The 66,294-nt window shown below is 35.7% G+C and overlaps 2 protein-coding genes across 2 annotated transcripts; one reads left to right on the forward strand and one right to left on the reverse strand.

Annotated features, from left to right (window-relative positions):
• Positions 1 to 6,846: 6,846 nt before the first annotated feature.
• Positions 6,847 to 7,518, reverse strand: LOC132185287 (VQ motif-containing protein). Its single transcript, XM_059599081.2, has one exon. The coding sequence runs from the start codon at positions 7,516 to 7,518 to the stop codon at positions 6,847 to 6,849; it is 672 nt and encodes a 223-aa protein (XP_059455064.2).
• Positions 7,519 to 50,883: 43,365 nt separating this feature from the next.
• ATSYTF (C2 domain-containing protein) lies at positions 50,884 to 60,181 on the forward strand. Its single transcript, XM_059599687.2, has 14 exons — positions 50,884 to 51,363; positions 53,674 to 53,748; positions 53,842 to 53,949; positions 54,340 to 54,372; positions 54,474 to 54,563; positions 54,805 to 54,930; positions 55,025 to 55,168; positions 55,739 to 56,158; positions 56,547 to 56,678; positions 57,422 to 57,640; positions 57,756 to 58,028; positions 58,813 to 58,950; positions 59,200 to 59,502; positions 59,779 to 60,181. The coding sequence occupies exons 1-14, from the start codon at positions 51,175 to 51,177 to the stop codon at positions 59,998 to 60,000; spliced, it is 2,472 nt and encodes an 823-aa protein (XP_059455670.1). The 5' UTR covers positions 50,884 to 51,174; the 3' UTR covers positions 60,001 to 60,181.
• The last annotated feature ends 6,113 nt before the right edge of the window (positions 60,182 to 66,294 follow it).

Consider the following 66,294-nt stretch of genomic DNA (forward strand, 5'->3'; position numbering starts at 1 on the left):
TTTTCCCAATTATTTTTTTTTTTTTTTTTCATAAAAGGGCATTGTAGTAACTTACCCGTAACAAAATGACGTCGTTTTGCAATTTCCGTCCAAATTGACCGTTTTGACTAACGGAGTGACCAAAATGCAATAGTTTGGTAGTTCGGGGGGCTACTTAATTACTTTTGGAACATTAGGGGGCTAAATCGAAAATGACTGGTAGTTTGAGGGGCTTTTTTATATTTTTCTGAAGAAAAAAAATTAGGATTGATCCAAGAGTTGGTTGGGACTGTCACGACAATATTATGGGATAGTTGTAAAATAAAAATGCAGCTTCTAATACTATTCATACTACAAAGTAGGTTGTAAGAATTCTTCTAATTCAATCACTAAAAGTATCACATGTTCTTTGAACATATGACAGACACCATTTTTTTTTTTTTAATGCTATTAAAAAAGTATGTAATTCTCATATGCTAAGAGACACATAAACTAGGAGACGCCTATCCCCTTCGATGCAGCATCCATACAGAGTCACAAGATTGCGATGTTGTACTGCAGATATGGTAGCAATCTCGGTTATAAATTGACTCTTCCCTTGGTGAGATGCTACTGAAAGTTGCTTCACAGCCACCACCCTTCCATCAGAAAGCGTACCCTATAACATAGCACAATTAAGAAACATAAGACAAAAGCCCTCTTGCGTGAGATCTAAATGTTGAAGTCACCTATTTTTATTTTTGAAATGTTATGTCATCATGTATAATGTGGTTATGTAGTAAGAGGAAGTTCACCTTGTAAACAGGTCCAAACCCCCCTTCTCCTAGCTTGTTAGAAGGAATAAAGTCTTCCGTCGCAGATCTCAACTCAGTATAACTAAAGTATTTGGTCTAGGGCCAATGCCAAGAAGCTCTGTAAAGTCAAGCAAGGATATACGTTCTAGTATAAGGTACATAAAATGATACTTGTAGCAATCATGAGGATTGTAAATGAAAACTAGTGAGCAAAATACAAACAGACACTACAAAAAAACAATCAATTTTTGACGTGGCTATAGTACATGATTTTTTGCCACATCGTTAATTACTAACGTGGCAAAAAATGTTATGTCAGTAAATATTTTTCTGACGTGGCCAAAAATGCCACGTCAGAAATTAAGAGAAGACACCTGCCAACAGTAGCAATAAACATTTTACTTAAAGCCTCCATGACAACTACAAATAGAAGAGGAGATAGAGGATCACCTTGTCTCAACCCATGAGAGCTACTGAAGAAGTACGACGGAGTACCATTAACTAGGACGCAGAAGCACACAACATGCAATCGGTCCAGTACTCAGGAAGGGTTGAAAGAAGTGAATAGATCCTACATGCAGGCAACTTTGACAAGTAAACCGATTACAGCTCCTGGCCTTGATTCACAAATTTCCACACATTATATAAGTATGGTTCCATCAGAAGTGTCACAAAAAGTAACCAACTTTATAAATTTTGTGCAGATCAGCAAAATTCATGAAAGAAAAAATAAAATATTGATTCAAATGAATGAAGCTTGTCAGCAAGCTGCTGATACTGAGAAGCTCCACTACTCTGGTCCCATTTTAGCATAAAGTAAGGAACAAGTAAGATGAAGCATATGGCTAGAGTAAAGTAATAGTGACCCGGAAATAAAATAAACTTTTGTAGTGTGAATTAGTCAATTTTAAATTTTAAATATATATTTAAATGAATAAAAATCTAGGAATAGTGTTGTATGTAGTATGATATTATCATATTCTCATAGAAAGGACATCGTTTTATTTTTTTTAAAAAAATTAAATTAAATTGCTTACATTTTTTTTTTTAGAAAGCGATTAACAATTATTAGAGTTACTAACCGTCGGTTAACTGCCTACGCGGTTAGTGGATTTTATTAATCACCTTTTCACCCCTAGTACCTCCGTCTAACTTCCGTCCATAAAAATTGATAGAAATCTACGACAATGCTCTCAAAAAACCAACATGTGTCCCTATACCTCATTAAATTTTTTTTTAAAAAAAATAGAAAATTAAAAAACTAAAATTATTAACATTCATATATCTTATATCACCACCACCTCTTCCATCCTTAATTTACTGTAAAACTGTACTCCTCTTATTTATATAGATGTAACGCCCTCCAATGAGACTCCCGGTCTTTTCTTGGCTTTTCTTGATGGCTATTTACTCACACTTTTCTTCATGACCATTTTCTGTCTTTGGGGTGTCTAGCCCATGTTTCCGCAATGAGCAATCCTTGTTGCTGCAATTGAAGAACAATCTTACGTTTAATCCTACTATGTTCGCTAAACTTGTTAAGTGGAATCAAAGTGCTGATTGTTGCTCTTGGGAAGGCGTAACCTGCAATGAGGGCCGAGTTATTGGTCTCGACCTGTCCAACAAATCCATCTCGGGTGGACTCGACAATTCAAGTAGCCTTTTCAGTCTTCAACATCTCGAGAGCCTGAGTTTGGCTTATAACGACTTCAACTATTCTCATGAGATTCCATCAGAGTCTGACAATATTTTCTTTGATTTTACAACACGTTATCAGCACGAAGCTTTAGCCAATTGTTGTATTCTTTTGATCTTCAACATCAAAAGCTATCCATGAGGTATTCTCAATTCATTGTAAGTTTCTTAAACATTTAATAATCTTATTATCTATTTTGTTAATTAACATTCTAACATATGCTTAGAAATTTTTAGTGTTTTAAGAATCATATTATAACATTTAAAGTTGCATACTATGATTAATGTGAGATTTATATGGACTAGAATGTTATCATACTAATGCTATGAATATGATATCTTATAATTTTATATACTTGAAACATATAAAAACTGAGTACCGTTCGGTAAAGGATCCTTTGACCTTGTGGAATAACTTAAGGGAAAGATATGAGCATCAGAAGACAATTACCCTCCCAAAAGCTCGTTATGTTTGGATGCACTTAAGGTTGCAAGATTTCAAGAGTGTCAGTAACTATAACTCTGAACTCTTTAAAATTAGCTCACAATTAAAATTGTGTAGAGAAAAACTCACTGATATAGATATGTTAGAAAAAAAAAAAAAACATATACCACATTTCTTGCCTCGAATGTGCTCTTGCAACAGTAATATCATGAGCGTAATTTTACAACGAGCTATTAATGAAAAATCATCAATCTCATCCAACGGGTTCTACATCATTTCCTGAAGTAAATGGAACCTCATTTTATGGTAATAAAGAAAACCATAGTTGTGGACGTAGATGTGCTAGAAAAAAAAAAAAAATTATAGAAGTCAAGGGAAACGTACTCATAATTCTTACAAAAGAAATGCTTCATACCACCAGAAGTAGAATCACACTGAGGCGAAACTAAATGAAAACAAAGGTTTACAGAATAAGCCTGCAAAGAACTATGAAGATAAATGTTACATGTATGGTATGAAAAGACATTAGTGACCTATATCAAGCCCCCTAAAAAGAAAAGGGGGTTGAAATGAATTTTGCTAATCACAGTAATCCTGAAGATTCTCCAATTTGTCTTGATACTCTAAATGGAAAGAGTAACATTTATCTTGATGTTTCTGATTTCTTTGTAGACTCAAACACAAAAACTGATCTTTTGATTGGTGATAAATATGTCTACATCAATTAAAATGTTTTCATTGTGTCTTAATCACACAGTATGTTTACATTGTCAAATTTAATTGTATTTTGTTATTTTCTTTTTTATTAATGAAATTTAATATATATTTTGTTTATATATGGAGGTATGGGTCATATTGATGGAATGAGTAATTACAACGCATACAATTTTTAGAGATAATAAATATTTTCAACACTTGATATTAAACAAAGCTAGGGTTAATACAATATCAGGTTCATCAAACATAATCGAAGGCTCTAGAAGAGCAAATATCATATTGCCAAAATGAACAAAATTTTGTATTGACGATGCTTTGTATTCTTCTAAATCTAGAAGAAATTTAATTAGTTTTAAGGATATTCGTCTAAATGGTTATTATGTTGAAACCACTAATGAAGGCAATGACGAATATCTTTATATTACTTCAATAATTTCGGGCCAAAGCTCATATTGAAAAAACTACCTGTTTTCTCTTCCGGGTTGAATTATACAACAATAAGAACAATTGAATCACATGTTGTGGTGCATCAGAAGTGCTCTAATCCGAAGATGTTTATGCTTTGGCATGATCGTCTTAGATATCTAGGAACAATTATGATGCGTTGAATAATTGAAAACTCGCATGGGCATCCCTTAAAGAACCAAAAAATTCTTTTACCAAGTGATTATCCTTGTGTTGCATGTTCTCAAGGTAAACTTGTTATCAAACCATCCCCTTCTAAGGTAATTGTTGAATCTCCATCATTTTTACAAAGAATTCAAGAGGATATATGTGAGCCGATTCACCTTCCATGTGGGCCATTTAGATATTTTATGGTTTTAATAGATGCATCATCTAGGTAATCACATGTTTGCTTGTTTTCTACTCGTAATACTGCATTTGCTAGATGTCTTGCTCAAATAATTAGATTACGAGCACAATTTCTTGATTATCCAATTCAATCTATTTGGATGGATAATGCAGGTGAATTTACATCTCAAGCATTTTATTACTATTGTATGTCAATTAGAATTAATGTTGAACATCCGGTTGCTCATATTCATACTCAAAATGGTTTAGCTGAATCGTTTATTAAACGACTATAGTTAATTGCTCGACCTTTACTTATAAAAACATATTCCCATCACATTCCCATCACTAGGGAGGGAAAAGTCGTTGGCAAAAGCACAACAAGAAATCACTTGAAATAATTCGATGTTATCTCAATTTGATCCTCGTACAAATCAATTTGAACTAGAAGTTCAGAGGATTATTCATTTGTAGAGTATTGCAAATCAATTGTCGGATGCATTTACTAACAACAAGAAAATAGTTAAGTCTCACATTCCAACTGCTAATACTCCAGCGAAGATAGAAGTCCCTGTAGGACAATTATCATTCTATTATTATTATTATTATTTTTTAATATGGGTATTAATTATGCGGGGCATTAATTACACAATTATCATCTTAACATCTGGGACAAATTCAAAAGGCTAGGATATGGATTTTCAGCTACCAAACAATTTTTTTAAGTTTTTTTTTTAATTATTTTTTTTTATCTTATATATATTGGGTATTTTAGTAATTTTGGTACAATTCCAATAAGAGCCTGTGTGTAGTCACCAATTTAAGGAATAGGAAAAACTATTTTATTCCATCTTCTCTCATTACCAATAATAATTATTCATTTCTTAATGCAATAGTCATTCTGCATACTAAACTAGCCCTAAAAGCTCAATCAATCGTGCTTGATTGATTGAATATGTGCATCAAGTGTCATACTAAAACTCAATAGTTTGATTGACACTTTGATTGACTCTCGATCGAGCAAACATGTGATAACCTTATTTTTTAGTTGACTTGCCTTATTAAACTCATGTTTTTTCCTACTTGTAAAAGTTTTTTGACTCACAATTTTCATTTAGAGTGGAGGCTACTATTCCTTGTTCATTAAGATGCCAAACCTTCCTAAGCCTAAACTAAAATACAAACCTCTCATTAAGTTTTGTGTGAGTATGTTTAGGTTACTCCTAAATTCCAAAAAGGGAAGAAAATAAGATTTTTGGACACCTAATGTAATTCATACACAAAACAATCAAACGGTTGGTACCGGTGGAGGAAAATGTTCAAATGCTTCATGAAATGATAGAACGATTTTTGTGAAATATCAGGAACATTTGCATATTAGTATATGGGTTAGATGCTATGGTCTAGGTTTAATTTGATGCAAGTTGCCTTGGATCCAACGGCGAAAAGTGACCGGCGCAGCCATGTCCCACTTGCCATGGGTGGATATATATATATACCATTCCTAATTATTTGAAAAAGAAAATGGCATTCTTTCTTAATTTTCCTATTTAAACGTATGTATATAGCATTTCTCTTAAATACACATAATTATCATGTTTAAGATAATTGTTCAAACTTTTTTCTTTTTCTTTTTGTTTTCGAAGCTCTTTCAATATGGTAGTTCAAAACATTTGCAAACATTTAATTAGACATTGAACCATTAGAAAAAACAGCATACTAGGAGGTCGTGATAATTTCAACGTTCTGTTAAAAACCTTAGAAAACATGTTCTTTTTTATCAAGGGAAAACACAATCAAAGTTTTTGTCTTTGCAATATAATTTGAAAGTATGTGTGATAATTTTTTCACATCTTTAAAAGAAACCTTTTCAACCTTTCCCACTTCTTCATCCCCCATTCTCGATCGATCTCTACCATTTATAAAATTAGCATTTCAATCTAAATTTGCACCGGACATTACTGTAGAATTTACGAGAAATATAAAATAAGAAGAGGAATAACCGAAGCAAATAGATAGATTAGTTTGAATTTTCTTAGAATTTAGTTAAAAACAAAAAATATTAACAAACAACCAAAAATAGAAAATACTTAAAATTACTTTCACATTTACGTCATTTGAGGACACATTTTTCCAATAAAGAACAAAAAAAAACTCTCATATTACACAGAAAAAACTTACTTTTCATTTCCTTTCTTTCATCTTTATTCTCATCGTCTATAAGAAATTAATACAAAATGAAAAAAAAAAAAAAGGAAAAAATTATACCTGAAAAAAAAATAAAAGATAAAAAATAAAGTTTCTATCCCATAAAACTAGAACTTTTATTGCCATCTTCAAAACAATATGAAAAAGAGAATTCAAAAACAAAAAAGAATAATTGGTATTTTAAAAATATCAACTTAAAGTTATTAAAAACCTTGTTTAATACTCGCAGAACTCATTAATCCCCATGGTCATGCCAGATGTTAAAAACAAAGGATCGTTGTAGTTATAGAAAGGTTGATTGGAGCACAAGAACTCCGTCGAATTCGGTGTGAATACCGGAAGATTTGTCATGTATGCATTCGTCGGTGGCTCGAAAATTGGCGACACAAAACAAGAATTGATCACTTGCCCGAAATCACCTATGCTGCTACAATTCTCGTCAGTAACAACTGAAGATGACTCATTATCATCATGGTTTCCTAGTCCAATATTCTTGTTCTTGTTCTCGTGATCCGAGTTCAATATTTTCAAATCGGCATCATTTCCGGGTTCGGATTTTTGATGATGATCATGCTGCGTGGCAACGGCCTCCTCGTCATCGGAGCGCGATAGTCCAGTGAGTTTCTGCACCAATGCCATGAAGTCGCTAGGGTGCGTATGGATTACCTTTGGAGAATGAGTGTAGATTATGACCGGGTGGCGTTGTTGGGGCTTGTTCGGCCCCGTTAAACCGTTAATAGACGATGATGAAGACGACGGTGACGTAGACGATGATGTAGACGATGGTTTCTTGATGAGATGGGAGTCCTTATTGACTTTCAAGGGAGGTGGACACAAGGCATTGTTATTGATCATTTCCTTCTTTGCATGGAATTGTGCAGGGCTCATGATTTGAACGGTGAGTTTAGTTTGATCCTAGTTCTATGGAATTTGTTGAAGCAAATTTAGAGGTTATATATATATTGGTGATGAGGGTGATGGAAGAGATGGCGATTATGTAATATTTGTAGGGAAGCTTGAGTTTTTTGGTCGATGATTGGAGGAGAGCGATGGTGGAGTGCCACGTAAGTAGGGTGATGGGGATTGTTTGGTTTGCTAGGGGTTGGTTTGGTCATTTGAAGTTAGAAATGTGCTGGAAAATGACGTAGAGAGAATGGCAATAAGTGGCTGACCGTTGGAATAGGATTTTTTTAGTCTATTTTAGGCTGGAGAATATTCAGTTAATAGGATATTTTGGAACCATAAATAAGACATCTGTCCCATTAATATAAATAATATTAAAATATTATTTATATTTTAAAAATAATTAAAAATTAAAATAACAAATAATTAAAATAATTTAAAAAAAAAAAAAAAAAAAAAAAGTAAGAGGTGGTTGGCCACCCTAGTTAGGCCTCGGCCACCCCCAATGGCCAAATAATAAATAAATAAATAAATTTATTTGGTCCTTGAGGTGGCCGATCTACCACCAAGGGCGAAACCACCCCTTGGGAATGGCCGAAGTCACCCCCAAAGCCTTTAGGGTTAAATTGGCCACCCCCAAGGGCCAAAGGGTGGACGATCCACCCCTAAGGGTCATGGGATGGCCGAAGCCACCCCAAGGGGTGGTTGGGGGTGGCTTTTTTTTTTCTTTTTTTTTTTTGGGCCTTAGGGGTGGATCGGCGAAGGGCAATGGGGGTGGCTGAAGGGGCGGTTAGCCACCCCCATGGCCCTTAGGGGTGAATTGGCCACCTCGAGGGGCCAAATAATATATATATATATATATTTTGCCCTTGGGATGGCCAAAGACATCCTCTTACTTTTTTTTTTATTATTTTTTAATTTTTAATTATTTTTAAAATATAAATAATATTTTAATATTATTTATATTAATGAGATAGATGTCCTATTTATAGTCTAAAACCTCTTTAGAGAGATCTTGATCATTACTGTTGAGGGTGTTGACATGGTGAAATACGAGTGGCTATCTATCTGAAAGGGGGGTTCTATGTGTCCGTCTTTCTTAGCGGATCGGTAGGTTGGCACTTTTGGCGGCAAAACAAGGTTAATTAACAATTTACGAGAAAAAAAAAAAAAAATGAAAACCTTAATGCACACAACCACGCATTTTGCCTGCTTCTGTTCTTAGACTCTGGGTTGATTGACATGTGTAAGTGAAGCCATCCAAGTATTAACATTTTTTAACCCCTTTCTAGGGTGGCTGAGATAAGTTTGATACAATACAATTCATATTTTATTACATGGAAAAAGTTTTTTTTTTTCAAAATCACCAAGAATCGGGTAACTAATGTTGAGTTAAAATTAGGCCGTTCAATAGTAGTAAGCCACCTCAGCTAGGCATACCAAATCAAGTTAGAATCAAAACACATGATTACACATACAATCGATAAACAATTCTCATTAGGGCTGTAAACGTGCCGATATACTCGACAATTCGCTCAATACCCGCTCGGTTAAACTCGAGCTCGACACTATACAAGCTTGCTCGTTACTATAAAAACTCACTCGATTAGTAAATGATACATAGTCGACTCTCTTGATTAAACTCAACAGGGGCTCATGAGTTCGACTCATTTAAAGCTCGACTTGCTCAACTCGCCCGGCTCGTTAGCCCGACTCGTTAGCTCATTCATATATATATATATACACACACAAAATACATTAATATATTACAAAACTGAGTTATATAAATTTAAGTATGCATATTAGAAATTAAATAATATATGTTATATATGTTATTTAATATTTATATGTGCATCTATTAGTTAACTTACTAACTAGTTAGTTCATAAACTAACATATTATCTAGTTAATTGATGTGTGTGTGTGTTATATATTAGTATTAATATACTGTAACGCCCCGTAGAAATCAATTAACTAATATATATATATTAACATGTCCACACAAGGAAATGGGGAGGGTAGACAATTAACTGGGTAATTGACTTCATGATTCACTTCCCAGCCTTGCCCTTCACAGAACAAGACTTAGGGATCTTAACATCTCCTAAGCGACAGAATACAGCGGAAGACTTTCAACCACAGGAATAAGAAAGCAAGAACTAACTACCACAATCATAATGATCAGAGTAAAGATAAAACATCATAGCATAAATAAATCGTCAAATGTTCTGGTAATAAACCGATCATCAAATATTACAAACCCAAGGTAATTGTTTGAAAATAAGACAACAAAATCAATGCCTAAGTTTAAGTAATGCCAAAATGATTCATCTCCACCCGTATGGTTCCTCCATTGTCCAACATGGACTTGAGCCAAATCAGGTCCATGTCCTAAAAAATGAACTGAATCAGATCCTTGGCTGCCACTAGTTGACTGTTCGTATCCATCCTCCTCTATGCTAGCTAAACCATACAATTATACATAATGGAGGAGGAACAATAAAGGGGTAAGTCCAAGCCTTAATGAGTAAAAATGCACATAGTACTTATGCCATTTAGTGATGAACTCCGTTTGGTAAAGTACGCAATTGTTTAAGCATGATAGTTATTCATGAATGCAGTATAGGTATAGTACATGCTATAATCATGTGAATCAATGATAGTTTAATTGTATGGTCTATCCGAGATAGTACCTCTTCTCAATAGGGTTGACGATATACCGAGGGACCTGTAATACAATGTCGGTGCCCTTACTATTGTATGTTACCATCTATAACACTAGTAGCTCGATCGAGTCCGACCTCGGGTGACCCATGCTACTAATGATGTACGTCATGTAGTGACCTGCTTGTTAAGGTTACACTGGTCACGAAAAAACAATTAGATCCAAGGCCTATATATCACATCTACACAAACATTTGACCTTAGAGTTAACATCAATAGTAAGCCCATGGCCATTACCCTGGACATACCGGTGTACCATGTCATACGATGCAATTAGTCTTATCTGTATTTTACATGCATGATATTATAAGTCTCATCATCTCATTATCTTGTTAAGTAGCACATTTTCACAAATGGTAGAGTTCATAATGCAGCAAAATGTATTTCATGAAAGTTGTAAAATGCATGTTTGGTGCACAAAAATAGTCAGGCAATGCAGGAAAAGTAATGGCTAGTATCATGTGAGTTCATACTCACCCGAATCGTATAGGTCCTCCAAAAATTCCTCCAAAGGGTCTAGGTTCTCCAAATATGTGGAAAGCCTAATATTAGTCCTAATTCCAAACTAAAACGAACCTAGAACATGAAAACATGTGCTATTGAACGACTAGCTGAATTGGTGTTCCCCTGAAGTGCTTCCAGGTAAGCGTTCGGGCTCAAGGCCGAACGTTCGACCAGAGAGTTCAAGTACAACCTTATTTGGTCCAATATTCTCCTAAGTCATCCTAAACTAGTTCTAAGGCTACAAAAGGGTTTCTTAACACATTCAAACTTAAAAAAATACCTCCATGTATAAAGAACTACATTCAATAAGAATGAAATGCTAACCCAAGCTTAAACCAAGATTAAAGGCAACAACCTAACTAAAAACTTAAAACCATCAACTAAGCTAAGTAGAAAAACAGCATAACAACTAAGCAAAGAATAGGGTAGACTTAAAAGGTTACCTTTTTGAAGCAAGGCCTCCAAGGAATCTCTCATTCTCCTTCAAGAATTCCCCTTAACTCACAAAAACACTCAAACAGAGGTTATGGAGGGCAGGAGGGGCGAAATGAAGCTTAAGGGTCAAGTAGGGACGGATATTTATAGGATAGAAAAAGCTATGAGCTTTGCAGAAGCAGTTTTGAAAAGCAGTGAACGTTTGGTAATACGATGCCGAGTGTTCACGTACTGTTTACCCAGCGGTTTTAGGGTTGCAGTCGTACGCTCGGGCAATATCCATTGGTCAACCAAAAGTCAACAAACATTCGGCCGGTCCCCACACGAACATTTGTGTACTGTTTGCAGGCGAGCACTCACGTGGTCCCCACACGAGCGTTCGGCCAAAAAGTCCAAGATTCCCAAAATGACCTAATTGTTGGGTTTCAAGTTTTATAATGGGTATAGTTTGGCTGGATCTTTTGGAATTTATTGTTTAATAATACTCTATGGTTTTAAAGATCAATGTTATGGGGTTCGATTGTATAAAACACTATTTTTTTTTTACCAATTTTGAAATCTTCATAAGAAAATTTTCGGCCATGTATTTTCTTCAAAATGATGATTTCTTTTTGATTGATTTTTTGGAATACCCATACGTTTTTTAACACATAAAAAAATATAATAATAAAAAAATAAAAAGAATTATGATTCTAAACAAAAATTTTGCTTTAAAATCGGGTTTCAATGCGAAAATTTGATGAAAAAAATGAGAAAAGCGAGACCCAACCCAGAAATGGTTTTCAGACCCAGCTTCATCCCCTACCCCAAATGTAAGCCCAATTGCATGCTGGGCGCGTGTTGTACACGCGCTAGAAAAGAGACATAAAGTTAGTTCTGTATTTTACTATGGAGAATTTCGAACCCTCACAGGTTTGTGCTAAAGCGACTTAACCATCAGGCTACTCCTTTTGTCTTGGTTCACATTCGTTTCTCTTTTTTATATAGTTTTATACTAGCATCGAAAATATTTATTTAATGCTTATTTAAATCCCATGTGATCTTTTATTTTGTTGAGCATAAATATTTATTAAGAGTATTATGCTATGGGATATTTTATGATCAACATAAAGATAGTTTTATGGTGCCATTATGAAGTAATGAAAATTAAAGTCATCCCCAAGAGGTAGTTCAATCGGCTGGGACCACGCCTAATAAAGCGGAAGTCACTAGTTCAAACTCCACGAAAATTAAAGTGACTTGGGAATAGTCACAGCATCCTAAGTCATAATGATAATCAAGTAAAGACAGTTTTGTAAAACTTCATAGATGAATTTTTGGCATCTATATGGAAATTAGATGTTATTGAAGTTATGATTATTATAATTTTTTTAGGAATAGCACTACAAAAATTGAGTATTTTTTGACTCGGGGTTTCTGACATGTGGCTTTTGACGTGTCTAAACAGTTAAAAGGGGGGTGTCAAAAAATCGAAGTTTTTGACGTGGCAACACTGCCATGTCAAAAAATTTTGACGTGTCAAAGACCAACACGTCAAAAAACATTTTTTTGATGTGGCAGTTTTGCCACATCTTTTGACGTCCGTTTGACATGTCAAAAATCTTTTCTTTTTTTTTTCAATTAAATATTTTCTATATTAAGTACCCAGGTTTACATATTAACCTGATATTCAAATACAATTACAATTCCAATATCCAAATATCCAATTCATATCCAATATACAATATCCAATATCCAATATACACTACTTAATACATATACAATATCCAATACATATACAATATACAATATCTAATACATATCCAATATACAATATCTAATACATATCCAATATATATACAATATCCAATATATATCCAATATCCAATACATATCCAATATACAATATCCAATACATATACAATATATATATATAATATCCAATACATATCTAATATCCAATATATATCCAATATCTAATATAAATCCAATTTCCAATACATTCAATGCATATGAAATTCCAATACAGCTTCATTAAACAAAATTCCAACACATATACTACGTTCCAACACAACACAGAACAAAACAAATATATACATCGAAAATACGTTCCAACACAAGACAAAACAAAAATACAATCAAAGTATCTCTGTTCTATCTGCTACAAAAAAGTTCCAATTAGTTTCAACAAACATATAGTTTGATCTAACTATATACATCAACAAACGACTATATACAAACAAATATACAAAAAATTATATAAAACTTAACAAACAATGATGAGAAACGACGTGCTCAGCCCAACTCAACATAGTCATCCCCCAACGCTTAATCTGCATTACCTGCAAATGAGTTGTAAACCAATAATAATCAATAAAAAAAATTCAAAGCACAGCTATACAGTGATGCAAATATATGTTAGTTCTAAAATGGACTACTGTAACAAAGCGTTGCTAACTGAGACTTTTGTGAAGACTAGGGGTTTCTAACAGTTAACAACTGTTAGAAAAACAGCACAAAGTATATCATTACCTCTGTGGGGCACAGATCCAGAGGCCGACGAGAGCATGGCCTTAAGCTGGCGGAAACGAGCCTCAAAGATGGCATCTTTCTCTGCTATCTGAGCTTTTTGTTCTTCAATCTACTTAACCATCTCATCCATCGCACGTATTTGTTGTGCCCACTCCTCTTCAAGTTCTCTAATCCTATCTGTCATCTGTGACAACGATGAGCTCCCAGGATTCTAAGACCGTGCCTAAGATGGTGTATAGTACGAATGTATACTACCCTACACCAACAAAACATTTTGACCCACCTGTCGGACCCTGCCAGCGTACTCAGGCTTATTTACATGCGCCTAAGCATATGCGTCATTAGGTGTCCACCGTACCATCCTTTCAGTCACGCTCGACGTCAATGCTGGGTCAGTGGGTATCAATTCCGTCATCCTCTCATGTACGTTAAATAACAAGTTAGTATCTCATCTAAGGAAGGCTAATCATAAATAATTTATCAAAATATATATCAGTGAGTACTTACACATCTCTCCCTGACCACTTCATTTGGATAGCCACCATCCTTCTTCGTGTGTGTTGAGATATAATTTTGCACTCGAGTCGGAGTAGTGCCCAAAGATAAGGTCTACATAAAAAAAAAACAATCAAAAAAAAAAAAAAAAAAAGGCCTAAACAACCGGTTATATATATATATATATACAGCGGTAAATACGACAAATACCTCTTCATGTGCCGGCTTAGCAAAACTCATCGACCCGGTGCAGTGAGGTATGTTGTTTTTTACTTGCAATGCATTCATGTAGGCAGCATACTTCCCATTCCTTATGATGTTGTGGGTCATCCTTCGGAATTTCATCCCGGTAAATTTTACGGGCTACCACGCCCTATTGTACTCACACGCGATCTTTTGCCCAGTGGGGACATCCCATGTCTTATTCAATAGTGGAATGGTCACCACCTGAATATGGATGCACTTGTCTCGCCCGATGCCTAACACATTAATAATTGCAAATGTTAATTATTTGAAATTCAATAGTAACTACATAATTTATATACGTATTCAATATTGGTATTTGAAGTATATATACTTACTTGTTGTCCAGAGCTGGCGACTGCCCAACACTTATGGAGGGTCATCGGGTTGCAAATCATGCGTGGCACCTGTCCCATCATCCACGTCCTCCGGATTGTACTGTCTCGCTGTCATCCAGCTGCGATGGCTCACTGTATGGGACACCTGTGTTCTCCTCAGGGGGAACAACTGCTCTACATCGCCATGTGCACAAATCCCTAACTCGCTCATCGTAGGCAGCGGAGTAAGCGAATCATATGGGTGCTACGTGTCGTACGGAACTAACTGAAATTGATAGGACTGAGACCCTTCCACATGCTCAGGAAGTACTGGTCTATGCTCTTGGTCCTCTAGATACGGGGGCCTCCGTCGTCTACTCTTTCCCCTAGTACTCATATGAACCTGTGAAACACATAACGCACCCAATTAATTATGTATACAATAGATAAAATATGCACCACAATAACCAATCAATGTAGAAATAAATAACATAAAACAAGTCAATTAATGTGAACTATATATATTATGACAGCAAATTTTTTTTAACCACATACGATTATATTAGATCTAAGTCTTGTCAGACGTAGTCAATGTCATCCTGCGGATCCACTTCATTATTGATGGTCAATAGGAACGGCTCACACTCGTGGTAGTTGGCACATTCATCTTCAGGACCTTCACCTTGACCAACGGCGTATACGTTTCTAGGTTTAGTCCTTACAACACAAGCCCAATCAAGGTCCCTTTCATCTTCGACGTAAAATACTTGGTCAATTTGTGACGTTAGCACATACGGCTCATCAGTAAATTTCTGGCCCTGGTTGATAAGGCTTTTGAAGCTGACAAGCGTCATGCCATACTCGTCTACCTTGTACACCCTGTCCCTCATGTTATTCGCCCAATCACACTTGAACAAAACGTACTTGGTCCTGTTGAAGTACTTCACCTTAATTATTTTCGTCAACTTTCCATAGTATGTTTCGCCAGCAACAGTCAACAAGCACAAGCCACTTTTTTGCGTCCTCTTTCCGGCATCGAATGCAAGAGTACGAAACAGCTTCCCGTAACCACATATCTGTTATATCCGGTAGCTGTCTTCTCCGGCCCTCTACAATGCATTACTAGTTTGTCACCTATTTCTTTCTTGCGTCGATCGTCCAATCGATCTATCTGCGAGTATATTACGTACAATTGACCATAAAGAAGTTAGTTTTTTTAGTTGTTATGAATCAATAAGTAAATATAATCAGACTGTAATAGTCAAACATCACGGTAGTCTTACGTAGTCAAGGTACCAATCGCAGAACAGCGCATGATGTAGGGTTTCCAACTGATCCTCCGTCGTTCACCCCTTATTGCATGATCGCCTAAGTGTATCCATGTGCACCCTACAATACAGAATATAAATTCTATTATAATTCACAACTAAGGGTGCAAGGTGATATTGAAGTTGCATAGACTACTAACACGACTTACGTCCGTAGTTGAAGGAACTCGTCCGAGTTAAACATAATGTATCGGTGAATTTGTGTCAATGTGACACGGTCAAGGATGACTCATGTTCCTGCCCCCTTTGAACCATCTGGGTTTTTTTGAGCTCTATTGTGAAATGTTAGTACATTGTCTAAATACCTCGAGCAGAACACCACCAACTCAGTTGCTATGTAGCCCTCCGTAATGCAGCCTTCAAGAGCTGTTTTATTGTGAACATTAGATTTGAACCCCCAAGGCTCCCACATATGAACATAATGCATTCATTACAGTTAATGACAATTTTATAACAGAGGAAAAATAAATTGATGAATAATCGTAAAGTTATTTTACCTCTCTGCCGGATATATCCACCTATACTCTACCGGTCCACCGAGTCGGCATTCACAGACAAGATACACAACCAAGTGAACCATTATAGTAAAAAAAACTTGGGGGGAAGACCTGTTCCATCTGGCACAAAGTCATACAAATGTCGCCCTCTAGTCAGTCTATATCCTTTTGTGTCAATGACGTTGAACATAGGCCCCTGAAGAATGCAGACATCTCGACAAGTGGTCTAACCACGTTACCTGGCAGTGATTCATGCAATGCAATGGATCAGGGAGAAGTTGTTGTATAATGACATGATTGTCATGGCTCTTCAAACCGGATATCGTACGATCACTAAGTCGTACACATCAGGAAATGTTCGAGGTATATTTGTCTGGCACCCTTACATTTTGAAGCACTTTCAAAAAATGTATTTTCTCGTCCTTAGACATCGTGTGGCAAGCTGTGGGCATATATGTTTGACCATCCTCGCCCGTGTACGGATGAAGTGTATGTCTCAACCCCATTTCTTGCAAGTCTGTGTGAGCTTGGAGTTTGTCCTTCGTTTTCCCTGGAATGTCCAGTATTGTGCCAAGTATGTTGTCCATCACACTTTTCTCAATGTGCATGACATCAAGGTTGTGCCACAATAGATTATCTTTCCAATACGGTAACCTAAAGAAAACACTTTTCTTCTTCTATAATACGTTAGCAGTCTAGCCTCCTCTTTCTATAGGCCCACTCTTCTTCTGTTTCTTGTCTTTTTTCTTATTATTCGTCCTTGCTTTACCGGCATTCTCATCCTCAAATGTCATATCTTCCAATTGTCTAAGGATTTCATCTCCATTTGGCACATCGGGGGCACATTCTAATTCTTGCTTGCCGTCAAATGTTCTTTTGTTCCTCCTCCATGGATGATCCATGGGGAAGTATCGCCTGTGCCCCATATAACAAGATTTCTTGCCATGTTTTAACCTTCTGGACCTTGTCGAGTACATACAGCAGGGACATGCCTTCTCACTCCTTTTAGGCCACTCGGACAAATCTGCATATGCCGGGAAGTCATTAATTGCCATATCAACTGCGCTCGCAACACAAAGTTCTTTTTCGTGGAGACGTCAAATATGCGTACACCTACAGTCCATAGTTCTTGTAACTCCTCCATTAAGGGTCGAAGGTTGAAATCTATATCCATTCCAGGTGACTTTGGGCCTGGGATTATCAGGATAGTATAAATGGCATTTGTTTCATGCACGTCCAAGTAGGCAAGTTTTACGGTACAAGCATTACAGGCCAAGTGTTGTGGGATGTGCTCATGTTTCCAAATGAATTAAATCCATCTAAGGTTAGTCCAAGCATGACGTGCCTGCTGTTCGCTGAGAAGTCTGGATGTAAATTTTCGAATGCTCTCCATGCTTCACCATCAGCCAGATGCCTCAATACACCGTCCTTAGTCCGACCTTCTGCATGCCACCTCATATAGGGGGCAATATGCTCTGACATAAATAGTCTCTATAGTCGTGTCATGAGTAGAAACCACTGCAACACCATGACCGGGCATTTCTTAGTCAATGATATGGGTTGACCATCCTCATCCAAATGAATTTCATCCTTCCACTTAGATACTCCACAAACAGTACATGTATCTAAATCCTTATTGTTCTTCCAGAATAACATACAATCATCACGACATGCCAGGATCTTCTCATACCCGAGGCCCATATCTCTTAAAAACTTTTTCACCTCATATGTATTAACCGGCAAAGCTTCATCACTCGAAGGCAGCAACTGATTGATAAACTCAAGGAAAGATCAGAATATTGCGTTACTAAGTCCGCCAACACACATCAAGTTATACAGATATACAGTAGCACTAAGCTTGCTATGTTTGTTCCCATCATGAAGTGGCTTCTCTGCCTTCTTAAGCAAGTTGTAGTACTTTAGTACGTCACCATCGTCGGCTTCTTCATTCACAGTTTCTTCATTCCCCTGCACCACCACTTCAAGCTCACAATTGTCTTCCATGACACCGTGCATGCCGAATAGATCACACAACATTGTCTGCATGTTTTCACCCTGTGCTGTGCTTATACCCTCATCTGTGATCATGGTAGTCGAATTAGAGATTGTAACAGGAGACCGAACAGGCTTCTCACCGTGATAATACCAATTTTTGTACGCAGTCATTATTTCTTTACCCCTGTCAAGTAGTCAAATACGAAACCCGGCGGGTGGCGCTGCTTATTATGACACGCCTTATAGGGGCAGTGAATTTTTTCATCAGGGATTGTACTGTTCTTAACTGCAAAGTCCATGAATAATCTACACCTGTCTCTGTATTCCCTCGTACTTCTAGACTTTGTCATCCAACTCTTGTCCATAGCTTTAGTTACTAGAACCTTAATTGAATAAAATAAATCTAAGTTAGCTAGTTTTTTTTTTTTTTTTTTTAGTGTATTTCTTTAATTACATCGTTTCAATTTTTTGTTTATTTTTAACAAATAAACACAGACATTTAGTTTTACTTATAACATCTACATAATCTAAATTTGCAAAACCTAAACAAAATTAAGGTCCAAATGTAAATACATTTGTTATACATGGGGACCCTAGATAAAATAGATCTAGCTATCTTATTTGTTGTAATTTTCTTGTTTTCATTTTTTATGACATTTACATAATCTAAATTTGTAAGACCTAAATGAATTTTTTATATATGGAGACCCAAGATAAATTAGATATAGCTAGCTAGGTTAAATGTTGTTTTTTTTTTTTCTTCGTTTATTATAACATTTATGCATTTGTTATATATGAGGACCATAGATAAAATAAATCCAGCTAACTATGTTATTTGTTTTCTTTTGTTTTTTCCTTTGTTTTTCGTTCTTAACACTTACATACTTATTCTAAAATTTCAAAATCTAAACATAAATTAACGACCAAAATGGATATGCATTTGTTATTATTATTATTATTATTTTGGTTTAAGCAAGTTTTTTGGTTTTTTGGTTCTGATAATGTGCAAAAGCAAAACCTACACAAAATATGGGTCTAAATCTAAATGCAAAAATCTGCACAAAAAAACCTAATTTCAACAAATTTTCGTATGTAATTTTGCATGCATGCATGCATGCAAATACATTAAACAATATTCCCACCATACAAAACATATATGTCAAACAAATAATACAAAACATATATCTCAAACAAATAAATTAATTTGTTAACATGTAAAATTAATTTGCTAATATAACTACATCAATAATATATAATAATATACACTGTAAAATATATATGTATACCTGATTTTGGAGAGGCCGGAGAACGCGTGAGAGGCCGCCGGAGGGAGAGCTCGTGCTTGTCGGAGGGAGCCGCGGTGGTGACAGCTGGAGAGAGAACCACTGAGAGAGAGAGTGGGTGAGAGAGAGAACGGCCGGTAGTGAGCTAGGTAGTGAGAGAAAGAAATGTGGAGGGGAGGGCTGTGTGAAAAATGGCCGGCTGGAGGTGAAAAAAAACTGGCGGAGGGGAGCTGAAGCGCAGGGGAGAGAAAGAAAGAGAGGGAAGGAAAAAGAAAGAAAAAAAGAAAAAAGTGAAGGAGAGGGAAGGCACTACCAGTTGGAATTGCGCCTTCCCGTGGAGCTTCTTGACGTGTCAATACAGGACACGTCAAGATTTATATTATTTCAATATAATTCTTGACGTGCCATGTGGCACGTCAAGAAGTTCTTGACGTGCTACATGTGGCACGTTCTTGTTTTTTAATATGTTTTTTAAATTATATTGAAAAAAATATAATTTGTTTTTTCATCTCCCCTTTTAATATGTTTTTTAGCCGTCCAAGTTCTTCCTTCCTCCTTTTTAATTACATTGAAGTAATATAATTTTTTTAAAAAAAATACTACATTAACTCTCATTTTATAAGGTTAAGTATTTAAATTATTTTATTATTAACATATATTTTAATTGCATAACAGCTATATATATATATATATATATATATATATATATATGAGGAGTGTTACATATCCCAAATTTCATTTTCAAAAATTTAGTTCTCAAATGATATGTCACTATTTTATTACGTGTCCACATGTGACACATCAAGAATTGCAAGATAAATTTATAAAATTTTCATTTATATCATTTGTTTTCTCTTATATAACACATTATACATACAATATACTTAAAACTAATTAGAGAACAAATAAATTAATATTCTAGATGTACAGATAGTAAAATAGGCTCAATAATCCACTCACCGAACATTGTATTTTGTGTTGGCCAAGTTCATGTGGGGTTTACGGGTCTTATAAAATAAATGTATTATGTATGCCCTATATATTTTTTAAAAATTAATATGGCTATTATATTAATATTACTAGAATGATTTATCCATGATAATATCATATTATATTAATGAAATGTTTGATTCATATGCATGTGATAATATTAATTGTACAATAGTATGATTATGATATTAATTGGTATACAATAGTATGATTATGATACTAGCTAATTGGCATGCATGTGATATATACGTATACGTATATACCAATTAATTTATTCTAATATGATCAAATTAATTTTTCATACCAATTAAAATTAATTTACCACCTAATTAATTTTAATTATAATTAATTATAATTTTTGACGTGTCGAATAAAGACACGTCAAAACTTTTTGACGTGGCATTTAGACACGTCAAAAAATTTTTGACGTGTCTAAACCCGACACGTCAATAAATTGTTTCTTGACGTGTTTATTTAGACACGTCAAAAATTATTGACGTGGCAAACTTGAGTTACTGTTTGCCACATCAATAATGTGATGTTTTTTTTGTAGTGTAGCCACAACATCATAATTTTATAATGATAATCACATAAAGATTATTTACATGAACATCATAAAGAAAGTCAAATATCTATGTTGTGATTAATTCATAAATTTAATGACTGATAGAGGTTATTATTTTGGGGATAACTTCGATCAAGATTTGGTGTAAATCCATTAATTTACAGCAACCAATAGAACTTTGACACGTCAGTTTATTTCACTTAATAAAATATACACATAGCATTGGATCAGCCCACCCAATTCATCAAAACCACCGGCCGGTAGCCTCTCTTCTCCGGTTCTCCCTCTCTTGCAGTACACATAATACCCATCTCATTGCTTTATGATTCATCAATCGGTGACAACATGGTTTTTCTCTTTGATTTTTGGTTTCATTCTGACGTCGGGCAGAACTAAGATTGTTCTGACGGCGTATAATAGGAGCAGAAACTAAGAATTGAAGATTGAAAAGGAAATTCAAGAAGAGAGAAAATAACAAATAGGGAAGAGAAAGTCCCTAATTGCCCCAAATAAGCAAACAGAGAAATAACTCTGAAAGACTTAAATTTAATTGATAATATAAACTGGATTGAAAAATAACAAAGACTAGATGCCTTTATATAGGCTAGGCACCTCCTAAATTAACAAGGAAAAGGAAAAGCATACCTAATTGGAAAAGGAAAATAAATCCTTATAGGAAAGGAAAAACCCAATCCTTGTTGAAAAAGGAAAACTAAAGCATAAATAATAAGTCTTCTGTATTATTATTATTCTCCTGCATCAGTCTCCCCGGGTTCGAAAAAACTCGCCCTCGAGTTCAAGTTGTCTTTTTCCACATCAACAAGACATGGAGTCAAATGCTTCACGTTGAACACATCGGAGATCTTTAAATGACTTGGAAGAGGTAGTCTGCATGCATTGTCATTTATCTTCTGTAAAATCTCACAAGACCCAATCTTCCTCTCCTGTAGCTTGTTATACTCACCAACAAGGAAACGATAACGCGTGAGTACAACCCAAACTAAATCACCAACCTCAAAAGTTACCTTGCGTCTGTGGCTGTCGGATTGTGCTTTCTCCTTGACATTGCTCTCTTCTATTGCTTTCTTGACCTGGTCATGAACTCCTCGGAGATAATCCGTCATCTCATCAGCCTTAATGCTCAATCGACCAATACGAGGAATAGGTGCTAGGTCAAGCACTCCCGATGGGTTTTGCCCATACACGATCTTAAAAGGGCTCAACTGAGTCGTTCTGTTCTTGGACCGATTGTAAGCAAACTCTACTTGTGACAAAGCCAGGTCCCACTGCTTTGGCTTATTTCCAGCTAAACTCCTTAAAAGATTTTCCAAGCTTCGATTTACCACCTTAGTTTGACCATCTGTTTGGGGGTGGTAGGCATTGCTAAAATTAAGCTTGGTCCCCATCTTTTCCCATAGGCACTTCCAAAAATGGCTCATGAATTTTGTATCTCGGTCCGATGTAATAGATCTTGGAACCCCGTGCAAGCGAACAATCTCCTGAAAATACAGGTGAGCAATTCGGGCAGCATCCATCGTCTTCCAACAAGCAACAAAATGGGCCATCTTGAAAAATCGATCAACCACCACAAGAATAGAATTCATGCTCCTTTGAGTGCGAGGTAACCCCAAAACAAACTCCATGCTGACGTCAAGCCATGGGCCATCGGTCACTGGTAATAGGGTGTATAGACTCGCATTTGTGAGGGTCCCCTTAGACTTTTGACAAATAAAACATCGTTCCACATAACGTGTCACATCCCTAGTTAGCTTGGGCCAATAATAGTCTGATGAGACCAAGGCCAAGGTTTTGTCTCGCCCAAAGTGACCTTCTCCATGCAACTCTCGTATTATTTGCTCCCTCAATGAACTATCTAGAATGCATAGTTATAAACCTCGAAATAGAAAACCATTAAGAGTAACATAATCACTGCGCTTACCTACAGATACCTCAGCAAATATCTTCCCGAATGAAGGATCTTCCATATACAACTCTTGGAAACTGTCAAAACCCACAACTTTGGTATGCATAGTAGTAAGGAGTGCAACCTTCCTACTTAGAGCATCAGCAACTTGATTCAAATTCTCTGATTGGTGTCGTAAAGAAAAAGTGAACTCCTGAAGGTAAGCAACCCATTTGGCATGTCTGCGACTAAGCTTCTGTTGGCCATTGATATACTTGAGGGCCTAATGGTCATTGATAAGGATGAACTCCTTCTGCACCAGGTAATGACGCCAATGTTTCAAAGATTGTACAATGGCATAAAACTCCAAGTCATAGGTGGAATAGTTCTTCTTGGACCCCAACAACTTTTCACTGAAAAATGCAATCGGACGTCCCTCTTGGCTTAGGACACCTCCAATGCCAACGCCAGATGCATCACAATTAACTTTGAAAATCTTTTCGAAGTCTAGAAGAGCAAGAACAGGTGCTTCCTTCATTTTCTTCTTCACCAATTGAAAGCTTGCATCGGCTTCTTTAGTCCACTGGAAAGCCCGACCCTTTAAGCACTATGTGATTAGTGCAATCAATGTACTCAAATTTCGGATGAATCGTTGATAGAATGATGCCAATCCGTGAAAACTTCGGACATCATGTAGACTCTTGGGTGTTGGCCATTCTAGAATTGTTGTCACCTTAGATTGATCTGCATGAACACCATCAATAGACACAACATATCCAAGGAAAGTGACAGTAGTAGTAAGAAAGGAACACTTCTTCCGATTGAAGGAAAAAGAGGAATAAACTCAACTATGAGTAATTCTCATTAATAAAAATCAATAATAAACAACAACTGTGTTTCTCTGGAGGCTATAAGCATATATTTATAGCCAAAAATCCTAAACCTAATAAAATATGACATAAATACCCCCAAAACCCTAAACCTAATAAAATAATGAAATAAAGACTCTTAAAACCCTAACCCTAATAAAATAACAACATAAAGTCGATTTAGAAAATAAAACAAACTGACAGCTACGTAATCTGCATCATTCTCCCCTTGTTGGAGAGAATTCGTCCTCAAAGCCGGTTCTTTCCATAGTCCTTTGGATGCCCTATCAACTCGTTCCAGTCACCCTTCCTCAAGATCAAGACAAGGCAACACCCCAAAATAAACATGACGCTTCTCATCATCGAAATACCTTGATGGTTGTCATGGAAGCCCCACACACCACTTGGCAATACTTTAGATTTGCCGTTCTCTCATTCCTTCTCCCTTTCACGTGCCATGAAGATACTCAAGGACGGGGCAACCATTGTTTCCCTTGTGAACATATAATTCTCCTCATCCGCATAGAACTCATCACAATTGTTGTTAGGATAAAATACTTTCAACACCAAAGAAATCAACATAATCAACCCCTTCATCATTATAATTAGGCACTTCACCTAAAAAGTCTTCATCAACCTCTTCATAATTGTCGATGTCACCCATGGGCTCTTCCTTTTCCAATTGCTCATCTTCGGGATAGAGGCCGTCAAACATGGGAGAAAAACCATCTTCTTTGTACTCTTCTTCTTGGTCATCTTCGTCGGGGTAGAGGCCGCCAAGCATAAGAGAAAATCCATCCTCTTCGTACTCGTCCTCTAGGTCGGATGCCAAAGATCCTTCAATCGGTTCTTCCTCGTTGACATTGTTATCATAGGTTGGTGCGGAATCCCAATTCACAAATTCTTGCAAAGGATCTACAATATCTTCATGTCTAAACTCTTCATCAATGAATACGGATTCCTGAAACTCTTCATCCACAGATTTTTTTTCCTCATCAACAAAATATGGATTCAGTTTATGGATTTGTGATTGGCAAGTAGGGGTCCAATTGGCCTGTCCTGGACTCTTCGCCTCACTCCATGTTTTCCTAAATACCTCTTTTTTATAGGAATTTTCTATTTTCTTTGTCACAGCCATAGACCCTTGTCTCCAATTTTGTGACTTTTGACCCATGGTATAACTATGGGGCAAGAAAGCGACCCACATATATTTCAATAGTTTCTCCCAACTATTCATCTTCAATTTGCCTTCCCGCTTCCTAGTTTTCTTCAGTTGTTGCCACCACGCACCAACTCTTCCCCGGAATGTATGTACCACCAAAGAGACTCGTTGTTCATCAGGCATTCCGTTAAATTCAAAAACCTCTTCAACAACCAACACCCAATCCAGAAATTTGTCAGGTTCTAGATCCTCGTCAAATTTCAAAATTTTAAGTTCAAATTTCCTTACCCGCTGATTGGCATGAGCTTGTGCAAGGTGCTGATGTCCGTGCGTTTGGCGCTTCGCAAACGGGTCTCTAGATCCGTTCCCATGTTGACCACACAAGTTGGATAATTGGGTAGTGAGGTCTACAATTTGATCCCTCATAGCCCTGAATCGATCCTCTGTGTGTTGCCAATGTTCAGCGATAGATTTGCCTTCCACCTCTATGAATCGCGGTCTTGGTTGGCGACGACAATTGTTCGGCCCACCACTCATGTACCTCAAACGAATCGCCAATTGCTCCTTACGTGCTATCTCCGTGCGCACGTACACTTCGTTCATGTCTGCAAAGCGGTTGCTCCTCCCCATTCATAGAAAGTGACTGAGCTTTGATACCAACTAAAGCCGGACAGAACTAAGATTGTTCTGGTGGCGTATAATAGGAGCAGAAACTAAGAATTGAAGATTGAAAAGGGAATTCAGGAAGAGAGAAAATAACAAATAGGGAAGAGAAAGTCTCTAATTGCCCCAAATAAGCAAATAAAGAAATAACTCTGAAAGACTTAAATTTAATTGATAATATAAACTGGATTGAAAAATAACAAAGACTAGATGCCTTTATATAGGCTAGGCACCTCCTAAATTAACAAGGAAAAGGAAAAGCACACCAAATTAGAAAAGGAAAACAAATCCTAATAGGAAAACAATCCTAATAAGAAAGGAAAAACACAATCCTTATTGAAAAAGAAAAACTAAAGCATAAATAATAAGTCTTCTTTATTATTATTATTCTCCTGTATCACATTCGTTTTGGTTTTTTATTGGAGGATTGCTTTGAATCTTAGGGTTTGATTGAGGTTTTAGAGAAGAATGAAATTTTCAAAGGGGTATCTAACTTTTGGTGAAAGATATTTGTAATTGTGGTCAGATTGAATGAACTAGTGAATTCCAAAGGTGGGAAAAAGAAGTCTAGTAGTAGTACTAGTAGGTGTCCTTGACTTGGACTTAAGCACCCACACACACACAGAGTCACACGCTCACACACAAGAAGTACAATAATAATAATAATAGTAGCATCGCTCTCCTTCAAATGCAATATCTTTTTCACTCCTGAGCCATATTTATTGGTGCTCAATATCACTCATCAGGCTTTTGTCACTAACCTGCTCGGCAATGGGCGTACTATGCCACTGCCGCCGCCGTCACACTCTTATACAAACTCTCACCACCCTAACAATATTTCTCTTATTCACCTCTGCCACAACCATCTCTCTCTCTCCCACCTCGCTAAGCACACAAAACCCACCAAACCCTTTTCATCAATATCTAGTACTCTTTCTCATTATTATTATTTGTTTCCCAGGTAGTACTAGTAGTCAGCAGCTGTGAGAGTTGAGAGAGAAGAGTGAAGAAGTAGAATCAAGAGCAATATTCGGGTACTAGTCTAGTAGTAGTACTAGTAGTACTTTTGGTTACAACATTGAAGATATTCTTTCAACCGGTGGAATCAAGCAGTTCCAGATCTGCTACTTCAATTGCGTGCAGAAGCCATCTGAAGTTGGGAAGTGCCTGCGTTGGGAAGAGGCAATGGGTTTAGCAATTACAAGGAAGGGTGGTTGTTTGATCGGGTGTTTTGGTGCTCATTTTATTTTGTGTTTTAAGTTGATGAGTCTAATTTTTATTGGATGCAACACATTTCCTAATAGTAGGGACGCTTTATTATTTTATGATTTAATTAGAATAAGATGGTAAATTTGGCATTAAAAATAAAATTTTCTTATGCCCGTAGGTACAGGAAATTTTTATTTATTAATGTTTAAATTTACTAGTCTTATTAATAAAGTTAATTAGTAAATTCATGCGTGATGCGATGTAGCCTTTGCTCATAGGTAGGTTGAAATTTACTATTAAATTAACATTTGTTAATTTAAATAAAGTTACTTCATAGCATTAAAGTATCTTATTCTCTTGGTCATTGTACACATAATGCATTCTTTCTACTTTAATTATTGGTATTTTATGTTCCAATACTTTATAGTGATAATTTTTCTGATTGTAAAGAAAAAGTGTTTTTTTTTTTTTTTTTAACTTTGGTGTGTTTGGAACTTAATTTGGTGTTCTGTGTAGATGAGTCACCCACTCTCATAGAATCAAATATGCCACATGAGATTAGTAAACATGAACAGTGGGAGCAATATAATTGCCTAAGTTTGATGTTTAAAAAATCTCATATTACTAAGTGTATTGGGATTCTATTCCTGAATACTTTAAGGCCAAATATTTTATAAATGCTATTAAGGAACACTTCGTGAGTTCCTATAAGGCTTCAGCTAGCACCCTAATAGAAAAGCTTTCTTAAAAAACCTTAGGCACCTCCAAAAGTGTGCATGAGCACATTATGGTAGGTAAATAAAAGTCAGAAAGCTTGCAAATTAAGGAAATCTATTTATAGGCTAAGATAGGTCTCTCGTCATTGTTATAAAAAAATTTATAAAGTTATTATCTTATATGATTTTATTGAAAATCTTGTTAATCTGTGTTATACCTTAAGGTTAGTGGGAGTAAAGTTACTTTATTTTAGTCATGTATGTAGATAAAATTTTACTTGCAAGCAATGATTTAGGTTTACTACATAAAGTTCCTCTCACTAAACTTTGAAATGAAGGATTTGGGTGAAACCTCTTATGTCATTGATATAGAAATTCACAAAGACAGGAATTAAAGAATATTAAGACTGTCTCTAAATTCCTATATTGAAAAAAATTTTAGATTCAGAAGGAAGGGGATTGTAAATCTTTAGTAGCACCTATTATAAAAGGAGATAAATTAAGAAAAGATCAATGTCCCAAAATGCATTGGAACAAGAGTAGATTAAAAATATTTTGTATGCATCTGTAGTAGGTAGGTTCATGTATGCATAGTTCTGCATTGGACCTAACATTGGACTCACAGTAGGATTGTTGGGTTGATAGAGAGCTATAAATAAAGTTTTGCTGTATATGCAAGAAACCAAGAACTATAGATTGACCTACAGCTACACTGACCGTTTAGAGTAAGGCTGGCAATTTTAACACGACCCGCGAACCTGACACAAACACGACATGAAGTTAGCAGGTATTGGGTTTGGGCTTATCGGATTTGGGTCTTAATCGAGTCTACCCGATTAAGACCCGACTAAATTCGTGTCTGGTGGGTCGACCTGGCAGGTTTGCGGGTCGGCCCGGTGAGTTCGTGGTCGACCCGCCAGACACATTTAAATTAATGGGTCTGGTGGGTCAGCCGGGTCTCGGGTGACCTGCCAGACCCATCACCTATTTAAATTTTTTTTTAAAAAAAAAAAAAAAAAAAAACTAAGTGTGTGAGTGTAACCCAGTAACCCACTAACCCTAAACACTAAAACACTGCACAGGCAATTCTTTTCTTCACACCCCACTACGGCAGTACACCAGTAGTAGGCAACAGCCGCCAGCCCCCCCTCCCCCACCCAAACTGGCGACTGGAGTCACGAACTTTCTCTCCTCTCTCCCTCTCCGGCTCTCCCCCTCCCACTCAGCTCTATCTCTCTCTCTCATCTAAAAATTTCACTCACACGGTCACACGACTCACACCCCAACAGCAACAGCAGCCGCCAGCCCTCCCCCAACCCAAACCGGCTACCAGACATCTCTCCTCTCTCCCTCTCCGGCTCTCCCTCTCCCTCTCGGCTCTATCTCCCTCTCCCATATAAAAATCTCTACTTTGCGCCTCTTCTCCCCCGACTCAGCTACGCCTCTCTCTTCGACGCCACTCTGTCTCCGATATGGCGGTATGTCTCTGATTCTCTCTATCTTTTGCTTTCATTTTTATTATTATTACTATTTTCTTAGATTTTACTGGTTGTCTTTTTTATGCATTTTTTGTGTGTATGATTTGTATGATTATAATGAGTTTTTTGGTTGATTTGATTTGTATAATGTAATGTATGATTTGTATGATAATGTATGATTATGTATGATGTATAATGTATGATTTGTATGATGTATAATGCATTGTTTTGGTTGTCTTTAGACTGTTTGTTGGCTGGGTAGAGACTAGAGAGTTATAGGCATGATTTGGTATGCTTGTTTTTAGACGGTTTGTTGGCTGGGTAGAGACTAGTAAGTATTAAATTATTAATCTGCCTCTACTTTGTTGATTATATATGGCTCAGAACAAGCATAGATGTGGATAGAATTTGATAAACATTTTGTGTAGATAATCAAAGTGAAATATTGCTAAAGTTGAAACTTGAAAGCCTTGGAAATTTGGAATAACAGAGAGACAGAGTGAATGGTATAACATTTTATAATTAATTTTTTAAAATTAGTATTTATCCATTTGGATGTTGTCTTTAAATATAGTACATACAAATTAAAAGAAGATGATCTATGGAGGAAGTGCTTGACTGATGTAAAGTGCACTAATGGAAAAATAAGGCATGTATTTAATATGCACCAAATTTTTGACAAGTAATTGTTATATAGTCATTGACTCTTATTAAACTAGTCGATAGCATATACTTTAACTAATTATTATGTGTGTAGATGACTAATGAAGAAATTGTTCAAGATGCATTCGAGTCATTTGAAATTGACAACGATGATGTTGTTGAAGTAAATTCACTAGAAGATAACTCTGTTTCTATGGGGAGTAAGAAAAAGGGAAAGAAGTGTAGGAAGACCTCAGTTGTTTGGCAATATTATGATATCGTTCCTCATGTTGATCCAAATGACCCTGAGGTATGGGCAAAATACAAGACGCGTGGTAATAAATATAGGGCTCAAAGTTCATATGGAACTGGAAATTTAAGAAAGCATAGTAAAAATTGCAGGGGGAGAAACACTCATGATGTTGGGCAAATACTTTTAGCTGGAAAAGCAGGATCTCTGGGGGTAAGTGACTCTAAATTTGATCTGAAAAAATATAGATAATTGTTGATTGCTTCGGTTATTAAGCACGATTTGCCTATTTCATATGTTGAATATGATGGTGTGAGAGAAGTACATCAGTACTTGTGTGCTGATGTACCATTTATCTCTAGAAATACTGGTAAGGCTGAATTGGTTAAGATGTATTTGAGGGAGAAACAAAGGGTTAAATCGATATTGAATGCTTGTCCTGGGAGGATTTGTTTAACATCTAATTTGTAGACTTCTTTGGCAACTGATGGGTATATCTGCCTTACTGCGCATTTTATTAACAAAGATTGGGTCTTAACTAAGAGGGTGTTAAACTTTTCATTTATGCCCCCACCACATAATGATATATCTGTGTCTGATGTTATATATAGTTTGCTACAAGAGTGGGGGATTGAGAACAAGATTTTCAGTATAACATTGGATAATGCTTCTTCCAATGATCTTTGTGTTGGGTTCTTAAAAGATAAATTGAAAGGAAAAAAGCCCTTCCTTGTGATGGTGATTTCTTTCATATGCGTTGTTGTGCTCACATTCTTAATTTGATAGTGCAAGATGGATTGAAAGAGATTAGTAATGCTATCCAAAACGTTCGAGATAGCGTGAAGTATGTTAGGAGATCACAAGTGCGAAAACAAAGTTTTCTTCAAGCAGTGAATCAAATGTCATTGGACAGTCATAAGGGGTTAAAACAAGATGTGCCAACTAGATGGAATTCTACATATCTGATGCTTGAGAGTGCTATTCACTATAGGCGTGCTTTTAGTTATTTAGAGATGACTGATAAAAACTATAAGCATTGTCCTACTGCACTTGAGTGGGAAAAGGTGGATAATATCAAAAGTTTCTTAGCTTGCTTTTACTAAGCTACATGTGCTTTTTCTGATATTAAGTATCTCACTACCAACTTATACTTTCCCATGATTGCCATAATTTATGTGAGCTTGAAGGAAGACGTTGTGAGTGAAGATGAGCATAAGAGTTTAATGGAAACTCAAATGCTCACTAAATTTGAGAAATATTGGTTGGAATTCAGTGAAGTGTTGGCCATTGCAGTTATCTTAGACCCTTGTTACAAGCTTCATCTTGTAAATTATTACTATACGAAGATCTATGGAGTTATGAATTCTGCACAGTATGTGAATGTTCATGATAAATTAAATAACTTTTTTATAGAGTATAGTGCTTCTTCTATACCTTCAAGTTCAAGCTTCATAACTGTTCAACAGCCCCAAGTAACTCGAGCAACACTACCTTGGGAACAGGTGAATAATATTATAATATCATTGATTTCTTATCTTTTTAGTAACTTAGTATATAATCTTTTTAATACTCTTCATTATTTATGTTTATATTCTCTCTTTTTCATGTAGGAATATTTGGCATTTGGTGGAGTCGATGCTAATTCACAAAAGAATCAATTGGAAATTTATTTGGAGGAACCTAGGTCTGTGGCTATGAATGATTCATTTGACATCCTTTCATTTTGGAAATGAAATGAATTTCGTTATCCTGAAGTAGCTGCAATGGCTCGTGATATTTTGAGTATTCCTGTTTCTACGGTTGCTTGAGAATCCACTTTTAGTATTGGTGGACGTGTGATTGATCATTATAGGAGCTCACTCAAGCCTGATATTGTTGAGGCATTAATTTGTACTTGAGATTGGTTATATGGAGATCAAGGCAATATTATTTATTTGCATATTTAATTTCTTCATTTACTTGTATTATTTTTTAACTACACTATAATAATACTAATTCCTCTTCTTTCTTTCTTTTTTTATTTTTTATTTTTTATTTTTTATATATATAGCACAAATGAAGTTGGATAGCATAGAAGAGGAAATTTTGACAACTGATGTTAATTCTTGTGACATTCCAAATTCATCTAGAGCACAATCTGCTAATATTTCTTAAAATATTAACCTTATTTAGTTCATATTTTGTAATGACTCTAATGATGATGGCTCATGGAAACCTTATTTAGTTATTTTGTTTAGAATCTAATGATGATGGACTATGTTAACTATTGTCTATATGCAAAGGAACTTGTAATTTGTAGAAGTTTAGTATAGTAGTTTGATGGAACTGTAATGGGTTTTGTTAGGATTCCCAGTGGGAGCAGCACTTTTAATCTTCATTACTGATGTTTGTTAAGGATGCTTAAAGTTCTGAAATTATTTGAGCATTTGTTTGGAGCTTATTAGCCTTATTTGGTCTTTTTATGCTTTATTTCAATTGATTTATCTTAAGTTGAAAGGTTGATTGTGAATTGTGATTACTCTTTCAAGTTTTGTGCTTCGATTTATGTGTTTTGGGTCTTGTTTTTTGGGGAGTTAGCTTGTGAAATTCATTTTAAATTATTGGATTTTTGGACACTGTGTTTTTGTTTTTTCAACTAGAGTGTTGTATTGTAACTATCGTTTGGTAAGTACCTTTGTTATTGAAACAATTTGTTGGTAGTTGGTCAGGTATTTGGTTATGTTGTTTTGAATGGATTTGGGTTGAGCTTGGTGTTCCGATTCAGATTAGTATGGAGGACAATTGCATTTATAACATGACACTTGTTGATGACAATTTAATATTGGGATTACTCAAATATTTCTTTAAAATTTGAGTAAAATAATTCTTATTACACAATTAATAAGGGTTTTTTTAAAACGGGTCGGGTCGGGTCGGGTTACCTGTTTAGCGCATGGGCCGTGTCGGGTCGTGTCTACCCGATATGACCCGATTATGTTAAACGGGTTAAGCGGGTCGTGTCGGATTACCCCAGTACTTTTCGTGTCATAATCGTGTCAGACCCACTAACCCGTTTAGTTAAACGGGTCGTGTTCATGTCTTAGGTAATCAGGTCGCGGGTCTTAACGGGTCTTAATCGTGTCTACCCGTTTACCCGTTTTGCCACCTTAGTTTAGAGCTGGTTGGCTATTCAGATTCCGATTTTGCTGAATATGTAGATTGTAAAAAGTCTACTTCATGATATATTTTCTTATTGCTAATGGACTATATCCTGGAGATGCAATAAGCAAACTAAAGTTGATACGTCTAATATGAAAGCATAATTTTTTGCATGCTATGAATTTAGTTTACAGGCATTATGGTTGAGACATTTCACTAAAGGTCTCGAGATTGTCAATTTTATAGCGAAACCCATAAAAATTTTCTGCAATAATTCTTCTGTAAGAATAATGAAAGTACAAGCAAAAGTAAGTACATCGACATAAAGTATCACAATATGACAGAATATTAAGCGACATGAAATGTCTATTAAGCATTGAATTAATGATTGTGGATCTCATGACTAAAAGTTTACTAATAAAGAAGTATAAAGTCATGTGGAATATATGAAACTCATTAAATCATTTTTGTGTTTAGTTTCTCTCAAATGGTCTATAGACATAAAGTTATTATTATAAAGTTTTTGTGTACATGTATTGGTTTTATCCGTTGTGATATGTAAAGTTAGACTCAGAATGACTTATTGGAAGTTATTCATAAAGAGTTATACCATATAAAGATTTTGTTTAGAAAGATTAATACATTGTAATTCATGGAATGAAATGTTAATATAATAACATGACCGCCATGATTCGTGTATTTTGTCTTTCTATGTGAAACTAAAGCTTGAGTAGTCTTTAATTATGGTCATGTTCAGTTTTAGTTACCCAAATAATTTTAAAGATGTGTCATGTGAGCCAAGTGGGAGAATGTTAGAACTCATCTCCTATAAGGTGATTTAAAGTGTCTCACATGTCACATATTATATATTTACTATATTAAGAGAGTTTTTATTAAACTAAAACTTTTGGGTAATTAAATATATAGATAACAACTAAATTAAGGTGAAAAGTCCAAATGTTGGCTTTGTTTGGCAAAGCCTTTCTTTTCCTTTTGTTACTGTTCATGCACAATTTCCTAAAAAAATCAACATCAAAACATTCTAACTTTTTTTACTTTTTATATCACATCATTAACTTTTTATTACTATTCAAATTAAAAAAAAATCACTACATAACAAAACTTTTTTCACTTTTTTTATACCAAACATTCTTACTTTTTTTTCATATCAATCTACAATATCTAAGGAAAAGGCTTTGCCAAACAAAGCCAACGGTTGTCTCCTATGATGGAAGGAAGCAACGTTAGATAAATTAGATAAGGGTCTTGGTCTATCTATAAATAAGCATGTGATTCTCAATCAGTCACAAGATGAACGTCAGAAATAGATAGGCCAAAAACTTTTATCTATCACTCTGCAATATAGTGAAGGTTCTTGAAATACGCTATTCAGGTGTATATCACACAATATGCGGAATTAACAAATAGCAATCTATAAACAATCAATCACCAAAATAATCAAAACAATATATCAATCAGACACAATGATTTCGGTGACGAATATGAAACCTTTTAGAAAACATTCTAAAAGTAAAACCTCTCTGAGGCAGCCAAACCTAGGAAAATCACTATCAGAAAGATGTTCAAGGATTACAGACACTAGAAACACTTACAATCCTATGCAAGACCTTGACTCTGTAAGCTCGACAAGCCTCCAACTCGTCTACTCGCTCATAATCGTTTTCAACATGAATCTTCTTTACTGGACCCTTCCGATAGACTTCTCAATGAAGCACACAATCAAACTAACATAATCCTCTAAGATGAACAATTAGGCTCACAAAAAATAATCACACAAGCACAGCCTCTCATGAACTCTGGGGTAGAATTTTGTTGCTTTATAGTTCTATAACGATGAATATATATCATCTGCAAAACCCTAGACCTAGGCTCACATAAAATACACGATTTGTACATAAATCATACGGGGCGTTTGGACGTGGTAAGTGCCCATCCAAACGGCAACTCTAAAAGCGTGGTTATCGGCGACTTATTGGAAAGCGCGTGTGGACGGCCTTGCATTGGAGATGTGTCTTGGTGCTATGGAATGTCCGTTTTGATCACCGAATTAGCCAACACAAGAATTAACAAACTCCTCATTTGACAATTTGGTGACAAAACTAATATGCCGAGACATCCCAACATCTCTCCATATTTATTCCCCCTTTTTGTCACAAAATGACAAAAGGTCTCCATGTTTCCTGCAACACTCACAAAATACATCAAGGCATATGTGGAACAAGAATAACACAAGTAAAATTCATGATCACAGATAAACGAAAATGTACGAAGTATGTGGCAAGATCATGAAGACACAATCGCAAAAACTCCCCCTAAATGTATGACTCATTTATCAACAAGAAACTTGAAAAGAAAAACATGTTTCTCCCCCTCAAAAGTTAAGTGAATATACATGATACACACATCAAAGACTCATGTATTTCAGCAATGAATATCCCAAACATGCTCCAAATATGCAAAATATACATGAAACTGGAAATGGCAAGAAACTCATTTTGTTTAACCCAAGCAAAGAAAAATGTTCCATTCAACCCATGCTTGTGTGTTGTGTGTGTAAGCCATTCAATGAGAAAAATTGCCAACTTACAAAATGAGGAGAAAGTTTCACCAATAAGAAGTTTTGACAAGTATATCAAATCAAAAGTCAAACCTTATCATACTAGGGCCTAGCCACTTTCATCCAATACATTCCTCTTTTGAACAATTAGCACAAGTTTGACACAGTGAAAATAAATTCTATAAGTAACATGATCTTTTGATTTTTGTTTCACTATTTTGATTCTTTTTCTCTTTAAAAAAGTGTCCTTAAACAATTGGTGCTTACAACAAAAGGAGGAATGTGGGAATTTTTAAGCCCTACATTCAACTAGTGTATGGTCAATTTGAAAAATACCACTAGTCAAAAACCTCATATAACTACCTAACAGACTTCACATTTAAGGTGAAGAAATAACCTCAAATTAAGCTTAAATGTGCGCAAGAGAGTAAGCATAGGAAAAATGTACCACATTAGCTCAAGCTTTAGGTAACCACAAGAACAAGTCCACTGAAGCAAATTTTCATCTCATGCATATTAAGAACATTCCAAGACGCAAGGAATTAAATCCATGAAAGCAACATGAGACATTAATGGACTATCTAGGTGCATAAGACAAAAAAGAAAAGAGACAATCAAAGTAAAATATTTTTGCCTTTTTGAAAGAATGCACAAAAAAAAATGCAATGCATAAATAAAAACTAAAAATAACAAAACAAAGCAATAGAAAAACAACATGCTCTAGGATATTCAAAAGTTTGCATGACACAATCCTAGGCATGTGAGTAACATAAGGTAAGATCACTACCATTCCCCCACAAGGGGTGAATGGTATTATCCGTCCTAACCCACACTTGAGAGATCTTAGGTTTAGATTTATGACTTTGCTCAAACCTATCTAGCCTAGATAACACTTCTCTAACCATCATAACCAAACCCTCACTTTCTTTCCTAGAACAGGAATTTTCATTTTTATGCACATGATGTTTCAAACTAAAGCAGTTGGGTCGAATGTGACCAACTTTTTCACAGTTATGACATGTAGGGACAAACCTTTGAAAAGGTAATTTCCTAGGAGGATGCATGACTCTAGGCTTAGGGTAAGATGCAGGAGGCTCAATGTAAATTTTCTTGCCTTTCTTACCTTGGAGAGTCAGAGCAACTGCTTGCTTTCCGTCACTTGAAGATTCTTCTACTTTCACTAGTTTAACAAAAACATTCTTTGAAGTAGAAGCACTGTTAGAAGACAAAGAGGCAATTTTATCAAATCCTAAACCAGATCTGTCACTAGAACGCTTCTGAACATGCAGCATTTTATTAAGCTTTTCACTAGAGAATTTAATCAAGTGATTTATAGATTCAACCAGATCATTTTGAAGGGATTTATTCTTAGCAATTAACACATGGTTTTCAGATTTAAGAGTATTGCAAACAACATGTGAATCACTCAAGGATTTTAACAAATTATCCCTTTCAAAATCAAGATTCTTAACATCCTTACAATTTTCAAATTAGTATTTCTAAGCATAGAAAATTTTTCCATCAAATTGTCAAAGGAGTTTTGAAAATCACTAACCCTTTTTGATTCATTATCATATGCAGACTGTACATCTAATTGTTTAGAATCATTAGAATCATTAGAATCATAAGACATAGCAAACGCTAAATAATTAGCATTTTCATCTAGGACTTCCTCATCGGTGTCACTCATGGTAATTAATATTGAAGGCTTTTTGGTCTCTTGGCTTATTACTCTTGAGATTAACACAATCCTTGCACACATGACCATAGCCAGAACACTCATAAATTTTGGACCGCGTGGGTCTCTTTCATTTCTCTCCTGAGTACTCTCTTTTTGTTTTCCAAATCTCTTAAAAATTTTATGTTCATTTCTATAAAACCTTCTAGCTATTAAGGCAAGTTCCTCATTAGATAACTCATCAGAGTTTTTCCTAAGAGTTCTAAGGGCAAGGTCCTTATTTTCCCTAGGTTGAGGCAAGGAAAACTCATAAGTTTGAAGAGCACCAACTAACTCTTCTATCCCCATGGTTTCAAGATTAGTGCATGACTCAATAGCATTAACCTTCATTCTGAATCTTTCAAGGAGCGATCTCATAACCTTTCTAATCAGCTTAGTGTCAGAAACTTTATTTCCTAGATTTATCATGGAATTTCTAATTTCACTAAGTTTACCAAAAACATCATTAAATGTCTCATCCTCTAACATTTTAATTTCCTCAAACTGAGAAACTAAAATTTGAAGTTTTGAAGCTTTAACAAGATTAGCTCCTTTATAAGTAGTTTCTAGGATCTCCCATGCATCTTTGGCACTATCACAACTTGAACTTCTAGAGAACTCAATTTGTAAAATTGCCAAGCATAGAGCATTCATAGCTTAGTCATTCGCCATCCGTGTTCGTTTTTCAACATTAGACCATTCAACTATCGGCTTATCTGGAGCTTTAAATCCAGATTCAATGACAGACCAAATGTTTATGGATTTTAAGAAAAATCTCATACGAAATTTTCCATAGCCATAATTAGATCCATTAAAATTAGGCACAATGTTAAGAGTTTGAGACATCACAACAATGAGTTTAAGATCACACTCAGGAATTTAATCCTTCACAGAGTAAACCCACTTTGATACCAATTGAAATACACTGTGATATGCAGAATTAACAAATAGCAATCTATAGACAATCAGTCACCAAAATAATCAAAATAGTAAATCAATCAGACACAATAATTTTGGTGACGAAGAGGAAACCTTTTAGAAAACATCCGAAAAGTAAAACCGGTAGCCAAACCCAGTAAATCACTATCAGAAAGATGTTCAGAGATTACAAACACTAGGAACACTTACAACCCTATGCAAGACCTTGACTCTGTAATATCAACAAGCCTCCAACTCGTCTCCTTACTCACAATCTTCTTCAACGTGATTCTTCTATACTAGACCCTTCTGACTGAAATCTCAATAAAGCACACAATCAAATAACATAATCCTTTAAGAGGAACAATTAGGCTTACAACAAATAATCACTCAAGCACAGCCTCTCATGAACTCTAGGGTAAAATTTTGTTGCTTTGCAGTTCTATGAAGATGAATATCTATCATTTGCAAAACCCAAGACTTGGGTCCACATAAAATACATGATTTGTACATAAATCGTACGGGGCGTCAGGACAGGGTAAGTGCCCGTCCAGACGGCAACTCTAAAAACGTGGTTCTCGGCGACCTACTGGAAAGCAAGTGTGGACAACCTAGCAACTTGTCCAGACGGCCATGTGTTGGGAATGAAAATCTGCTCTTGGGTTTTCGCTTCCAGACAGCCAATCTTCCCGTCTGGGCGGCCTTGCATTGGAGATGTGTCTTGGTGCTTTGGAATGTCCATTTTGATCACCGAATTAGCCAACACAAGAACTACTAGTTCTAAAATTGCAAATTGAGGGTTTTAAGATTGCAAATTCAACAAACGTTCAAGTCTGAATTTCTGGATTATTCAATTCAAGTACTTAAGTGACAATGGCCAGAAGTTAGGTTTTTTTTAGAAAAAAAAAAAATTTATTTGATGTTTATATGATAATCTTCTTCCAAATTCTTACAAGAATATCTTGTACCCGAGCCCATTCAATCATGTTAGATTTGCAGAACAACAAACTGTCATTTGGAAATCAAGAACCCCACTGGTAATTTGTCCAAGATTGGACAATTAGCTTTTAATCTGACCGTTTAATACTTTTTTTGAAGATCGGAATTCAACACATGTTGTTCATGCAGATTCTAGACACACACGAACACATCCCAGTTGTTGGATCATCTTGGCACATCCTAACAATCTATTTCTTATCATTTGCATTAAATGCATTCAACTACCACTTATTTCAAAGTTGATCAAACGGCTATGAATATAATAGACCATATAAATCTCACCATCTTGAGCATTCAATCCTACTGCCGAGGGAATTAACCCTAGAGGGGGGGGGGGGGGGGGTTGAATAGGGTTGATGGCAAACTTTTTGATTTAATGAAAATTAAGCCAAGTAAAAACTTAATCCAACTCAAGATGCAATATAATGAAGATCACAAATAAGCATAGTTGCAGTAATAAAGAAGATGACAAATAAGAATAAGCGCAATAATAAAGAGATAAAGAGAAGAATATTCAAACTCAACGATTTATAGTGGTTCGGTCTATCTGGCCTACTTCCACTCCCCAAGCACACCACTTGAGAGTTCAATCCACTATTTTCCAAACTCCTTGTAGGTGGAGTTCAAACCTTTGCAAAGCAAGAGCACACCATTCATTTCAAACTCCTTGCGGGTGGAGTTCAAACCTTTACAAGGGTCAGACTAACCCTCTTAACAAGATTGATTTTGGATTTCAGATTTCACTCACAAATAACGACTCTCCTTTTTGAGAGGGATATACAAATGAAACTCTCACAATAATATATCTCACTAGAACTCTTGTACGAATTGAACTAGAAAGGCTTAGATGAATGAATGAGAACAAGAATGCTTCAGTCTTGGAAGTGCGAGATCTAATTTTAACAAGAGCTTAAGGTACTTATTTATAGGCTTTAGCAAGAATATAGTCGTTAGCATAGTCAACATGCGCGTTTGGAAATATAGCCGTTTAGCAACAGTATCGTTAATATAGCCGTTGATGACAACTATCATTTTTGAATTTGAATTTAATGATCCAGTTCAACACAATTCTCCAACAACCTTATTTACGTTGAAATAGGGGTGGCAAAATGGGTACCTGACACGACCCGATTACGACCCCCGGGTACCCGTTACACGATTAGCCTATACCCAGACACGACCCGTTTAGTTAAACGGATAATTGGGTCTGACACGATTATGACACGAAAATTGCCGAGTAACCCGACACGACCTGTTTTACCCGTTTAAAATAACCGGGTCTAATCGGGTAGACACGACCCGACACGACCCGTTAAAACTTAAAACCCTAAACTATAAAATTAAAAAAAAAAAATTAAAAAAAATAAATAAAAATTGTAATATATGAAGAGAATCCATTTATGGAAATGAGGGAAGAGAAAGGAACAAGAGGGCAATTGCTGCTATGGCTTGTAAGAGCAAGAGGATTAGGGATCTTGGTTTTGGTTTGGGCTTTGTGGGTCTGTGACTCTGTGAAACGCCATTGCAGTTGCAGAGACCGAGAAAGAAGGTCTCTTTCCTTCCTTTTTCCTCTTTGTTTTTTTTTTTTTTTTTTGGGGGGTGGGCGGGGCAGAGCGGGAAAATTTAGTTCAGTGCTCATCCTTACTATGCTTATAAACAAGTAGAAAATCTTCATACTAGTAATCTCTAAAGCTTTGTTTGTTTGGCAGGAAATATTGGTGAGGACGGCGACGGCGAGGAGGGAGACCCGAGAGAGAGAGAGAGCCGAGACTCGAGAGGGAGAGTCTGGAGACGTCGAGAGGGAGAGTCTGGAGACGTCGAGACGGAGGGAGAGTGAGAGTCTGAGAGACTGAGACTGTCACTTGAGAGAGAGAGAGAGAGAGAGAGAGAGAGAGAGAGAGCACAGATCGAGTGACGAGTGAGAGAGGTAGAGATCTGCTCTGCCTTATCCTGAAGAAGAAAGAAAAAAAAAAAAAAAACCCGAGTCTAGCGGGTCGACCCGCCAGACACGAAATTACCGGGTCTTAATCGGGTTGACCCGATTACGACCTGAACCCGATAAGCCCAAACCCAATACCTGTTTTTTCGTGTCGTGTTCATGTCGGGTTCGCAGGTCGTGTCACAATTGCGGGCCCTACATTGAAACCATTTAAGTAAATGTCTTTACAGTATTTAAATGTCCATTTACTTTAAGTAACGATTCTTCAACCTTGACTTCTTCAATGCTTAAGAGTTGGCTTCTAGCTTTGAATTCAAAATGTCTTCCAATGCCATTGACTCTTTTGATTCTTTGACAATGTGTGTTTGCAACTATCATCCTTGAAATAAATACATTAGAACAACATGGTGGAATTTGTTATCATCAAAACTTCTGCAACAAGCTTTTATTGAAGCTGTAAGGCTAACAAATCATATAAACCCTAAAGACCATTAGAGCTCGGACGGTTAGATTTTAATCTAACCGTTTAATATTTTTTTTTAAGATCAAACTTGAACACGTGTCGTTCATGCATATTCTAGAGACACACGAACACATCCCAACTGTTGAATTTATCTAAGTGCATCCTAACGGTCCATTTCTTATCATCTGCATTAAGTTTTTTCAACTACCCCTAATTACTTCAAAGTTGATCAAACAGCTGTGAATACAAGAGACTATACACATCTCACCATCTTAACCATTCAATCCTATTAACCCTAAAGACCATTGCACTTTCTCTCTTGGGCAGTCTTATTTTACTGGTCACTTTTTATTTTACTTCTTCTCTTCCGCTATTCTCTTTGTCTCCTATTGACAAAACCTCGTCGTAGATTCAGAGTTTTGGTGTCATCGACTCATCGTTTGCCTTCATGCCAACGGGCCTCTCTCTCTCAAATGTTTTATGCGATCTATTGTTGCTTTTTTTTGTCAATTCGATATATATGTTTGACGTTTAAGTTTTGTTTTCATTTTAAGATTTAAAATTTATTTGAGCTTGTGGCTTATTACTGATGATTTAAGCCATTTTCGCGGTGTCTCAAGCTTTCTCTATGTTTTTCTTTGTTGTAGATGGGAAATACCATACCTGGAGCTCAAGCCAAGTCAAGCCACTCGAGTGCTTGGCTTGGCACGAAATTGCACTTGTAGCAATCCTGAGCTACAATACCTTTCCACGAGCTGAGTTTGAGCAATCCCAGCTCGGCTTGAGACCGGCTCGATTATATGCTCTTTAAAACGAGCCAAGCCAAGATTGCTAAAACTCGACTCGTTTACAGCCCTAATCCTCATGGATAAATTATGGGAAAAATGCACTTTATTCCTTAAAGTTTCACTTTATTTGTAATTTGACCTCAAATGTTTAAAAATTTACAATGTAATCCAAAAAGTATCAAAAATTTGCAATGGGACCCATTCGTCAATAATTTATGTTTTCTCTACCCGGATTGGTGATGGTTTCCGCTACCTCCATTTGGCCCCTTGAGGGTGGCCGAACCACTCTCATGGGCCATGGGGGTGGCTCGCCACCTCCAATCCGGCCATTTGGGGGTGGTGAAACCACCTCCATTAAGCCCCTTGGGAGTGGTTCGGCCACCCCCAATCAAGCCAGGTGGGGGTGGTCCATGGCCAAAAGCCACCCCAAATTTTATTTATTTATTTATTTGTTTTTTTAATTGGGGGTGTTTTTGAAATTTCGTCAAAAAAATATGAAGCAATTTTGGAAAGTATGGACAAAAAAATGCATGTACGCTGGACGTGCGAAATTTTTAGTCAAATTAGACAAAAATAGGTAACGAATGGGTCACATTGCAAATTTTTGATACTTTATTAGGGTACATTGCCATTTTTTTAACATTGGATGCCAAAATTGCAAATGGTGTGAAACTTTCGAGGGATAAAGTGCATCTTTCTCATAAATGATTTATAATTTCCTATTACGAAACATAAAACAAACAAACTCAAATTTTGATAAACAAAATCCCAAAACACTGCACAAGCAAAGAAAGAAGGATCACTCAAATTCTAAATCATTCTGCTTGGCAGCCTAGGAAATTCTAAATCACAAGCAAATTCTTCTCTTTCTAAGACAAGAGAAAATTTTCATAATGATTAAATATAAATATTAAGATCAATTCTCACAGTTATACAACCATCATGCATATAGAGAAACCTAAATTAAAATACAAGTAAACCATTGTTACTTGGAAAAAGCTACATCAACGCCTTATTACTGAATTAGTTGCTCATCTTGGTGCTGGGATGGCCTCCTTCCATGTTCCTCTTCTCTTCAACTCTCCAAGCCTCCAAGAAAATAATTTCTATCTAAAACTAAGCACACATCTCTTCAAGGCTTAGAGGCCTATTTATAGGATGTAAAACCCCTAGAAGCCCTAGGAATCCCAGAAAAACCGTAATTCAGTCTCGCAGTCGGATTGGGAGACATAAAAAAGTTTTTCTTATCTTTCCTTATCAATTTCAGCATTTTCTGGACTTTTCAACATTAGTGCGCTTGATCCCACCTATGCACGTAGGCAGGGGTGCGCTTGAGCCCACGTGTGATGTGCTTGAGCGCACCTACACACATGGGCTGATTTACACTCTTATCTTGCAAAACGATTTTGGCAAAGCATACTTTCGAGTTAGGAAATTTGTATTTCACAATGAATTGTATTATTTTGAGATAGCTTTCCACTGCCACTAGTTTCACCTCAATTCGATACTCGATCAGAAAGTAATGGTCAAAATACTAAGACGTGTGTTAGGTCTTCTCAAAGTGTGCTTTGAGCCCAAAATCAATGGTGTTTCTTGTATCTTTATTAAAAACCTGAAAACACTAAAATAACACAAAATCAAACAAATAAAAATGCTAAAGAATTAACATATGCGAGTTAAGGGGCTTGAATGTGCAACATTCGGCGCTTATCAGCTAATCTCATTGGCTCTGGTGTGGAAGGAGTAGGTGGTGATGAAGTGAGTGAATGAGGGATTCAGTCCATTTAGAATTAAAGAAATGATCTCTTCATCAGGTATGGGATTTCCTGCAACATTTAGTTGATCTGCCAGGAGCTTGGCAGATTGCATGTAGTCTACACATGATCTAGGTCCTTGAGTAAGGCTTTGCAGTTGCTTCTTCAGGTGAGAGATGCAGGATTTTGACTTGGAGGCAAATTTGGTTGCCAATCCAGTCCATACTTGTTGTGAAGTGTTCAATCCATAAATTGTTGCTAGAACCTTCTCAGAGAGAGATCCAGTAATCACACTAAGTAGGTATTGGTCCTTCTTATTCCAGGTAGGGTATTCTAGATTGAGGATCACTTTTCCTTCTTCATCTGTGGTTGTCTTTGGAGGGCATGGTTTTGACCCATCCACAAAGCCCATCAGATCATGAGTACACAGTATGGGATTAATCTATGTCAACCAACTGGTATAGTTGCCAGAATCCAACTTCAAGAGAGCGTTTTGTGTGGTATTTGGTGGGATAAAGGAGAGGGAAGTAGAGTTTGTAGCCATTGGATTGAATTGAAGGGAAAAGACAATTTATGTTTTTGAGAGAATATGGCGTTGTCCTAGAATGGCTTTGATACCATGAAAACTTTGATAGAAGTTCATTCAAAGAACTAAAAATTACAGTACACTATTATGATCATTATATACACAACTTTACCTAATGCTTAACCTAATGCAGAATCACAAAATACAGAATCAAATATACATAGAATATTACACTATACTTTGCTAGATACTAAGTAGATTTCCTTGTTGTGCAAGTCATCCCAAGCTTGAGTATCTTTCCTTCTAGGATATATTTGATTGTGTGCTGCATGAATGAGAGAAGATTCCTTGTATGCTGTCATAGGAGGTTGTGAGATTCTCTGGACCTTTTCATATTGGTTTGGAGAATTACTGTTGTCACTGATCTGTCTAGCACACATGTCTAAGCTCAAGTGCACTGGGCTTGCATGATTGCGCTCAAGCGCTATGGTCTTGCGCTCAAGCCCTTACGGGCCTGATATACTTTAACAGTTATTAACTGCCCGCTAACCGCACTAACCGTACTAATTGTTAATCAATTTTAAATGTGGTTAGAAAAAATTGCTAACCGCCTAGGCGGTTATAGTTAGTACTTTTGGGTTTTGAAAAAACTGCTAATAGTTAACCGCCTATATATATATATATATATAAGCAATGTTGTATGTAGTAGGGTATTATCGTATTACCATAGAAACGACCTTGTTTTGTTTTGTTTTTTAAAATGTTTTATTTTAAAAAAGCGATTAGCAGTTATTATGATTATTAACTGCTAATTGCTGGTTAATCGTCTAGGCAATTAGCGAAGGCGGTTACAGTTAGCGATTTTAGCCAGTAACCGCTAACTGTAACCATCTTTTTACTCCTAATGTTTATATTTGATCTTGTATTCAATAGTTTTATAATGTGACTGGCATAGTCATGTTAGATTGGTGGTTACTATGGATGAATACCATTAATAGTGTGGGTTACCTAGGGTCAAATTTGGTCGGGTAACTAGTAATGGTCGGTATGTAGCACCATCTAGAGTATCGCCGTTGTATTACAAGTCATTCGAGACAACGCTAACCCTGGTGTTGTTTGTTAAATAACATCACATTCCCCCACATTATTCATCTCATTTTAAAAAAATAAATAAATAAATCAACATTAAAACATTCTCACTTTTTATATCATATCATTCACTTTTTACTACTATTTAAATAAAAAAATTACTACAAAACAAAATTTTCTTACTTTTCAATACAACTTTTTTACTTTTTTATACTAATTATTACACTCATTTTTTTCCTCACCAATCATGAACAATGCATTATAAAGCCATTGTTGTTTACCAAACAAGGCCCCTATCAAGAAGTGGTTAAAAGCTTGAATAGACCATACATATGAAAGTTATGACTATGTAAATTTACATATAAAATCCCCACTTGCATGGTTTCTGAATCAAATCATATTGTGAATTGTCCCTAGAATTATACTTGCTCTACCGGCCATCATCCATTGTTAGTCGTCGAACCACCATCTCATTAGCCAACGTCAAACCTCCACCAACCACCGAACCTTCATCACACCAACTATCAGTCTATCACCAGCGGAGGCCTACCGTTTCAAGTTAATAACAAGAAAACAATGGACTGAGCAACGAAAAATAGGAAACGGAACAAAGAGAGAGAACCTTAACAGTATTTCGTAGGAAGTAGAAAGGAAGAAGAGAAAAATCAAAAGAAGAAAGAAGAAAAAATGAAGTTGAGAAGAGACTTTGAGAGGGAAAAAGCTAGCAATTTGTGTTTCGGGGAAGAGAGAACGCGTGAAATGATGGGGGCAGTAAGAAGAAGTGATGGTAATAGTTGGCAAAAATCTACTATTTCAAAAAATATGTTTTTAAACAATTAACGGCGGTTAGTATTAATTTATCAACGGTTGGAAATAAGGGACGATAAATTTTTGAGAACATTGCCGTTTAGGTAAACCCGATGAGAAAATTACATCTCTTCTACATAAACGACGTAATATTCTAGACTATGTGTTGTTTAAGACAAAAGACGAAAATCCAAATCGACACAAAAAGCCGATTTTTTTTTTTTTTTTTGGTAGTAATTCCTTTAAAAAAGATACAACCGTTCACGGGGTTGCAACTCTTCATGAATCGGTGCATGGAATTTCTACCCTAACGGAAAGAAATCATCCATTGCAAAATACATTCAAAGGTCCTGCAAAAACTACCATAGCAATGGCTAATCTTCATATCACCCACATTTGTGAGGTTTGCTGGTTACATGGATGATGGGGTACAACAATTATATATAAAGTTTGTAGAATAAGGCAATGTGTCCAGCAAGATATATATGAAATGAAGCCCATTGTACCTACAATAGTGCAGCCGTGGTCCATTGACCACAAATAATTTTTTGTGCTTTTAGCGTGTTCTACACTACACGTTTGTCCCACCACATTTTGGAGAGAGTGTCATTTGCTTTGAGAGGATTCGCAACGAGAAAAAGATTTTGAGGCAGTGTTTGGCAAATGAGTGGGTTAGACTGGACTTAAAAACTTAAAAAATTCTTTTCAAAATTAACTATAGCATTCTTACTTTTTACAATACATCAATAACTTTTTATTACTATTCAAATAAAAAAATAATTACAAAACAAATTTTTTTATTTTTTTTATATAAAACATTCTTATTTATTTTTCTCATATTAATTAAATCTGTTGCAGTTCCGATCTACTTATTTTTTCAAGCTCCTTGCCAAACACAGCATGAGAGAATGTGACAAACGAGGGTTTCCACCTTTTGACTTTTTTTATTTGAAGATTAACATGGGAAGTTATTGCCTATTGGTGGTGATAGTCAAGTCATATATATCAATTGCTTTTAGGGTAATCACGAGCATGTACAATGGGCAAATCTGATCATTTAAATGTAGGAAAAAATGGTTAGCAAATCATGAACCCTTTGATATCTTTTCTTGGATGTGAAAACATGACCATCTAGATATTTTCAATTTCGCTTTTAAGGGTGCCGGGGGCTTACGTGTTTTAGGTGGGTGGGCTTTGCAACCCTGACTTAAAGGCATCCGAATTCCGCACCCCTCTCTTGGTCAATTGTCATTGTCAACTTTTTCTCATCCTTGATTGTTAAATATTCTTCTTTCCGTATTCCTTTCTAAGTCCTCTTTTCGTGGTCCATGCTTCTTTTTCATTCTCTTTAATTTGCTGTTGTTTTGATTTGATTTTTAAGTTCAATTATATATATATATATATATATATATATATATATATATAATCCAAATTCAATAAGGTTTATATATATATATATATGTGTGTGTTTGTGTGTGTGTGTGTGTGTGTGTGTGTTTTGATCAAATAGAGAATTTTGTTATAAAAATTTTTATTAAATTGGTCTAACAGCTTGGGCTTGATCATCATCGTGCTTTGAAATAGGGCACAAAAAAGAACACATACCAGACCTCAGTTTCCCCTAGAGATTTGAACTACCTTAAACCCTAAAAAACTTGTTGTCAAACGGAAAGACACGAAATCTGGATCCAAGGTTTCACACTGTGCGTACGCCGTACGGTCTTTTTTCCTCCATCATCTCGCGCCCACCATTACTTCACCCCCGATATATCCACGCGCTCTTCCACGAGTGAGCTCACGACCCAATCATAACACCGCTAAGAGGCAAGTAGGATTCTAGACGAGTACGACCAACTGGTCAACCATTTTTGACGGTCACAGATCCTCGTGGTGCACCGCTGCGACACGTGGACGGGAACCACATGCTCTATTCCTGACCGCTGGATACTCTCGAGGATCCGCATCTGAGTAATAGATGTCTCCGTTAATCACGTGATGGGGTTCCACGACAAACCTTTTTTTTTTTTTTTTTTTTTTTATATGAAACAAGTGATGATACGGTAGATCTCGTAGTCAACTTTTTACGACGAAGACTTGGAAAATAGAGAGATCAAAGACTTGTCCAAAGTCTCTGTAAAAATAACCCGATGGTAAAAAATTTGTGAATACTTTTCTAAGTAAAAAATTAAGAGTGGTGTCAACTAAAATAATAAAGAACTTGCAAACAACACATGGTTCCCACGAGGTGTTGTCTAGTGATAGGGCATATATGGTGTCAAATTGTGTCTCCTAGCAAGGCGTGTCGGTGGCCGAGTATTGCTTGTTGAAGGGGTACGACCATGGCCGATCATAAGCGTATATAAGTAACTGTTTAGTGTATAAACAATTCTTTAGTGTCTGCATTGAGCGGTACGTATGGTGAAGATTGGTCGAACATGATGAAGTAATTTTAGGTGACTTACTTGTGTCTTACTAAGAATGATGTGACTATTAAAATTATTCTTTAATCAAAATTCAATAATAATCAATCAAAAGCCTAATAGTAATTTTAATAGTCATATTATTTTTAGTATGACACAAATAAGTTACCTAAAATTACTAAACATGATGTGACATCGAATTTTTTTTTTTTTTTTTTTTTTCTCCGGTTGTTAGGTTGTGACCTTAATCAGGTATCAAGTAGGATTGTGTGCTCACTAATAGGCTATGGACGTAGGCTGATTTCCCACCAAAAACAATGAAATAGTTAAGATGAAGTAGTTGGGAGTTATTTTCTACGCCTCAGTCTAGCTTTTACCTGTAGTGGGTCTGCCGACCGATCAAGGCTAGTGACCGGAGCTTGCCTCTTCTGGCCTAGACACCGGCGAAACTAGTTCAACCCCTCAATCCCCAAAATGTTTCCAAATTTTTTTTTTTTAACAAAATACTTCCATATTTCTTGTAAAATCAAATTATTACTCCTCAATTAATTTATTTTTTTAATTCCGTCCCCTTACATCTAAAAATTCTAGTTCCATGATTGCCCATACCCATATATATATATATATATATATATATATATATATATATATATATATATAGGGGAAACTACATTATGTCGTCATGAATTATAATGATTTAGCACTTTTCTCTTATGAATTGTCAACTCTACTACTTTGTCTCCAGAAAATTATCATTTTGTGTCCAAAACCTTATTCCGTCAGTCAAAGCCGTTAACTCAGACGATCAACCCGTCACTTTGCGTCACTTTGTCCCATAAACTATAACGCATTGTCACTTTGCCCCCATGAATTACAACGCATTGTCACTTTAACCGTCTGAGTTAACGACTTTGACTGACAGAAGAAGTTTTGAACACAAAATAATAATTCATGGGTGCAAAGTAATATAATTGACAATTCATTAAAAAAAAAGTGCTAAGACGTTATAATTTATGCACACAAAAGGTAGTTTCCCTTTTTTTTTTTAACTTGGCTTGGTCAAGTAAATAGTGGACATATTAATAAAAATATATATAATATTATTATACAATTAAATCCTGAATATTTAAATTATTTCTCATTCCTTTTCAAAAAAAAAAAAAAAAAAAATTATTCTTCATTCAAATAATACATTTAAAAAAGAATTCAACCCTCAATAACTATTAAATGGATGGAGAAGCGACTCCACGTACCAACAAATGGTGGCTCCAAAGTCCAAACCAATAAATTAATAATCAATTATGTGTCCCAAGCGGCAAGCACTTGTATCCTCTCCTCACGTTTATAAACAGCAATTATACGGACAACTAAACCGTCATTAACAATTATCAGAGTTGTTAATCTTCTGGGTTTAACTACGCTGACTTCTTAGACTTTTCGTTTTCTTTTGTTCTATTGATGATTGATAACTAATCTAGACGGAGACTGTTCCCCTTTCTTCTCTGTCAGCTTCTGTCACCGTTTCGGCTTCTTCAACGGACAAAAAATATCTTCTTCCACTTTCCCGGAAATAAAAAAGTGCTTTAATTTTCAGGGGGGATAATGATTTTGACCACTGACTTTGATGTGTATGATATGGGTGTATGTTTTGCATAAGGAATAAAGTTTTCAGCTATATATAGGAAGCTGGTATTAGAGAGTTGTCATCCTCTGGGTGTTGGCTCAAATGGGTAGGAGAAAAAGGAGAGCTTTCAGTTTTGATGAGGCTGTGGAGTTTCTCAACCATCTTATAGCAGAGAAGCCTCTTCTTCCATTCTTGTTCCCTCTGATATTGCTTTCTTGGGCTATTGAGAGATGGGTTTTCTCTTTCTCCAATTGGGTTCCACTCGCTGTTGCTGTCTGGGCAGCCACACAGGTACAAGCTCCTTGTAGTGTTCATTTCCTTCTTTATTTTTTATATTTTCCAAAATTTTATTTATTTATTTTCTTTGTTGGGTTTAATTAAGGTTAATTGCTTCTAAGGTTATGCTTGTGTTACGTAATTATTGCAGACTAATAAATATGGGGGAGGGAATTGTCTGATCAGTGGCCATATATCCAGTTTGAACAGATTGTTTTGTTTATTGAATTTGGTGCTTTTTCAAGTCTCTTATCATATTTCTTTTCTTTCCAAACAGTTTTTGTGAATTTGGCCCCTTTGTTTCAATTCTCTTCTATGTGGCTCTGTTTAATACTAATTTTTACTTTGTTCTGCACTATTCTGAGCATTCTGCTGCAATAAACTTTCGCATATCTTTATGAGATTAATAAAATTGAGTTCTTCTTATGGTTGTTCATAGCTCCTTTAATCCTAATTCCTTATAAATAAATATACATATGGGTACATACTACATATACATATATTTGGTTTGACTACTTTCTTTCCACTTGTTTTGTTTCTTTGTATATAAATTATGTTGAGTGGGGTTATTAAATGAAATAAAAATAGTAAGGGGGTACCTCATCTGTTCTCTCTGACTGAGTCTAAGCGAACTCAATTATCCGCTGTACTTTCTTTCTCAGTGTACTTTATTTTGAGTAAGAGTCCAGTTCTGCTGCAATTCATGATTATGAGTTCCTCCTGAGTTCATTATTAGCTTTGTCTATTGCTTTATTAGCGGGTGGGGGGACCACCCGCCCACCTCCCTCCCCCTCCTTTTTTTTCCCCTTTTTGTCCCATTTTCTGTTTTCCATTTTTCGTTTATCAAGTATCAAGCTGAAGTAACTTTTTTGTGCATGTGGAGCTAATTTACTGCGTCTGACGTGTTCTTAGGCCTACATGTCACAATTTCTGTCAAAAACCCTGACAACATGTGTACAGAGATAACGTTTGATAAAAGAGCATATCTTAAGAGTGATTGGGTCAATTTTAAACCCTAGGGAGTGATTTGATGAAAGGTTGAATTTCAAGAACATCTACAGTATTTTTCCTCTTATTTAAAAACCTTAAAAATGCACATAACAAAGGATGGGAGGTTAAATTAAGCAATAAGTTATCTGTAAAAGAAAGCTATCTGGTATATATTATTGCAGAAGTCTATCCAATAACTAGATTGCCCATGAAAGATAAATGCAAGCAATTGGGTAATCATGTACTGATATATCTCTATTTATTGTTATCTTTGTACATATAAATTTGTCACTAAGTTGATCTTTTTCTTTTTTTCTTTTTTTGGGGGGGGGGGGGAAGGTTTTAGCTTGACGATATTCAAATATAGGACTTATCCCAATCCCACCCCACCAACTTTGGTGATACAATTAACTTGTAGCTCTGGTCAGTGAAATTCCATTTCTTTAATGGATTTGCAAACCCATGTTTTGAATGTAATTGAAATAGCTTCAATACTTGGTTCATTGTAGAAAGGAGCATTATCTCACACAATGAGACTTATAATTCAGTTGTAATAGCGGCATTTAGCAATTTGTTTTAGTGGCACAGAAAATTGCAGTTCTGATAAAAATGGGGGAATGGGGGAGCATGTTTAGATGTTTGCTCATATCATATAGAAAAAGTTGACTGGCCACTTAGCTCTATTCAAATGGCACTTCCTCCTCCTGTAAGAATGATCTGGACAATGGAGGGTAAGGTCATGGCTTTCAAGACCCATTGGGTGCGTATGTAACTTATCAATCCAAAATAATAATGAAATATATATATATATATATATATATATATATATATATATATATATAACCAATCAACCTTTTCTATATATATATATAGAAAAGGTTGATTGGTTTGTTATTTTCCTTTTTCTTTATGATTGCTGTATGTTATTATGTGGTCAATTTTTTTTCTCCCCTTTAAAATAAGGAGTGGAAGGTGAAGTCATGAATTCAATCTTGTATGGGTGTGTGGGCTGTGTTTACCTATTAAAAAAATCCTAAGTTTTGTTATAAACCTGTGTGTTGCTATATTTGTACAAAAGATATGCCGGAACACAAACCAAGGATTTCATGGGCTTTTGTGATTATTTTGTACCCTTTGGTTTTGATCCAAATTTAAGTTTCTGCTTAACAGAATTATGTTTCTAATGTTTAATCTGTTTGAAAGAGCTCTATATTTCTCTCAAAGGTTTAGTCATTCTTTCAGTTTTCACTTATATAATGAACTTGTGGTTTTATGGATAATGGGTATTGAACTTGTACATAGTGATAACATCAGACATCACTTTCATGTCTGCAGTATGGGAATTATCAACGACGAATACTTGTCGAAGACTTGAATAAAAAATGGAAGCGAATCATACGGAACACAGCAGTACCTTCACTTATCTTGCTTCATTTTATCTTCTATGCCCGTTGAGTCTTTGAGATTTATGAAGTTAACTTTCATCCGTTTGTTTTTATGTAGCCAATAACACCACTGGAGCCCTGTGAATGGCTGAATAAGCTATTGATGGAAGTATGGCCTAACTACATGAACCCAAAGCTTTCAATAAGGTTCAGATCCATTGTTGAGGTGAGATCCTGTCCTTCATTATACTTTAGATCCACTTTTGTTTTTTTCACTCAAAACAGAAAATGTAAGATCCTTCTTCTCAATGTTTCATTTCTTGGAAGTACGTGCATGTTTCATGAATTTTTAATTAAGTTTGCTAAGTATTTTAGCTTACTTCTCAACTTGTTATTGACTAAGCAATTGTATCAGCATGTCCATAATTTAGAAACTGCTTCCGTTCCATAAAAGTTTGATGTTAGTAGTTTGAATTGATGCCAGATATATAGTGCCTTTCTTAGTTTCTATAGTAGATCGATTTGCATTTAGATATTCTAGATTGCATCTTTTTCTCTGAGCATATATTTATGTTTTGTAATGATAAACTGTAATAGAAAAACTTCTTTTCTGCAGAAACGGTTAAAGCATCGAAAATCAAGGCTTATAGTAAGTGATCTACTTTTTTTATTTCATTAGTAATTCATATCCTTGAACTGATGATAACTATGTACTACCTTTGTACTGAAGAAAAGCTATCCCTAATGTAGGAAAAAATTGAATTGCTGGAGTTTTCACTGGGTTCGAGCCCACCAAGCTTGGGTCTTCATGGGACTTGCTGGTCAAGTTCAGGTGATCAGGTTTGGTTTCGATTTTACTTTTGAAATTTTATGTGTATCCCACACTTTGGCAAAGTTTCCTTCTCTTCTTTTTTTTTTTTTTTCTTTTTTTTTTTTTTTTAATTCTCTTTGGGGTAAGAACTGAATCTAAAACCTGTTTAACCTCAATGATAACTATACTCTCTCAATGGTTTGTCTTCCAAGCAATGAAATTTAGTTACGAAATTCCTGGGATCTTAATAAATCATCTTTGTGTTGACAGCGAATCATGCGATTGGGCTTTGACTGGGACACAGCTGATATGAGTATTTTGTTGCTCGCTAAGCTGGCCAAGCCATTTATGGGGACTGCACGGATTGTTATAAATAGCCTTCATATCAAGGGTGATGTATGTAAAGTAGCTTTCTTTTTTCTTTGTTCACTTAAGTAGTTTCAGTGTTGTTTTTTTTTTTATTATTCATTCACTGGATTACATTTTACAGCTTCTCTTGATGCCAGTTCTGGATGGGAAGGATATTTTGTATTCATTTGTGTCAATTCCTGAAGTGAGAATTGGAGTTGCCTTTGGAAGTGGTGGAAGCCAATCATTACCTGCCACAGAATTGCCTGGTGTTTCTTCTTGGTTGGTGGGTTTCTTAAGTGATCATATTCAAGTACATAAAGAACTAATTTAGAGTGCATTACTTTATGTTGAGCTGGCTTCAGTTCATCTTGATCTGTTATTTGCCTCTTTGAATACTTTATTGAGTTGTTTTGCTGCAGATTCTGCAATATTGATAGTAGTAAGGTGCATTTAATATCAGACTTTTCTATTATTCCAAGAAATCTTTCTGGAAAGATCAAGTTATTGAATGTTTGGAGCACAACTGCTGATATTTTTGTGAAATTAAGTTTAGAAATTGTCATGGTGGAGAATGCTCTCTACTTTTAATGACCAGTTTTCTGGAAATGAGGCTGGTTATACAATACATACTTATGTCATGTTTTTCTTTAATATTGTCACGATATCTCCTTTATCATGACATGGTACAATCCTCGCCTGAAATTATTGAAGTGCTCTTTTTTCCTAACTTACTTCCTGAAAAATATAGCCTCTAATGATATTTTAGCAAATTTAGCTGGCCCTAATGATACATCTAGCTATAATTTGGCAGAAATGTAACAGTTTATTCTAATATTATGTATTTCTCTTCCAGGTTAAACTTTTCAATGAGACCTTAGTTAAGACAATGGTTGAACCTCGCCGCCGCTGTTACTCTTTGCCATCTGTAGAGCTAAGGAAGACGACTGTTGGTGGTATTATATATGTGTCGGTCATTTCTGCAAGTAAACTTTCTAGGAGTTGCCTGAGAGGAAACTCATCCAGAAAGCAGCAGAGTTCTTTTACAAATGGTACTTCAGACGAGCAGCCTGTTGTTAAAGATCTTCAGACATTTGTGGAAGTTGAACTTGAAGAGTTAACTAGGAGGACAGCTCTGAGATCAGGTTCAAGTCCCACATGGAATTCAACATTCAATATGGTTTTACATGAAGAGTCAGGAACTATACGATTCCATCTTTATGAGTCTACACCAAGCAATGTCAAGTATGACTATCTAGCAAGTTGTGAAATTAAGGTACTATTATACTTGATGCTAATATTGTCTCAAAATTATAAATCCATGGGCCATTACTATCCAATTTAATGATTTAGTTGGTTTCTGCACTTGAAAATGCATTTTGACATGCTTGCGACAGTAGCAAAAAATCAAGGAAATGGCCATAATATCTTAAAAGATCACGAAGTAGCTTGACTTCAATAAATGCTAGGTTTGGTTTAATGTTTATAGCTGGTAATCACCGATTATGCTTGTTTCACAAATTGAAGAATGAAACAAACATGTTATCAACTGGTAGTCCATAAATACCGTTCATCCATACAACCCCTTATTTACTCGCTGAATAGGTACTCAGCATATCAATTACTTCTGTCAACTAAGTCAAATTCTTGTGTCCTATGAGCAGATGAAGTATGTAGGAGATGATTCCACGACATTTTGGGCAATAGGACCTGACTCTGGTGTAATAGCCAAGAAGGCGTTCTGCGGGGAAGAAGTTGAAATGGTTATTCCATTTGAGGAGGTCCATTTGGGGGAGGTATAACATAAATAAATTTCATGAAAATTAATTTCTCTCCCTATACTTGTGATGGTTGTATTTCTATACTTGTGATGGTTGTATTTTTAGTCTTCTTTCCACATTAGCATTTTTAGTTTTAAAAATAACAAATTAGTTTTGCAACAACTTGATGTACTTGTCATCTCAAAATTGAAATTGGCTACAGAAGCTTGATTTTCATGAAAAATATTTCAAGAGACTTATTTTATCAATTCTTTTTTGGGGGGACATAAATAACTTTACTCTGCAGAATCATAATATGGAGAGACAAATTGAAGTTGTCACTAATTCAATCAAGTGCAGGGGTGAAGCACTTTCAATGAATGATTGTTATTTAATTCTAATTTCTCAGTAGTAGTCGAATGCACTTTCTTGTGATGACTAGATTTAATAGTATGAACCACAGGGCTTTTAGTTTGCTTGTTTTTTTCACATTATGTACCAGTTGTATAAACTTCTCCTGCATTCACATTTCATATTTCCAATACTAAGTTCAACTAAACCTTGAACAATGAACAGGCCTTCTTTACTCATTTAAACTGGTATTTATGTCTCTTTTTCTTTTTTTCAATATCTTTCGTAAAGATGGTATGAATTGATGCTAATTAATTGATGGTATGAATTGATGCTAATTAATTGACATAGGTCGCTTGACTGAAATTTGCTTCTTTGAAATGAGTTCCTTTTTTTCTCTCCTTTCCTCATTTGAATAACTTTTGCAGTTGACAGTGAAGCTTGTATTAAAAGAGTGGCAATTCTCGGATGGTTCACACACCTTCAACAGCTATCATTTTAGCTCACGTCAATCATCATATGGGTCATCAAATGTCCTGCCAAGAACTGGGAGGAAAATTAGTATTACTGTTGTGGAAGGGAAAGATCTTATTGTAAAAGACAAATCTGGAAAATCTGACCTATATGTTAAATTGCAGTATGGAAAGGTGGGTTCTCTTTTTCTTCATAACATCATGAGGTATATGAACTAGGGTCTTTAAGAATTGTGAAAATTCAAGCATTACTTATGGTGACACCATATAATGTCTATGAACTTTTCAGGCTCTCCAGAGGACAAGGACCGCTCATACCATAACTCCTATCTGGAATCAGAAGTTTGAATTCGATGAGATAGTAGGTGGTGAATATCTTAAAATAAAATGCTTCAATGAAGAAACCTTCGGAGATGACAACATCGGTTCTGCACGAGTAAATTTGGAAGGACTGGTGGAAGGATCAGCCAGGGATGTATGGGTCCCCCTTGAACAAGTGAACTCAGGAGAGCTAAGGCTTCAAATAGAAGCAGTCAGAGTTGATGACTATGAAGGATCAAGGGTATATTTTTACTAGAATGAAAAGATTGATCTTTCTAATTGATTTGATACAAAGATACAGAAAAGAAATACCTACTGAGAATGTGAAAAGTTTTGGGATGATCCAAATTCTTTATGAAGAATTCAGTATGCTTATGGGCAGTGGTGGAGTAAAAAACTTTTGTTTTCTGTCCTTGGGGAGTTAAATCTCATCAGTCTACATTTAGGAAGAGAAAAGATATCTTAAACCTGCAAGATAATTATTTCTATAGTAAAGTTCTTATAGAACTAATATATTGAGCCATATGATATATTGCTTCACCAAAAAATATATATCGTGTATGCTTATTCATTATAAAATAGTATTTCTTTCCATATAATATAACTGGTTGTAGTAAAAAATAAAATCTGCTTGATTCAAAATATCTATGTTTTTTCATTTCTTTATGTACATAGTATGTATATCATACTTGGCATACAATTTGGGGGGGTATACTAGTAAGGGTGTTCTAAGAATTTAAAAGGTTTTGAGGGAGCCAGTTGTTATTTATCTTGGGGGTGACTTGTGAAAACATGTAGATTACTGGCCCGTATGCAAAATTTCCAGAAACTTTTGGTGCTATGTCTTCCCACAGGCATTGAATTTAGGTTGGTTCTGAGTTGCTTGGTCAGAACTTTCTTTTTACAACTGAAGATTAGCTGCCAATTTTTCTAGATAATGTCACCCCTAATTTCTTTATTCAGACTGAAAATGTCAGTCTTATATGCTTATTTCCTCTTCTAATTTCTTGCTCTTGTATTCTCAGGGTTCAACCACAGGTTCAGGTAGTGGCTGGATTGAACTTGTTCTCATTGAAGCAAAAGAACTTGTTGCAGCTGATCTCAGAGGGACAAGTGATCCCTATGTCAGAGTACAATATGGAAACTTGAAGAAAAGAACAAAGGTTTGAAAAAACCATAATCTTAATAGTTTCAAGATCAAGTTTCCGAAATAGTTTAGTGCACATTTGTGGAAGGAGGGTTTTCTTTCTTTATGATATGTTCCATTGATTTATTCCTTACAAAGGGGAGTTTTGTAATTTTATGTCAACCATTTAGCATACAAGTATGTAGCTTTATGCACTTGCTTGTAATCTTTTGGTGAGCTTACACCATCTGATCCCTGATCTGTTGTGCCATGACCTGCCTTACAGGTTATGTATAAAACTCTGAATCCCCAATGGAATCAGACCTTGGAGTTCCCTGATGATGGCAGCCAACTGGTTTTGCACGTTAAAGACCACAATGCTTTACTGCCCACATCAAATATAGGGGATTGTGTTGTAGAATATCAGAGATTGGCTCCCAATCAGATGTCTGACAAGTGGATACCTCTCCAAGGGGTGAAAAGGGGAGAGATTCATATTCAAGTTACAAGAAAAGTTCCAGAAATACAGAAGAAAGCTAGTTTAGATTCTGAACCGTCCTTAACTAGAGCACACCAAATCTCTAGCCAGGTGATTATTTTGTTTTGCTCTTCTTGTTCTTCCTGTGCCATTGATTTCACTTTCTAGCATGCTTCGTGATCAGATGAGCTCCGAATCAAGTTAACTTGAATACACGTAAAGTTCCGACATAGTTTGAAATCATGAACTATTTTTCTCCTATGAACTTACCTGATCTAAACCAATATCATAAGATGATTTTTTTTTTTTTTTTTTTTTTGGTCTATTCATCACCATGCATCTGTGTCCTTTATGCTAACATATATTGTTTAAAATATGTCTGATCAGATGAAACAAACAATGAACAAGTTTCAATCTTTAATCGAGGAGGGCAATCTTGATGGACTCTCAATAGCTTTGAGTGACATAGAAAGCCTCGAGGGTATGCAAGAAGAGTACATGGTACAGCTTGAGACAGAGCAAATGCTTCTAATTAACAAGATAACAGAGCTTGGTCAGGAAGTTTTTAGCACATCTCCTTCCTTGAGCAGAAAATATTCAGGCAGTTGAACCCTTCCTAATGATTATTTTGTCCATATAGTTTGCTTACAGGAAAACCATTACAGCTAGATAAAGAGTACATGGTTTTCCAACTAATAAGTCTTATGGTTCATGTCACCTTCAGGTTGTGTATATCAAAGATGGGATGCTTGATATCTTTATAATATCAGGTTTAAGTTTTTTCCTTTTTCCTCTAATGAGTAAAGAAGTTTATTCAAACAGCAACTTAATACAAAGCACAAGCAGCAGAAGCTGCATACAAATTTTCTGCTCAATAAAGAATCCTTGATATTCTTGAATGAAATTACCCTGCTTCTGACATCAGCAACAATGCATTTATATACAATATTGTCATCCACTCATAAATTTTTTGTGTTATTTTTTATATTGCTTCCGCTCTTATTTCCGCATCATCATTATTTCAAGACATGCTCTCTGGGATTCTTTTCAATCCAAATGCTGCATGGATGTACCAGTTAAGCCAATTTAGCAACAGTAATGGAGAAGTTCTTTCCTTCTAAAATATTGGTATCAGATTGTACCAAATTTTGCACAACTGATTAGGAACTTTCTTTCATTATTGTGGGTTGTTAATCATGATCAAGAAAGCTCAGCATTGTTTAAATGATTACCGTGTGAAACTTCATTATAAAGCATGCGAAGTACTAGAACATAAAACTTTGAAAGTATCCTCAAAAGTTTAAAAATTTTTAATTGGGAGTGTTGAATTTTCTAAGTTCTTTCAATTGGGGTCAGAAAAATTCCCTAAATATTCCTTCTTTTAAATAAAAAAATTAAAAAGCATATTGCAAAGATGTATTTTTTTTTTCTAAAAAAAATAAATAAATAAATGCCTGAAACTTTATAATTTTTTTTTTTTAAATAAAATAAAGCATTATTTAATGAATGTTAAATACTCTTCACGACATCTTAATTTTTTTTTAAAAGAAGATTTAACTTTTAAAGATAAATTAAATTCATCAGAGTTTTTAACAGTCATTTGAGAATAAAATAAAGTGAAATATTACAAATTGAAGAATATCATGTATTTTTTAAAATAAAGGTTCTCTCATTGACATGATCCTCAATTAATTAATCAAACATGTTCTTTGCTCAAAATTAATTGGTCCACCCGGTTTCATTAATCAGTTAATCAAAATTTAAGCGAAGTGTTCTTTCTTCTAAGATAAATGTTTAAGATAGCTTTGTTTGATAACATTTTTTCATTCTTCCTTTTGTTTCTTTTTTTTTTTCATTTTAAAACATAAATATTAACAAACAACCTAAAATTCAAAACAGTCAAAGCTATTTTCACTTTTATGTTATATCATAACACTTTTTCAAACAAAAAAATATATTTTAAAAAAGGAAATGCTAGGGCCTTGTTTGGATGGGCCAAATTTGTTTTTGTTTTGGGCTTTTTGTTAAAACCCATGTGAGTTTCTTGTTTGGCCTGTTTATTCCGAAACCCAAAGAAAACATTTGGACTCAGAGTGAAGCCCTAAAAAATCCATGCTGGCCCAAATTCCATGTCTCGGTCTCCAAAACTCAACAGCCAAAATAATTATCATTGACCCCAACGGACAGCCCGCACGTTGGCCGAGACCCATGCGGAGTAATGGTCCAACCGCTACCAACTTAGGTGGCAACTTAATGCACCCACCTGTCCTGCGTTAGATTGTTTTGCTGTTAGTACATAGGAAGTCGTAGATGTGGATTGGATATCAGATGTGGGTTTGATTTAGTGTGTCGAACAGGTGCGCCCAACCATCACACATAGAGATTAGATCTTTGCTGGACAAATCATGACCTTCTATTTACATTACTCTTACCATGACGTCAACATGTGGCCATTACACATTATATAGGGAACTGTTGAGCCTCCACGCAATTGGGTCATATGATGCTAGAAGGTGGTACAAGTCAGAGATGGCATGCCTATCAAGATTCCTAAACGGCTACTTTACCACATGCATTTACTGTGCCCCTTTATGCAGCGGTAAAGTGACCTCGCGAAACGCAAGGGCCATTTCCCCATAAAGACCATGCCTAAGGACCATTTGATTTGCATCCACTCATCTAGACCGTGGGATTAAGATGGAGATGGGTTTTGGTTTAAATCACGTGCATCATACCCCTACTGTGCACTTTAAGTTGTGCCAATTCAACTGCTGCCACCTCATCCGCAAATACGATTGTCAATGATCTCAATGTTCAGGATTGATCCAGGTGAATAGGTGTTCTGGGAGTGTGCTACACGTTAGCAAATTCTCAAATTAGTGAGTTTTCAAAATCAAACTGATTCCCCATGCCTTAGCCAGTTTTTGAAAGTACTCTTCAATCGCCCAAGATTTTTTTCAAAACAAATAACCCTATTCATGTAGGCAAATCTAACCATTCGATGAGCTCTAGGTGGCATCGTGTACTAATCTCGACCGTTGATTTGTGGTTTACATGATTAAGTGGAAATCCAGTGGTATACTAGTCCACCATAAGCCCAACTTCTCCTTCACATCAGGTTTCCTGATTAACGGCCCTAACCAAATCTAATAACACGTGTCTTCCATGCTTAAACGCCTTCACTGTGCGTGAGAAAACTCAAACGACAATTCTGCTTTGCCCGTCTTCTCCATCTTCTCCAGTAGGTTGTATCCTCCCAATCAGGCCGTATTCGTTAGCGCTCTTCAACCCCGAGCCCCGCGCATCTACACAACTCATCAATACCCACATCAGTCTTCAACCTTAGTACATCTCTGAGTTGATAGATGAACAGTTCTCACCGTGTGTATAAGCCAAATTCAAAATAAATCTTCCTCTGACGCAAACCCTAGCCCAACATCAAAGATATTGGTCTAAAGAATTGCGTAGCGGTTCTTCCATCCCCTTCATTCTCACTTATATCTATGTGGCCATTTTGTGTAGGCTTATTGGACAAGGAGCAGCAAACAATCCTGCGACCTAGATTCACCCGTATTCTGCAAGAGGCGTAAGGTCAGTATGTTTTCCTTGTTGGATGTGTGACCATTATGTGTACGCTTTTGTTTCCTTTTTGGATTTGTTTGCTCCCTTATTGGTATATGGTAATTGAGTTGGATAAACATACATATACATAGATGGAACCCATTGAAGGTGATGATGCATCCATTTGGTCTCCTGAGTTTGAACACATTTTTGTTAAAATTTTGGTTGAGCTCGTTAACAATGGGCGAATAGTGAATGGGTCAGTGAACGTAAACATGTGGTCCCCTATTGCTTCCAAATTGTCCAAAATGACTGGTCAGACCTAAACTGCCACCCAGTGTCAGACAAAATTTTCGCGTCTAAGGATGAACCACCATCAGTTTTTTGACCTCCTCTATCATAGAATTGGGTTTGGTTGGGACCCAATGGCAAACACTATCCGCGGGACAAAAACTCAGTGGCAGCAATTTCTTAGGGTAACATTTGCACAACCCATCTAGCATTTTTCCTTTCTGTCGTTGAGTCTTTAGGCAACACACACTGTGTATTTTCTTTATAATTTTTTTTTTTTTTGGTGTCTGTCTTAGATCAACAAGAAGGCTGGGCATTTTCGAAGGAAGGGTTGCCCGAACTACGAACTATTAGGTCTTATTTTCAATGGGTCAACAGCCACAAGGGTGCTTTGGCATTCTTTTGCTAGGACCCCACCAGATAGTGATGAAGAGGATGAGTTGAATGATGCATTGTTGAGGTTTGGGATGCATGTTAGTACTAGAGCGAATGCAGGTCTTGGTAATGGTAGAGAGAATGTTGAGGGTTCAAAGGGTGGTTTTAGTAATGGGGGCGACAATGTTGCTCCCACTAGTAGGGGTATAGTATTTCAAGAGGGTCATGATGGTGGCCCTAATTAGGGTGTAGTAATTGGGGGAAATGGATGTGGCAAGCGTCATGTGGATAGCTCGGGTCCCAACTCAGACAACAAGAGGAAAGGGAAGGGAAATGAGTCATCTTCTTCAATGGACTCCCTTAGAAGTGATGCCCTAAAAGAGTTTCGTGACTTGTCCCGTCTAAGGAAGGAGATTTTGCTTCAAGACCAGCAGAGAATGAGTAGTAGAGGAGAAGCCAGTGGTGATGGTGCAAGTAGTGGTGTGTCCTTTTCTAATAGCATGAGTAGGGCTCTAGGGTTATTGGATGAAGTTGCCCTTTGATTTGGATGACGAGAGGTACCTAAAGGCCTTTAACCTTTTTAAGGATGAGAGCACTCGGGATGGCTTTATAGTTATGGCTCCAGGTAGGAAGAAGGCATGGGTAGCCTCATTGTAGCAATTTCACTAAATCATTGCTGGTCTTATTAGTTTTTTACCTGATGTTCACTGCATTGATGCAGGTTGGAGCGTTCCAAATGCTCCTAGTTTTCTCTATTATGTTGTATGGCTAAGAGGCCTTTATGTTATTTGCTACTAATATTTTTTTGTAAGGGGTGTTTAGGTTTGGCATGTAATATACCATAACAATGAGTCACTATCACCTTATGGGTGCAACTTTGACAAATTTTCTCTTCGGTTTTATGACTCCCTTATGTATTTGAATATGTAACTTAGATTATTTTGAAACGTCTATTTGCCTTTATGGTATGCTAAATTCCGTTTATGGTGTATTTAGGGTTTAGGAATTGTGTATGTTCTTTGAACCTCTTACTTAACCTCCCCCCCCCTTGATGTCCATGCCTATGCATATATATATATCTTTTTTTAAAAAAAAAAAAAAAAAAAAGGGAAAACATTAGAAGGGAGCAACTTCTCATTTGACCATTTCTATATTATAATACCTATTACACATGTGTCCATTACTATAAACTATACGAACAGAGTATAACAGCTTTAAAAAAAGAAATGGTTCTAAAAATTTTGTAACTGGTGAATAAGTTATTTCAAAATGTTGATCCATATGATGTTTGCTAGCAAAAGGAAGTACCCTACGAGTAGCTTTGACGCAATCAATTTTTTTTTTTTTTTTTTTTTTTTTTTTTTAACTTTTCTCTGGAGTTATTTAATGAGGCAATCACCACCTACTATTGTTTTTTTGAGAAAATTTGGGAATCTTATTCAAGCTCAAAACCCGAGCAAATCAAGAAATATGGACAGAAATTTTCGTGATAAATTTATAAGAATGAAGTACAAACATTTAAATCTCGAATAATGTTCCTCCTCCAACTAGGCAGTGGTAAAGATCTGGTAGACTTTTTGTGGCCTTGTTTTGACAAGATGTGTATCTTTTCTCTTAGTTATATATGCTTATGTTTCTATTTGTTGTTTTGGTTCCCAAACTCATCTAAAAAAATTAAAAAAAAAATTATTGCTTCTCACATTCATTTTATATCAGCTAATTTGTCGTATTTTATATGACTTTCATTTCAATCACTTAAAACACCTCATATCAACTAGTGTAAAATGAATATGAATAGTTACATTACTTTTAAAACTTTATCTTTTGTTCAAGTGAGGACAATTATAATTGATTTAACAGGTTTGGTGAATTAATGGCTTAAATACCCAAATCTCCTTTATTAAAACATGATTACTTCCTAAAGGCGGAACTAGAATATTAGCAAGGGGGGAATTAAAACAAAAAGCTTTTAGGGGGTGAAACATAATTTTAAAAGGTTTATTCGATAAAAATCTATAATTTTGAAAATATTATTAAAATTTTGAAAGGTAGCCAAGCTCTAGTTCCACCCATGCACTTACTATATTGAGTAATACTATATACCTAATTTGTTTTTTATTCTATAATTATTCCACAATATTGATATGGCAGATTGACAGTACTCCAAACCAATCCTTGTTGAAAGAGAAAATTAAAAAATTAAAAAATAAAATAAAATAAAAAAATCAAAGGTTAGTTAGGCCGGTTGCATCAACATTATAAAATAAAAATATGATATATAACATTACTCTACTATATAGATAAAGTCAAGGGAGTGACAGTTAGGAGTAGTTAATTATGAGATTATAGCAATCAATTATATTGACATGATATCGTAATATCATAAATTGATAGCCAACTTTCTACTTCCAGATAATGTAAATCCAATTATAAAAATGGGCTCATTATATTGAGTTATTATCTAAGTTCATAGTAAAAATGTAACTATTTAGGTCTCATGTATGGTGGGAAATGATGACTAATCTAGGTTTTTTTTTTTTTTTTTTTTTTCAAAAAAACGCCCTCCTATGTGTAATGATATGATTGACAACATGTTTTTATATTAAACACAATATGTCGTCATCATGTCTTGCCACGGAAATAGATATTCAGTCCGAATTACAAGAAAAGAAGTCA

The sequence above is a fragment of the Corylus avellana genome, chromosome 7 (genome assembly GCF_965113065.1).
Source record: "Corylus avellana chromosome 7, dhCorAvel1.hap1.2, whole genome shotgun sequence".
Taxonomy (NCBI): Eukaryota; Viridiplantae; Streptophyta; class Magnoliopsida; order Fagales; family Betulaceae; genus Corylus; species Corylus avellana.

Bases quoted from the DNA above. Each gene is read 5' to 3' on its own strand.
- ATSYTF (XM_059599687.2), top strand. From the start codon at position 51,175: ATGGGTAGGAGAAAAAGGAGAGCTTTCAGTTTTGATGAGGCTGTGGAG. The intron at 54,373-54,473 runs GTAAGTGATCTA...TCCCTAATGTAG, and splicing joins ATCGAAAATCAAGGCTTATA to GAAAAAATTGAATTGCTGGA. The intron at 56,159-56,546 runs GTACTATTATAC...TCCTATGAGCAG, and splicing joins TAGCAAGTTGTGAAATTAAG to ATGAAGTATGTAGGAGATGA.
- LOC132185287 (XM_059599081.2), bottom strand. From the start codon at position 7,518: ATGAGCCCTGCACAATTCCATGCAAAGAAGGAAATGATCAATAACAAT.